This window comes from Tenrec ecaudatus, chromosome 1 (assembly GCF_050624435.1).
Source record: "Tenrec ecaudatus isolate mTenEca1 chromosome 1, mTenEca1.hap1, whole genome shotgun sequence".
Classification (NCBI taxonomy): domain Eukaryota; kingdom Metazoa; phylum Chordata; class Mammalia; order Afrosoricida; family Tenrecidae; genus Tenrec; species Tenrec ecaudatus.
In genome coordinates this window covers 88,440,776-88,512,864 of record NC_134530.1, presented here as the reverse complement: position 1 = coordinate 88,512,864, position 72,089 = coordinate 88,440,776, and the positions used below count along the sequence as shown (strand labels likewise).

Genomic DNA, 72,089 nt, shown 5'->3' with positions numbered 1-72,089 from the left:
GTCCTGGATTCCCTGTGTTTCCAGCTCTTATTTGTACCAGTGTACATCCTCTGGTCTAGCCAGATTTGTAAGGTAGAATTGGGATCATGATAGTGGGGGAGGAAACATTAAAGAACTAGAGAAAAGTTGTATGTTTCATCAGTGCTATATTTCACCCTGACTGGCTCATCTCTTCCTTGTGACCCTTCCGAAGCGGGTGTCCATTTGTCTACAAATGGGCTTTGGGTCTCCACTCTGCACTCCCCCTCATTCACATAGATATGATTTTTTGTTCTGGGTCTTTGATGCCTGATACTTGATCCCATTGACACCTCATGATCACACAGGCAGGTATGCTTCTTCCATGTGAATTTTGTTGCTTCTCAGGTAGATGGTCGCTTGTTTGTCTTCAATTCTTTAAGACCTCAATGCTATATCTTTTGATAGTCGGGCACCATCAGCTTTCTTCATCACATTTTCTATGCACCCATTTTGTCTTCAGCGATCATGTGGGGAAGATGAGCATCAGGAAATACCAGGATATTAGAACAAAGTGTTCTTGCATTGAGGGAGTACTTCAGTAGAGGCCCAATGTCTTTCTGCTACCTTAATACTTAACATATAAATATATATTCATATATCTATTTCCCTATCATTATACATAAATATTTACATATGCACATGCCTGTATTTAGACTTATATAAATGTCCTTTGCCTCCTAGTTCTTTCCTCTATTTCCTTTTACCTTCCTCTTGTTCCACTATCATGTTCGACCTTCCTTTGGGTTTTAGTAATTCCTCTCAGTTATATTGCCCTTGATCTTGCCCTATGAGGCATCTTACCCCCTCCTTGCCATCAATTTTAGATCACTTGTTGTTCCAAGCCATGGTATTTTCACTCATCTTATATGTAGGCAAGGGTTGAATATTAAATACGGAAGACTGAAGAAAATTCTATGCCTTCGAGCTATGGCGTTGGCGAAGAATATTGAAAACACTCTGAAGGGCTAGCAGAGCGAACAAATTTGTCTGAGAGCAACTATAGAGAATGCTCCTTGGACATGCTATCAGGAGAGGCTCGTCCCCAAAGAAGGGCACGCCATGCTTAGTAAAGTCAAGGGTCAGTGGAAAAGATGTATTGCCCCGGTGACTGCAACAAGGGGCTCACGTGCTGTAACAATTGTGAGGGCCATGCAGACCTGGGCAGCATTTCCTCCCGTGGTTTAGCCCCGTGAGCACTGACTTGGTCTCTTACACGCACCCTTTTCGGTTCGCATTCTGCTGCAATTGTTCCATTCCTATTGCACATTCAGTATCTGTTGCCTTTTGGGGCTTTTTTGTTGCAAGAATGTATCGATGGTGAGCAAGTCCTATTTCAGAATTCCTTTTTAACCTTCTTATCTACATGTCTTTAGATGTTCTTTCCTTAGCAGTGAAATTTTCATACTTCAACTTCAGTTTGAATAAGCATCCGTGGAAATCAGGTTTCAATTGATGAACTGATCAAATAGAAACAGTTTCTTGAACTAAATCCTTGAATTAAAAATCTTTCAAATACATTCATATTGATAATTTTTCTCTTTGAAATAGACCTCACCACCTAAATAAATTCCCACATGTGTTCCCCAGAGTTATACAGACATAAATAAGTGAAAAGTTGCACATAATTAAATAGATATTTAAATAAGTAAACACTCTTAACTTTGGGAGTTAAGGACACTAGTACTTAAGTACGATGGGATTTGACTTCTGTTTTTGTCACCTGAGAGAAAGAAAATTGTCATGCTACAACATGAAAATAACAAGCACATCCTGGAAGGTAACTACCTCAGGCGAGGACATTACCGTGTTGCCACACCAGCAGGGCCAGCTTCACTGGGCAGGGGCAGAGGCACTGTTTCTGTTGGTAAGGTAGTTGCAGGGATTTGGGGGGCTCAGGGCATCATGTTCCTCTGAATGTCTTCTCACCTCAGTTCTCACATTTCCACCCTCCTCTCATCAATGCCTGCCTTAAACTGAAGAGCCCAGATGAGAGAGTGAGTGGGACTTAATTTATTATTCAGTACCCCACATGACCAGCTTTCACGTCTTACCTCTCAGAGAAAGGAGTTGGGGATGGCAGTTAGCAGAAACTCTCCTATCGTGTGATGTTTCCCAGAGCTTAGACTTTAAAGAAGTATGGAGACACCAGTTTAAGGTTCCCTTTTTCTAAAGCTCCCCAGGACTTTAGAAGTATCCAGCCCACCTTATAGTCCTTGTTTGCCCTGATCCTACCATGATGATCTATCCAAAGCCTTCTCTTCCCTAAGAATTTAATTCCAGTCTACCAAAACGGGATCATGTAAGTACAGTCTAGCCATGGACAGGCAGCTTTCTGCTTGCCTGTGAGAACTGAATAATCTCTGCCTTTAAAGTCAGCCAGCTCAGATAACCATTCCCAAGTCTCCATTGATGAGATTTGTTGTCTACAACAACTCCCAGTCTCATAATTAGGTCAGTCAGAGCTTAGTACGAAAGTGGGAAATGCTCTAGGTTTTAAGCACTCAAGGAAACAAGGTGCTTTAAACTAATGGTGGGAAATTCCAGGGTTTTGTGAACCAGAGGGCTGCCATTGGAACAATGAAGCTCAGTGGGCACCATTGGAGCTGCGCTTGGGAGACAGAGGTCTGTTACCATTGAAGAGAACTTTGACACTCACAAAGCCTTTGGCCAGACACTGAGTCTGGTCATTATTGTGCCATAGGTGCCCTTTGATGTTAATGCTGTCATGAACTCACTTGTTGACAGAAACAGTTGAAGGCTGATAGCCTTTGTTCCATGTCTATCATGCATTATTCAGCAAAATCTCATTTTCATATAGAACTTTGGCTACACAACTCTGGGACACGTAGCTTTCAGTGGTCTCATGATTCTCCAGGGAAAAGTGGATCGTTGCAGCGTATCATCAGATCTTCCTTATGATCCATTTAAATTTGTGCTAGTTTTTAATATTTTCTGCTTTCTTTTTGATTGAGGTTTTTAAATTTGCTTTACTTTTTAATTCTTTTTCATTTCTCTGTATATGAAATCCAGGATAGGTGGGTGAGTTAGTTAGTTTATTGTGCCAGCCAGGCCGATAAACATATGTGGGATTAATTGAAGGGCGGAGAGATAAATGGCTCCATGAGCCTCAACTTTCTTGTTTCTTGCTCTTTGATCATAGGACCAGTGTGCGGCTGCCTTGCTTGTTCTGTGCCTCAATTTGCAAGCTACACTACCTGTGGGACACCCAATCCGTGGATTGTGTCGCTATAATTTGAGGTTCCTTCAAAACCTGCTTTGCCACACCATTGGAACTTACATCTCTTGTGCTGGGGACTGTCAGACCCTGTCATCTGGCTGACTGTTGGTGACCTGCCTTGCTGGTTGCTGCCTGTGCCCCGATAGCCTGAATTGTTCTACAGAGGATTACCTGGCAGCTCTTTAGACTTGAAGAACTGCCAGTGTCTCACAACTGTCTCACAGGAGTGAGTTTCACTGAGTCACTTGTACTGCTTTATAATTTAACTAACTGCTATTTCTTATGTTACATATCTATCTATCTGTATATATATAATTGTTAGCATTCTGGTTTTATTTCTCTGGAGAACCCTGTCCAGCACAGTGGGTCTATAGTGACAGTAACTGGATTGATGGTTCCCAGGGGCATGGTGGGGTGGTAGTGGGGGTTGGGCAAAATGAGGAGTTACTACGATGAGGACAAGAATGAAGAAAATGTTCTAAACTGGATTGTGGTGATGAATGGACAACTCCCCTCAAAGTGATTGAACTATTAAATGATATGATATGTGAGTTATGTGCCAGAATGGATGTTGTTCTTTGTGCCTAGTATCAACCAAATATTAATTTTAGTGCTTTTTTTGTATGTGTGCTGAGTGGGAGATGCTTATGCTAGTCAATTTTGTTGCTTGATGTAAAATGGGCAATAAACTGCAGTAAGGTGAAGAAGGAATAGGAAACGATGCTGTGGAAACAGCAAACGGAATATCCTTTTTAACGAGATTTGTATAAGAAGAAGAATATGAGATGGCAATTAGTTTTAAATTATAAAGAAAAGGGACCGTTTCTATTCAGATGTAAGACAGTAAGCATTTTTATAGACTGCAGATCAAAGGAGAGGTCAAGGGCATTAGAAGTCTATCCTAAGGTCCGGAGGAGGGGAGAAGGCAGAAGTAAAAATTACAGGTGTAAATGATGGACCCAAACAGGAGAGCAAGAGGAGCAGGAGAGCCGAGAATGTGCCAGAACCTTGAGCACACTGAGACCTTGCAGGGTGAGAAATCGGAGACCTTGCAGGGGTGAGAAATCGGGGAGCATCATGTTAGGTGGGCACTAACTTGCTCCTGTCGTAAAAGAGCAGTTGTGTAAACTGGGTGACTGCGTGTACATGTAGTGTCAGTATGTCAGTGAATTTGCTTTGTGGCATCTCATGATTTCAAAGAATTTCAATTGATTGCTGTTATATATTTACTTAGAAAAGTAAAATCCATCCTGTCTTGCATACAACATGAACTATGGTGCACAACACATCTAACAGCCGTGTTCTGCACTCATGTGAGTGTGTGAAACTGACAAAAATTGGATAAATGGACTCAAGATTGCTCTATTCAGCCTAGTTCTTATACAGACTCCTCTGTTTCTCCCAGGTACCAGATCCCCATAATTTCACTCAAGTGTGGTCTCTTTATAAGCTCCTGAAAAGTAACTTAGTTTTGGTTGGCAAGAATAATGCCACAACACATCCCAACCTTGAGTGTATAAGAACAAAACTTCTGAACTAGTTTATACAAAATGATCAAAAGTAAAGAAGAAAAGAGCCAAGGCAATTATTCTGTCACATGGGGTTTCTCTGAGTTGAAATCAAGCCAAAGGTACCTAATGACAGCAAGAGTAACCGAGTTATTATGACTAATAGAAGAAAGAATAAGCAACAACAAAGCTGAATGGGTAGGGCAGAAAGCATCTGCTTCTACAGTCTCTTCTCAGTAGGGCTGCTAGGTTTAAGGTAGTGACGTTGGTCAGGGAAAGTGGAAGCAGCACGAATCAGATTTCTCACTGTAGATGTGAGGGGACACAGGGTTTCCCAGGTGGGTCCCCACAGTGGGACATTTTCAGCAGACTTGACAAAAAGTGGTGATTTGGAGGGAGTTCCTGGTGGCATAGTGGTACAAGGTGTGCTCTGATCCTCAAGGTCAACAGTTCAACACCACCTGCCACTCAGAGGGAGAGATATTTTCTACTGCCGTAAAGAGTAACAGTCTCAGAAACCCAGAAGGGCAGTTCTCCCTTGTTTTAGAGGGTCACCATGAGTCAGTATTAACTCTCTGGCAGTGAGCTTAGTTTGCTTGCTTTTCTCTAAGAAGGAGGAGCCCGGGTGGCGTAGTGGGTTACTGACTGCACTCCTGACCACAAGGTCAGCAGTTGGAACCCACCATTGTTCCAAGGGAGAAAGATGAACCTTTCTGCTCCCATGAAGATTTACAGCTTTGGAAACACACGGGGGCTACCCTGTTGTCCTATTGGGTCAGTGTGAGTTACAGTTGACTGGATGGCAGGGAATTTTTGGTTCTGTAGAAAAAAAAAGAGGATTCTGAAAGTTTCCCTCTCCTTCTTCTTTTGTCTATCTTGGTATCAAGGAGTGGCTTAAATGGGCCTAGTCTGACCTTCACCTTCACCCCTTCCATTTCCAACACACATTTATTACCCTGAATAAACCCACCATTTAAGTAAAAGTGGTTTGTGCAAATGCCATGCAGACATGGGACTCATGAGCAAGCTTTTTCAACCAGACATCTGCCAAAAGTCTTCCTGTATAGAAAATCTGGAGTCGTATAGTTTTTGAATTTATATACATGTTTGATGGCTTTATTCTGAAGGTAGGATGGAAAGACTTACCTACAACATGTTTTAAAAGATTGTTTTCTGGTGCTCTTTCTACCTGACATGTCCCACAAATTCAATGCCTCTCCCCACCTCTTTTTGTCAAGAACTCTATTCACCGATCCTCCCCAATCTAAGGTTCTTCCCCCTCGCCTTTTGAGAGGAATCTTACCTTTGTTCCTTTCCCCCAGGTTTGGCAAGGTGACTGGCTAGTTAATTTAATTAACAAATGCACAACAGAGCTCCATTGGCTTCATGCATCATGCTTTGCCAATAACAATTGCATTTTAAATGAAGCTTCCTGGACTGTCAAGCAGGGCAAGTAGCTAATAGATCATCGGAACAAATGTGCCGATTTTCAGAGCAGAGTACCAAGGCTCTGAGGTCTTGCAGGCTTGCTGGGGGTTTCTGGGCTAGTAAGAGACATATCCAGGATCAGAATGCTGGCATCTAGTGCTCTTTGCATCTCTATACAAAACTTCTCATGACAGAGTTGCCAAAAGAATTTTCAGGTACAGAGGGAAGAAAAATATTTTGAAGCTTATATTTATTAAATATTCTCTTTTTCATTTTAATATTCAATGTCCATTTATATTCAAAATCATTCCTTATTAGCATTCTTATTTTTGCCAGTGTGTAATCCTTTAGTGCATTTAGCACAGAGTATTGTAATCATTTCTTACTTCTCTGTTTCCAAATCTGGACTCTGAGCTCTCAAGGCGGGGGCCTAGGCTCTGTTCCGCATTGTAGTCCTGCACCCAGGACAACACAGAGCAGAGGGGACACTCAACGTCCATTGCTGAAGGAGTAGATGAGGTCAAGGGCTGGAATCTTGGATAGCATGCCTTCATGCTCCCGAATAAAGCTAGTCTGTTGGGGAGCTGCTTTCCTAACATGCTTCAAGTGGCAGGAGGTACCCTCTTTCATCTGCTACTGAAGGGTTGTTACACCTTTAGATCGTTTTTCACTTTCTTGTCATTCTCTGACATGCTATACATGATGCCGTTACTCTTCGAGTTTTTCTAGATTTTTTCCTTGCTATTGGTATCATTTTCCTTTTGCAAGAGTGGGCAATGACATACTTAAAGAATACCAGGTTAATCTGTTCAAATCCCACCCCCACCCCCGCATTCTCAGCTAGGGATAAAAAAAGAGCCTCTTGAAGAACTTTCAAATCAACAGCAATTTCAAATTTTCACAACATAAAGAGGCAGAGCGCAAAGTGAATCTGACACTTTGAAAAATGTTGCAAACCTCCCAGTAGATGGGTGAACATGCTTCCACTTCATGAATGCTTGTTTCATAAGTATTCCATAAATATCGATGTCAGGGTTGTTAAGTAATTAATATTAACCTATTGAGAAAGCGTTTCTTTTCTACGTGGTTGATTTCAAGTGAGGAGACTAATTAAATATTAAAGAGTATGTGGAATGTTTTCTATAATTATGGTTTCTAGCTGTATTTACAAATGATGTGCCTACATGTGTAGTGAAGTAATAACATGATATTAATCTTTGTTTCTTCTTATATAGCCTCTGTAGAGCAGGGTCTAATTACTTACTACCCTTTGCAATTGCCCTCATAGATTTGTTCTATTTTTTCCTTCAATAAATGATGTGGAGGGCCGTATCTGACCTCTCCTGGCTCCCCTAGTGCCAAGAGGCAGGACTCAGACATACCTCCATGTTCCATCCTTCTTTACCTACTCTGACACCAACCGTGCCTCACACAGCGCTCTCCTGCTGTGCTGGGTTTGGTCATTTGTTGCAATGGCTACACAGAACTCATAGACAGTACTTATAATTATGAAGGTTTCTTAGGGACATTAATCGGTTACCACAAATCAGGGTCAGTAAACAGTAAGGATCCAGTCAGTGGTCCACAGCACACCTCTCTTCAGCTAGCAACCAACTCCCTCTCCAGGCCTTAGCCTTTTAGCTATGCATTGCCTTGGGCTCCACCTCCCTGGACCAGGTTCTGTCTCATGACCCCATAGTCCCAGATCTGCTCTTCTCGTTCTGGTCCATACTCTTCATGCCACAGTCTCTGATGCCTCTGGTCTTGGCCTCTGTCACTTTGGACAGAGGTCTGGAACCTGCTCTTCTGAGGATCCTAGCCTTTCTCTGTTGCTGCTTCAAACATGGTTCAGTTGATAGCCCGGGGGTGTGGTACTAAAAACTGTAACTGTATTTGTGTAACTGTAGCAGCAACTAGCAAAGGGGTGGAATCTAGCCTGTCAATCAGTCGCAGCTTGATGGCCTCATTTGGAGGTGCTACCAAGATGAATAGCTCACTGGAGGCCTGTCTATGCTGCCTGTCATCCCACTGCCAAATCGCATGGAGGCCCCTGATGGAACCAGAGCCCTGGAGCTAGAAGAGCATATGGAGGTCCATGCCAGTGCTGAGATGCTTCCACCACCACTGGATCCACAAGACTTTTCACCCACTGGCCTGTGATCTTCCTGCATTCAGCATCAGTGCATGTGTTACATGAGTCCGAAGAGGAAATTATAGGCTGGAATCAGTCATGTGGGCTAATATCAGATTAATGGACTTGATCTAGACTGGGCTGGGATGTTTTATTAATATAAAATTACTCTTTGATATAAAGCTCTCTCTTATATAATATGATTGTCTATGAATTTGCTTCTCGAGTCAACCGAGACTAACACAAGGGCACACATTCTATTTGCATAGTCTCACCCGACCATTTGGTGTTGGTTACAGAGACTTGGGTGGAGTTCATATTAAGAAATCTCACTCCACCACATTGCCACATTCCACATTTTATGTCCCTCTGTTTTTTGGGTCAGGAGACCTGGTGACACAGTCTTTAAGCACTTGACTGCTAACTGAAAGGGTGGTGGCTTGGATCCATCAGTCACGCCATGGGAGAGGGATGTGGCAGTCTGTTTCCAGAAAGATCACAGTCCGGGAAACCCTATGTGGCAGTTGTTATGAGTTGGCATTGATTAGATGAAAATGGCTTGGGGTTTCTGGGTCTCATCTTCAATCATCTTCAGGTATTTCCGTCAATTCTTATTACTCAAATTACTCATAGAATAAAATTATTTGTGGTATCTGTGTGATCTATACCCAGTTCGTTTGAGTGCTTAGGTTTGGGGGGTTGGGGTAAATCATGCCCCATACATGTTATAGAACGTGAATATCAGTTAGCGCATCCTTGTCCTTTAAGGTCTTCCTAAGAGCCACCTGAATGACTTACTCTCGACAGACTGTGGGAATGTCTAATGATCACCTAAGGTGTTTTGGTAGGTCTGTAGGCAGCTCTCCAGGAGAAAGATTGGGCAATCTTCCCTCAGTAACAGTTACAATGTCAGAAACTTATGCAAGAGGCCTTCAACAAAGTTTATGGAATTAATATATTATAGAATTTTTCTATGAATGTGGTGAAGCTCCTTGGATAAGCTAAATAGATCCAAACAGGGTTATTCCTAATAAAAAGAATCTTGAATTACTTTCAATGCATATACCAGTGTGATTTAAATGTGCATGTGATAAGGGGTTAGATATGCTGTACAAAAAGGGGTCAAATAACTTTGATAGAATATTTTCAAATATGGAGAAAAGGTATTTAGAAGTCAGATAAAATTTACTCATTTAAAAGTCTTTAGCCTCCTAAAATCAAGTAAGGAAATTAATCTCCTAATGATTTAGACGCTTTACTCCTTCCATCAGCGTCAGAGTTCTCACTAGCTACGCTCTAGAAGACTTCTCCAATCGATACCTAAACCTTTCTTAGACTCTCTCATTCATCGTCACAGGGCACAGCACACCGATGGCAAGGTTCCTTTCTCCAAAGTCCAATATCACATTGAGAGTTCTTAAATCTTTTTGTTCAGTGAATTGGACCAGGCATGATGGCTTTTCCAATAAGAGCTTTAAAACAAACCCCAAAACTTTAGATTCGTTTAACATTTTAAATGAAAATAAGAAATCAAACTGGAGTCTTTCCAAATGCTTATGGATTAGTAGAAATTACAAAGGCTTGCTAACTAGGTAACTATTGCTGAAGGAAACCATATGTAGCCCCGGTGGTATGGCCCCTCAATATCAAGATGCTAGAGGTGGGTACAATCCTGATGTTTCAGACACTCAACAGTTTTGAGGGCAGAAGGAATTCACTTTGCACACTGGCAACTCCTAATCTTTTTGCATTTTCAACCATGTAACATATTTTTTTAGTGAGCCCTATGTGAAAATCTAGGAGTTGTGGTGGCACAATTATGGCTACTAGAAGATCGGTGTTTTTAACCTAAAAGTAGCTCTGTTGGACAAAGATGTAGCCCTCATTTGCATAAAGAGTACAGCATTGGAAACCCTATGGGAAGTTCTTCTCTGTCTTATGGGCCGTTATGAGTCAGAATTGACTTAATGGCAGTGAGCTGGGTTTTAGTTTGGTTTACATGTAAGTCACTGTGATTCTGAGAGGACATACGTTCCAGTGATATATGAATCAGAGTCCTTGATGATAAGTATCAAAGGAAACCCAAATAATCACAAAAGAGAATTTATTCATTGGTATAGCTCAGGAATGTAGAGTGCATTTGATTTTCATACACTAGATCTAGGCACCAGTTAAAGTTATTTCAAATTATCTCCATATTTTAGCTGTGCTTTATTAAACATTGAAGTAAAAGGGAAATAATTTATATTTGTCTCTCTCCTTTTTTCAATGCTACATCTGGCCCTTTAATTTTTAACAGGTTTATCGGCATATAATTTATTTTCCATACAACTCAATTCTTAAATATATTGAAGAGATCTGTAATCACCATCACAATTAATTTTAGAATATTTTCTTTATTCTTATACCCATTATTATTTACTCTCCATTTCCCTTTAACCTCCATTGCCATAACCTATATAGATTTACCATCCTGGATTTCATATAAGGTAAATAATTCAAAATCCTATAACAATAAAATCGAAATAAAATGGAGAAAAACCTCAATCCATGAGAACAGAAGATAATAGAAACCAGAATGATGTACATACAATTCTTTTTAAATGTGATTTGACTATGGAAATGTAGGATTTGTGAATATTATATAAAGAAAGCTACTAAAAAGAAAAAAGAAAAGAAACCAGACTTCCCCAATCAGAGCCAAACTGACCCCCTTCCTAGACATATGTGCTACAGAGGACAACACAGATCTACAGGTTGGGGAGAGGGACCAGCATATTAACATGCATATGGAAAGAAATCCAGAAGGAGAAAGAGCAAGTGATGGTCTAGACCCCATATTGGCACCTCAAGCTTGGAGGACAGCATCCCTGCACAGAACGGCTGAGACACACAGAGGACTGCAGGGCCAACAATAGCGCAAGATAGGTTTTCCCTTCACAGGAGCATATTGAGACAGAGGGCAATAATGGGGACACATGGTGGGGACTTAGTCCAGTCTGAACAACAACCCCACCCCTCCCCTACCCACCCCCTCCCCCTGAGTGGGGTGAATCAAGAAGAGAACATAACAGAACAGCAATGGGAGCAAAGAAAAGTCACAAATCCCCTGAAGAGTCCTCAAAATAGACTTCAGACTAGGAAGGGCAACTCCCCAAATTCCCCCAGGATCAGTGGGAGACAGTCATAAAGATCAGTGGACAGACCTGGAATTATGTATGGTTTTATTTTCTATTTCAGTCTTTTGTTTTCTTTTTATTTGGTCTTTGTTTATTGTTGAGTTGCCTATTTATGTAAGATAGGCGTGGGAAGCAAGCTCCAGGAGAAAGCAATAGGACCAATGGTCCCAGAGGGACTTGGGGAAGAAGGATGCGGGGGAAGGGAGCGGTGAACAAACAATGCCATAGACAGGGAACAACTAGGGAATTAAAATCAACAACAAGGACGTAGAGATCCTGGGGGTGTTGGAGAAACAGCAATCTAGCTGAGAGGAATTACTAAGAGGCAGAAAGAAATTGGGTGAGCATGATGGTGGGGCAGGAGGAAGGTGAAAGGAAACAGGACAACTCTAGGAAGCAAAGCTATGGCTAGAGGTATAAGCATAGGTGTGTACATGTTAATGCATTAATTAACAAAAATAGAGGTATTGACCCATGTACATATATTTATATGGCAATACACTGAGGTTGTGGATGGACATTGGGCCTCTGCTCAGACCCTTCCTCAATGCAAGAACACTTTGCTGAAACAACCTGGCATTCTGTGATCCTCACCTTCCAGGCACCATTGCTGAAGGCAAAATGGGTACAGAAGCAAATGTGGTGAAGAAAGCAGATGATGCCTGGCTATCAAAAGAGATAGGATCTGGGGTCTTGAAGGCTTGAAGATAAACAAGCTACTTCTAGCAGAGAAGCAACAAACTTCTTCTCAAATGAAAGAAGCACACCAGCCTGTACAATCATGAGGTGTCTCCAGGACTGGGCAATTAGTTTCAAAACATTCTCCTTCTTCTTGACCTCTTGATATGAGCTCCCCTTTATTCTCCCCTTCCCCAGCCCCCTGGAGCCCTTATTATTGTTTATATATATATTGCCGTAGCTTACACTATCCAATATAGCCATTCTGTTGTCCACTCCGCTGGAGTGGAGTTACACAGTCATCATTGCAATCAGCTCCCACTTCCCCTCCTGCCCCACTTCTTTTCCTGTGCCCTCAGGAAACCATTACTCCCATTAGTTTTTCTGAGGGGTTATCTACCTTGGATTTCATGCATTGAATGATCTTAATTTTACCAAGGAACGTACACAAGTCTAACAAGATTAGTGAAGTAGATCTGAAACCATAATAGTAAGGAGGGAAATATTAAAGAACTAGAGGATAGTTATGTTTCATCAGCGTTATACTGCACACTAGATTTATCATCCCTTCTGTGAAGGCTGTCCAATTATTTTACAGGTGGGCCTCAGGTCTCCTCTACATTCACACTCTTTCACATCGATTGGGTTGCTTAATTTTGACCTTCTGATAACTATTTATGTCGACCTCATGATCACACAGATGCTATGTCTTTTAATAGCTGGGCACCATCAGCTTTCTTCACCACATTTGCTTATGTACCCACTTTGTCTTCAGCAATCATGTTGGGAGAGTGGGTATCCTACAATGCCATATTGTTAGAACAGACTGTTTTTGTACTGAGGTGATATTTAATAAGAGGATCAAAGTCCATCTATTTCCTTGTTGTATTTACATACATAAACAAATACACCTAAATTTATATATTTAATATTTACATATCTCTCTCTCTATATACACACCTATAAATATATTTTTCTTTCTTCTACTTTCCTTTTTCTTTTCCTCATATTATTCCAATAATATGTTAAATTTAAATATAACTATATCTGCAATAATCCACTTTATTTTTTTAAATTTATTTTAATTTTTAAATTTTTAAATCATTTTATTGGGGGCTCGTACAACTCTTATCACAATCCATCCATCCATCCATGGTGTCAAGCACATTTGTACATTTGTTGCCATCATCATTCTCAAAACAATTTCTTTATACTTGAGCCCTTGGTATAAGCCCCTCATTTTTCCTCCTCCCTCCCTAATTTAAAAATCATTATTATTTTACCATGTTTTATACTGTCCAACATCTCCCTTCACTTTCTTTTCTGTTGTCTGTCTCCCAGGGAGTGGGTTATATGTAGATCCTTGTGATCGGTCCCCCTTTCTGCCCCACCTTCCCCTTCCCCTCCTGGTATCACTACTCTCATTATTGGTCCTGAGGGACTTATCTGTCCTGGATTCCCTGTGTTTCAGGTCTTATCTGTACCAGTGTACATCCTCTGGTGTAGCCAGATTTTTAAGGTAGAATTGGGATCATGTTAGTGGGGGCAGGGGGAAGCATTAAAGGGCTAGAGGAAAGTTGTATGCTTCATCATTGCTATACTGCACCCTGACTGGCTCCTCTCCTCCTTGTGACCCTTCTGTAAGAGGATGTCCAGTTACTTACATATTGGCTTTGGGTCTCCACTCCACACACCCCCTCATTCACAATTATATGATTTTTTGTTCATTGATACCTGATCCCATCCACACCTCGTGATCACACAGGCTGGTGTGCTTCTTCCATGTGGGCTTTGTTGCTTCTCAACTAGATGCCTGCTTGTTTATCTTCAAGCCTTTAAGACCCCAGATGCTATATCTTTTGATAACCTGCACCATCAGCTTTCTTCACCACATTTGCTTATGCACCCACTTTGTCTTTAGTGGTTGTGTCGGGAAGGTGAGCATCATGGAATGCCAGTTTAATAGAACAAAGTATTTGTGCATTGAAGGAGTACTTGAGTGGAGGCCCATTGTCATCTGCTACCTTAATACTAAACCTATAAATATATGCACATAAGATCTATTTCCTTATCATCATATAAACATATTTACATATGTATATGCCTGTGTTTAGAACTCTATAAATGCCCTTGGTCTCCTAGTTCTTTCCTTTATTTCCTTTTACTTTCCTCTTTTCCCACTTCATTTGGGTTTCAGTAATTCCTCTCTGTTACATTGCCCTTGATCAAGTCCTACCAGGCCTCCTACACCCTCCTCGCCATTGATTTTGGATCATCGTTGTTCCCTTGTCTCCAGATTTGTTAACATTCCATTTCTTTCCATCACCTCCCCCTCTCCCATATCGCCCCCGGAACCATTGGTTCCATATTTTTCTCTTCCAGATTGTTTATCCTGCCTATCTTTTCTAGATAGACCTGCAGAAATTATAATATGCAAAAAAAAAAAACAACCCCAAGACAGAGCCAAACTAAACAACAAAAACCAATGACAAAAAAAGAGAAAAGTCTATAAATAATTCAAGGTCTGTTTGTTGACCTTTAGGAGTGCTTTCTGGTCGAGTCTGATGAGGTGCCACGCCCTGGCCCCAAAGTCTATTTTTGGTATTCCCTGGGGACTTCCTTACTCTGCTCCCCTTGCTGTTCTGTTGCACACCTTAGTGTTTTGCCTTGGTGTGGTGGGGTCAGATTGGGTGCAATTCCCTCACTGTGTCTCCAGTGTTGCCCCCCATAGGGACATAGGCCAGTGAGGGATGTCGTGTGTCATAGTGGGGCCGGTCTTATGGTCCTGTGCATTGGCTGCTCTGAGCCAGGATATCGTCCTCAAGGCTGGTGGGCCAGGATGTGCTCCACATTCCCTTCCTCCCCCTTCGTTTACTCCTGTGTGCTCTCATCAAACATGCCCCTCTCCCTGAGCTGTTGCGTCAGTGCTGTCCCCTGAAGTAAATTACTCTGGGGGGAGGAGGGCTGTCCATGTAGTTGGGATTGGGGCCGGTCCCTCAGACTTCTCTATAGGTTCCCTGATTCATGCTAGTATGTTGCATTCACATCTTGGAGCACTGGGAGTAATCCACTTTCTGATGCATACTACCTGAGGGCAAGACTACCCATGTGGCCTGAGGGAATTCAATGGAGATTTAATTTATGTGGGGACTCTGCAAATGGATTTTGTGCTTTCACTGTTATCCATGGTCTTTTGCCAAATAACTGTTCTGAATATAAGCCGTAATACAATTCCCTTCTTTGATCTTGGATTTATTTTTACAGTCCTTGGATGGTGCGCTCCCTCTGTGTGGACTTACTGACACCTCATTTAAATGATCTTTTAAAAAAATTAGTTGGGATTTAATACACATATCATATTCCATATTTGAATCATGCCAAGTAGAGTTGTACAATTGTTACCACAATCAGTTTCCAAACTATATTTTCTACATGGATGATTCATTGAAATTGTCTCCTTTTACCCACCCCCACCACTGTACCCCTTCCCCTTGAACCTCTTATTCTACTTGCTGCCCCTCTAGGTTCATCAATCCTGGGTTTCGTATACTGGAAAACAGGAAAGCATATAACACAGCTTCAAGGGGGTGATCTCCATTGACATAACACCTCTGAGATACGCTCTAAAATGAACAAACAAAACAATACAAATAAAAAATACAGAATATTTTGGAAGCCGGATCAGGTCAGCCCACATCTTAGGGGGAATCTACTGACAAAGTTTTCACTGTTTAGGCCACTAAGCCTTTGATTCTCTGCACTCTTTCTCTGTACTCCTTGCTTTCGCCCAGCACTGCCCCTCCGTGTTCGATAGGGGAGCTCTCCCGAGGTGTATTTCCTAGGCAGTTCTACAACTAAATCTTGGGCCCCCACTGTCATCCATGGCCATCTGCACCCCGGATTCTCACCACTTAGGCTCTGGCGCCGATCCCTCCCGAGTCTTCAGATCATATGGATGCAAGTCCTTCAGCGGCTGATGGTGATGCCCATGTGGACTTAGTGGACATCTCACTTCGATGGCAGCTTGTTTGGAGACAAGACTTTAAGACCCCAGATGCTATTTTATCTGATAGCTGGGCACCATCTAATTTTTTGGCCACATTTTTCTGTAACACTCCTGTCTTCTATGTTTCCTTCCTGAGGGCATCACTGCTTGTTTCATTTCAAGATGATTTCCTCACCACACTTTGATATAGCACCCATGTCTTCAATGATCACTTCATTAGGCCAAGCATTGAGCAGGGCCATGCAGTAAAAATGAATCATTTTAAAATTAAATTATTGTTAGGTTAGGGCTTATGATTAAGTGTAAACTCAAAATCTATTCATAAAGAAAATAATTTATTTTGGAATTTGTTCATTTTCTACTGTAGTGACAGAGAGAGCAAGTCAGTCTCTGGGTTACGAATGTCCAACTTACAGACAACTTGTCCTTGACCTTTATGCCATCACAATTTGCTCTTACTTTGAACCCAGTAACCCAACTCCCACACAGTACATTCTGTATCACAATCACTGCCGCCCACTGCGTGCGCGGCTTTTAAAACATCCAAAGTCTTTCAGTGTCCTTGCACTAAGGTAAGGCTAAATAAGAACTATAGGTACCTGTTCCTACAACTTACATATAATTCTACTGAAAGACAGACCACAACCCCAGGACTCTCTGTATCTCACATTTGATTAGATTTTGTCTCTTTTGAATAATACTCTTTTTATAGAGACACAAAGTTATCATTGTTAGAACAGTCCCAAGACCTTAATTTTATATAAAAATTGTAATATCAGCAATAGTTTTTCTCAAGTTTTTAGTTTTAAAATTAATAAATTTACTTTTAACAGTTTCTCTTCACAGTGCACTTATTCAATCTGCATGCTGATCAAGTAATCGGAGAAGCTGGGTTATCTGAAGAAGAATGTGGCATCAGAATTGGAAGATGACTCATTAACAACCTGCAAAATGCAAATGACGCCAACTTGTTTGCTCAAAGTGAGGAGAACTTGAAGCACTTACTATCAGAGATCAAGGATCACTGCCTTCAGTATGGATTATGACTTAATGTAAAGAAGACTAAAATCCTCATAACTGGACCAACAGGACCAACAGCAGGATAAATGGAGAACAAATTGAAGTTGTCAAAGATGGGAGCAAATTCATTTGTTCCTTTGGCAATTGGGACAGGACCACCACCTTCCATAGTTCAAGGCCCATGGGAAATGCTGACGGCTCAACCATGGGAGCGGATTCAGCAGCAGCTGGCCTGCCTCTCCCCCTGAGATAAAATGGACACTTGGCCTCATGCTCCCTGGCAACGCAGCAGAGGCAGCAGCCTAAAACCTCAGTTATTTCATGTTCTCAACCTTGTCCTCCCCTCCTGTCTGTGAACAGTGTGGCTGATGCGCTAATACCCTCGAATAATTGTAAACGGTCCCTTTGTGTAATCCTGTCATGGGTTGCAGGCTTTGTGCTGGAAGGGTATTTAAACCTGTCTTGAATAAAGTTCAGGGCCTTGAAGCATCTATGCTGCAGGACTTCCTGTGCCTCAACTGTGTTTATCCTTTCCCTCTTACCTATACGTTTTTTCCTTGGCAGATCATGCCCCTCTCAAACCCTTCAGATTTATAAGATAAGAGCCAAACTGTATATTATCTAACAGTCAAAGATTTTGTCTTGCTTAGATCTACAATCAGTGCTCGTGGAAAGAGTAGTGAAGCGATCAGACAGCACATTGCATTGGGTGAATCTGCTTTACAAGATCTCTTTAAAGTGTTGAAAAGCAAGGAGGTTACTTTGAGGACTAAGGTGTGCCTAATCCAAACCCTGGGGTTTTTAATTGTTTCATATGCACGTGACCATTGGACATTGAATAAGGAAGACCAAAGCAGAAGCAGTTCATTTGAATTATGGTGCTGGTGAGGAATACCGAAAGTACCACGGACTGCCAAAAGAACACACAAAACGGTCTTGAACGAAGTACAGCCAGAATGCTCCACAGAGGCAAGAATGGTGAGGCTTCATCTCACGTGTCGTGGACGTGTTGTCAGGAGAGACCTGGAGAAGGACATCATTCTTGGTAAAGCGGAGGGAGAGTGAAAAGAAGAAGGCCCTCCACAAGAGGGATTGACACAGTGGCTGAAACACTGGGCTCCAAAACGAAAAGAGAAAACGTGAGGCTGGCGCACAGTAGGCATGTTTTGTTCTGTTGAACATAACAACAACATGTGTGCACATGGACTTCATTGGATGGTATACCCAGGAGTCAATTGACTACATGTGTGGAAAGAGATGGTGGAGAAACCACTCAATATCACCAACAAGGAGAAGATCTGAGGTCAACTGGGGAACAGACCAGTACTGGGAGTGCTCACTCAGGTTTAAACATGGAAGGATTCTATGGGCTCTACACACTCCGTATCCCCTCCAAGAAGAGATAAAACAGAATGCGTAACCCGAACAGAATCATTAATCATATGCAAGTACAATTCTGATGAAGGTAATCCAAACTAATTGCACCAATATGTCAGTAGGGAACTGCCAAAAATTAAGGTAGATTCAGAAGAGAATATGGAAATAGGGGTATCATTGCTTAAACCAGATGGATCTTGGCTGAAAGCACAGGACATCATTAACTATGTAAAGGGATTTTTCTGGGCAAATCATCACAAACTATGGATAACATCTGAGAAGAATGGGAATTCCAAAACATCAAATTGTGTTCAGGCTGAGCCTCTCCACAGTGCACGAGGTAGTTGTTCAAGCAGAAGAAAGGATACTGTGTAGTTTGAAATTAGGAAAGGTGTGCACCAGGGGTGCATCCTTTCATCATACTGATTCAATATTCATGCTGAGCAAATGCTCTGAGAAAATGGACTCTGTGAATTAGAACATGGCATGATTGGAGGGAGGCCCATGAAGAACTTGCCAACTGCAGATGACACAATCTTGGTTGCTGAAAATCAAGAGGACTTGAAACACTAACTGTTGAAGAGCAGATGTCAGCCTTTCGCCTGCAGGAGGACACTTCAAAAGAAAGACAAGTGGACCAATAAGCTACATTATGAGAGATGGAGACCAGATAGAAATCATCAAAGCTTTCATTTTGCTTGAATCTACAATCTCAGATCCATGGAAAATGCAGTCGGGAAGTCAAACAGCATATTGCGTTGGGGCAAGCTGCTGCAAAAGACCTCTTTAAAATGTCAAAAGGAAAGATGCCACCTAACTCGAGATACGGCATTTTCAGTCATCCCATATGCATTGAAAAGCTGGAAACTGAGTAACGTTCGACCAGAGAAGAGTTGATGTCTTTGACTGGTATTGGCAAAGAATATTAAACATGCCATGGACTTCCAGAAGAATGAAGAAGTTTGTCTTGGAATAAGTGCAACCAGAATTTTTTGTTTAAAATGAGGATGGTGAGACTTACTTTCACAATCTTGGGACGTGTCTTCAGCAGGAACCAGTTCCTTGAGAAGGACATCATGCAGGTGAAGGGAAGGTTAGTGGAAAAGAGGAAGACTCTTAAAGCGATAGATCGACACACTGACTTCACCAATGGGCTCAAGCTTCGTGTGGTACACACCTGGACAGTGTTTTGTGCTTTTGTGGATACGGTTGCTACACTGTGTAATAAAGCTGTTGACTTGGAAATAGTCATCTTTTATCTCCTTTCCATCTTGTTTGGAAAGAGGGAAAAGGGAAAGTGCTTTGACTACCTCCAAAACATGGCTGACAGGTTATCCCCTTCTCTATTTTGTTCATGTGGTCCGGGTGTCCTCAAAAGCCCTGCTATTATTTTTCTACTTAGGATAAACTAAACACGGAGGAAAGATGGTGATGAGTTTGCCTGAATTTCTTTACCCAGAATTCAGGTGCTGGGGCCACAAGGGGCACCAAGCAGATGTGCTCGGGAACATTGCCAGTGCCACTTTCTCATGAGTCTCTGCAGAACCTCTGGAGCTATAAATGTCAACCCACCAGGGAAAAAAAGGTGCCAGGTCCTATCTCACACCTGCTGGGTTTGCTATGAAGTATGAGCGCCCACACTTACTGGTCCTATAGTCAGAGTGCATTAGTCTCTATTCGCAGCCAAATATTTAAGACCCCAAGACATCTATTTTCTGTGATATGGTTATAGTGTTTATTTTCTTCCATCTTTCCACCTTTCTGTGCTCCGCTCTGTCACACTGGACTTAGGGTCTGCAAACTGTATTTCCCAGAAACTTGCCAGTTGACTACTAATTAGCTTCTGCCTATGGGAATTACTGGAGGAGATCCTAGCATGCTAATTACAGAGTCCTGGTGGTGCTGTTGGGTAAGTGCTGGATTTCTACCCTCATGGTTTACAGTTCAAACTCAACAGCCGCTCTGTACAGATTTACAGTCTTAGGAGTTTTATACAGTGTCACAACTCAGCAGCAATGAGTAGGATCATTCCTCTTGCTAGATAAGTCTAGTTGTCTTTTAATAGCCCTGGCCTACAAAATAGGCCACTGAACATTTTGGCGATGCCCAGATAAACTAAGGAGATTTAAAAGCAGGTCAGATTCTGGCAGATTCCTGCACTGCTTTCCAGCACATTCCATCTAGTCTTGGGTCAAAGTTGTATCCTCTTGGCCTTTTCATGGAGCATATTCATGGAGCCTTATGGTCTTACACAGACTATCTCCTCCAGCAGGGCCACTTCTACACAGCTTTTACTTAGTTTTTCAACAAACTCGCCCAGATAATCTGACATTTGATTCCACTTAATATGATCCGAGTTTTTCAATACTTCAAGGAACTATCCTGGAAGTAAGTTTGCATCATCTTTTGGATTCTTGCCAGTGAATTAAATCCTGAATTTTGGGAAAGTGCTTCCCAATCAATAAAGTCACCCCTAATTGATTCTATATTTCAACTCCCTTGATTAAGCTCCCTTAGTCCTCAGCTTCTACCTTGCTTCCGATGGACCCTGTTGGTGATGCTAGACAACACCTTAGGATAATAGATGAGGCTTTCTACTTCTGTAGACAGTTACATGCTCAGAGACTCACAGGGGCAGTTTTACTCTGTCCTATGGTGTTGCTAGGAGTTGGCACCGACTTGATGACCGAGTTTGGTTTTCTTATTAGGTCAATTGGATCATCTTGTGACTTAAGCCGCACTATAGGACTGCTGGCAAGGAGAGGAGATACACAAAAGGAAGCACATATTGCTGTGGGGTGGGGGCCCCTGCATTGTCTTTAAGCAAAGGAGAATTTTAGGCTTTCTCTGGAGGGGTGGGTCATTCTGCTGGTTGAAAGAATTCAGAGGAGTGTCAACCCCCAAAACCAAACTCACTGCCATTGAGTCAATTCTGACACATAACAGAGGATGGGGTAGAAGCGCTCTATAGGGCTCCAGAGACTGAAAGCGTAATGGGAGCAGATGGCCTCTTCTTTCCCCCTTGGAGTGGCCTGTGGGTTTGAACAACTGGCTTTGTGGTTAACAACCCAGTGCCTAAACTACAGCACCACAAGGCTTCTTCAGAGAAGTGTTAACAATCTTGCAGAGTATCTAATTGGAAAAATAGGGAAAATGATGATTAAAGAAGATCTCAGGAGAATTGATGGCTTAGAATGGTGATATTTCCCAGAGATAAGCAACAGTGGCAGGCAGTAAAGGAAGCATGATTATCCAGAGAGACTTCCAATTGAAATGCAGACCTGATGATGCCTAGGGTCAAGCTCATGAGAAGCTTTGAGGAATGTGTGATCTGCCTGAGTTAGCCAACAATGGGTCAAAATGCTAGGCCTGTATGTGTCCCCAGGACCACATATTGCGACTTGCCTCCCCCCCTCCCACCCCAAGATGGATGTGGCCTTGGATGAGTTATCTCTCTGAAAGAGGCTGTCTGTTGATCCCATTCCTAGCAGCTGGGACAAAAAGTCCTATGTTGAATCAGGATCTGAGTGATGTACTCCATAAAGTCTAACAATGAACTCAAAGCTATCCTCCTAAAAAATAAAAAACAACCAAGACATAAGTCGAAAGCAAAATATTTGAGAATTATAAGGGCAACAAATGTACAAATTTGCTTGACACAATGGATGGATGGATGGATTGTGATGAGTTGCATACGCCTCCAGTAAAATGATTTTAAAAAATCTATCCTCCTTTTTCTTCCACTTTATTCATCATGCAGCTGAACCTGCACTCATCCAGGCACCTGGAAGTCGTTCTGTTTCTCCTCTCCAAAGCACAACATTTAAATAATTTTGTACATTGAATATTTCTCTAATCTGCCCATTTTCCTCCATCCTTTGACTAGAGTTAAGCGTCTTAGTAACTTTTTCTTGGACACTCAAAATAATCTTCTAACTTATCTTCATTCCGTATCTCCGTTTATCTTCAGTATCTGACAATGTTTTGAAGTTATATATAAGGTTTCAGCAGTTACTTCCTCCAAAGTGGGCAGCCAATTCCTTCTTCTTTGTCTGTTCTTGGTATGGAAACTCCGCTAAACCTGTTCACTTTGTGTGACCACTCTTGCATTTCAAATACCAGTGACACAGCTTCCAGCATCATGGCAACATACAAGCCACCGCAGTATGACAAACTGACAAGACGTTGAATCAGGAAGAATCCAAAGAATGGATGCATTTGAGTTATGGTGCTGGAGAAGAATACTGAAAGTACCTTCAACTGCTAAAAGGACAAACAAGTCTGTCTTGGAAGAAGTGTGACCAGAGCATTCCTTAGAGACAAAGATGGCAAGACTCCATCTTACATTCCTCAGACATGTTATCAAGAGAGACCAGTCCCTGAAGAAGGACATCATGTGTCTTAAAATGAGGGCCAGTGAAGCAAAGAAGGCCCTCAAGGGGCTGCACCAGTGGGAAGAATTGTGAGGATGGCGTAGAACCAGGCTGCGCTTTGTTCTGTTGGGCGCTTAGGGTCGCCCTGCGTGGGAACCTACTCAATGGAACTAAACACAGCCACAATCACTTGTCTCCTGGCCTTCATTTCTTCGCTCCCAATCCATCTTTCACTAATTCATCAGAGTAAGCTTTCTTTCATTCTTTTTTAAAACTTTTATTCTTTTTGATATTTCTGGTGTATTTAATATTGTTAATTTAGAGTAAACCCAAATCTAGCCTTATTATTTCTAGCTTAGAAACCTTCATTGAATCTTCATTAATTTATTTAGTCAGCAATAAATTCTTTATTTATTTCTGTACTCAGCAAAAAATTTATTGACTCATCCAAGTGAATTGCTCAACTCAAGAACTTAAAGATTCTTTTTTTCTCACATTCATCAAATCATATGGGCACCACTTAAAAATATCCTGAATTCTACTAGTTCTCAACACTTAGACTTTTGTTTTGCTGCTTCGGCGTATCCCTGAGCTCCTGGGAACCCATGAAACAGATCTTCATCAGGTCTTCCTGTTTTCTCTCGTGCTCTCAGCTGGCATTTCCCCATGGTATCTAGACGGATCTTTTATAAAAATCAAAATCAGACTATATTAGTAACTAGAGAATATGAACTGCGTCATCGATGATGTGAGTGAATATGTAAGACACAGCGAACAATAATGACACAGCCTTGAGCTCGGAGCCAATTTAGAACAGTGAAGGGATAGGAGAGAAGTCAAATGACTGTGTTGTAGGGACCACGGGGGCCTACGATGAGGATGAGGATGAGGACTACCTTCTTCTCCCCCATGCTCCTCTGCGTTCTAGCTTGATATTCACTTTCTCACTCTGAGCAAAAGAGGGCAAGAGAGTTAAGGGTCAGGGGAAATGTAATTGAATTGGTTCTATCAAAGGCTGCCGTCATGCTCTCTGAGGCTGTAAGATACTTAAAGCTTCCCAATGGAGTGATTTCCAGGGCTTGTCCAGAGGTTGCAAGTACACATTTTCCTTGGGCTTGACTACTTTCTTTGCACTAGCCCATTTCCCATGTGCTCACATTGTTGAATCCCTCACCCAGGAAGTTCAGTTGGACAGAGCTTAAATGCCTGAAGCTCACTTTTCTCTTTCAATCCTGCCCACGTCGGGTCTATGGGGAATGTTTATTCTTGGTTCCCTCAAGTTATGATTCCAAGACTTTCTCCAACTCAGCAGTACTTTTCCGACTCAACATTCAACATGGCCAGTCACCCCATTACCCAGCTTCTAGATTTCTCAGATCAGAGTCAGACCCACACCTTGGTGGTATCTGCCCACATGTTACTCTTTCCCCATGACCCAATAGCAATCCACTTTTCTTTTGATGTGAAGTGAAAGAGGTGGACTTTTTCCTATACCCAACTCTTCATTCATCGCTAATTCACACAAACACACCCACACACAAGCTCATTTACAGGGAAGTGTTGGGACTCAAAGAAATACTTAAAAAGTTCTAGATTGAAAATGATGATGACAACATATGTACAAAGATGCTTGATACAATTGATGCATGGAATGTTATAATAGCTGTAAGAGCCCCCAATAAAATGATTTTTTTAAAAGTTCTAGATCGAACTTGCTGTTAAATTTATGATCCTTGAGCATTTACGGAGCACTGTTGGCCAAGTGATTAAGGCACTCAGTTGCTATCCAAGTGGTTGATTATTTGAATCCCAGCAACTCAGCAGGAGAAAGATGTGGCAGTCAGCTTCCATAATGATTACAACATTGGAAACGCTCTGGAGACATTCTAGTCGGTCCTATAGGATCCCTATGAGTTGGAATTGGCGGAGGGTCTGGGTTCTTTTTTTTTAGGTTATACATACTTCGAGTTATTGGTGGCACAGAAGTTAAGCACTCAGCTGCTAACTGGGAGGTCAAACACACAAGTTGCTCCACTAGAGAAAGATCTATCAGTCTGCTGATGTAGGACACTGTTTCTGTAAAGATTTCAGTGTTGGAAACACCTTGGGACAGTTCTACACAGTCCCATAGGTTGCTCTAAGCCCAAATTGACTCAACGGCAGTGGATTTGGTTATGGTTTGAGTTTCATTTAGTCTTCATGCTTAGTTTCTTCAGTGATAGAAACAATCACTTAATTAGTGGCAATTTTAGGCAGTGATAACTCTTTCCTAAAATAGATAAAAAGGAAGATGCTGTGAAGATATACCTGACCCTAATTTAAGAAGATACTGTCAAAATAACCAATCAGTGTTTCAAATGATGCATCTAGGGAGATAGACTGAGAAGCCATATCACTCTTGCTTCTAAGAGGGACTTCTTTTACAGCAAGGTCCACTGAGAAGAATGAATTGCAAGAACGGAGAATGTTCCTTGCTCACCATTATTCTGTATTAGAATTTAAATCTTCTACAGTGTCTGGGATCTTAAAGGCTTGAAGATAAATAAGTGGCCATTTAGCTGAGAAGCAACAAAGCCCACATGGAAGAAGCACACCAGCCTGTGTGATCATGAGGTATCAAGGGATCAGGTATTAGGCATCAAAGAACAACAACAACAACAACAACAAATCATATCATTGTGAAGAGGGGGAGTGTGGACTGGAGACCCAAAGTTCATCCATAGGCAATTGGACATCCCCTTACAGAAGGGTCACAGGAAAGAGACGAGTCAGTCAGGGTGCAGTACAGCACTGATAAAACACAACTTTTTAAGTTAAGTTTTAAACACAAGCATTTACGTTCTTTAATGCTTTCACCCTGCCACTATCATGATCCCAATTCTACTTTACAAATCTGGCTAGACAAGAGGATCTACACTGGTACAGATAAGAGGTGGAAACAGAGGTAATCCAGGACAGATAAATCCTTCAGGACCAATAATAAGAGTAGTGAAACCAGGAGGGGAAGGATAAAGTGGGGGAGAAAAGGGGAACAGATCACATATAACCCCCTCCCTGGGGGACTGACAACAGAAAAGTGAGTGAAGGGAGAAGTCGGACAGTGTAAGATATGACAAAATAATAATTTATAAATTATCAAGCGTTCATGAGGGACGGGGGTGGGGAGGGAGGGGCAAAACGAGGAGCTTATACCAAGGACTCAAGTAGAAAGCAAATGTTTTGAGAATGATGATGGCAACAAATGTACAAATGTGTTTGGCACATAGATGTTTGTACGGATTGTGATGAGGTGTATGAGCCCCCAATAAAATGATTAAAAAAAAGAATTTACATTTTCACCAAGGAAATCCTTTGTGAGAAATGGTCAGATGAAAGAAGAGTAGAGATACCCAGACAGGAGGGGATTTCCCCCCTTGTATGATGAATCAGTATTCATCTATTAAACAAATATGCCTACTCTTCATTTATCAACTAGCTCATATTTGACTAAAAAAAAAACCCCAAGAGTAAAAACCACTGTGTGCACTAATGACTTATGCCTAGCAGCAACGGGTGCAAAGTGAAAGTAAGGTTGGCCACATTGCTTAAGGTTAGTCAGGTTTGCTGGGCTCTGACTCTCAGCGGTTTGGTCATTATATAATGATGTGGTCTGGCAGCTATGCAATGGTGCAGTCCTCTATTTTGTGATCTGATGTGGTCATTCTCCACTTTTCCATAAGGCTGTTTTTTGTATAATGCCCCTAGCCCTGTTGGGAAATGGGACATGTGTATAGTTATTGAGCAGCCCGATGAATTTGAAGCTTAAGGGAACATATTAAAGCAAATGCTAAAAGGGGGGTTACCATCTAGTAAGAGAAAATAATGCCGTTTTTATTGTTATCTTGCTGAAGCAGCCAAAGGAAATGCTTAAGGAAATATGCAGCAATACCTACACCACTTTCCAAAGAAATGTCTTGAGAAATGAGTTTGTATTTTCCCGCTTAACCTAGAGACTACCAGACATTCTGAATCCCAAAGATAGTAGAAGAAATAGAAAAAAATGTGGATAAGAATCATTAGGAACAAACTTTAGCTTTATAATAATAATAATGCCATGAATTATAATTTTAGAATTCTATAGGCACTGTTATTTAGCATGTATTGTAGCACGTCCATGAATTAGCTTATTTAATTTTCTTGATTTAACTTTGGGCATGTTTATGATTATCTTCGAGGAGCCCTGGTGGCACAGTGGTTAAAGCAATTGACTACTAGTCAGGGGATAAGTGGTCCATCCGACCAGCTGCATCACAGGAGAAAGATGAGGCAGTTTGCTCCCCAAACTTGGGGGCCTTGTCGGTGCAGTTCTGCTCTGTCCTACATGGACAAAATTCTCTAAGGTCCTCAATGGCAGTGGTATGAACCTCATTTTATGGATGTGGACTCTGTGGCTCAGCTAGTAGATGGCAGGGCCCAACTGGAATCAGCTTTGTGATTCTCAACCCCTGCCTCGTGCAGGCTGGGAGCGAAAAGACAAGTACACAAACTTTCTCACCCATAAATGATTCATGGGAGGCGTCGTATAGGTGATCCATCTTCAGGGGATGACTGTAGACTGTTTTCTTGGTCCCAAGAGAAAGGCTCCTGGCATTCAACTCTATTTCGTGATTTGTCATGTGTGTAGATAATAAAGAATCTACTAGATTGTCTCCTGGAACGTATTTGTTCCACTAATAGTATCACCCTTGCCTGATTGGTGTTAGAAATTCAGCACCATCCTATTAAAGCTCTCATCATTCTTGCATTAAATGAAAAGTTTCTGAAAGTTAGGCATTTGGAGCAACGTGCATGCTTCAGGGAATTACTCAAGTATCTGAGAACAACAAAGCTTTCAGGGAGTCTTCTTGTTCCCTGAGGAATGTTTACTTGTGGAAGTCCAAAATGCACCCTGCCTTTCACAAGGTTAGGCCAGCCCCTCTCTCCTTCCCCAAACAGAACTAGGAGCATCTCAAAGAACATTGTAATTGGTTCTGGTTATCTCTCACTGGTCCTCTACTGGTGGTTCTGCAACCTTCCATTTCAGCATCAGCAAAAAACAAAACAAAAAACCAGGCCAGAGTTTCAGGTCGAGATGTCAAGGATTCACAACTATGCACTTGACAATGTGCAGTCGGATTTCAGGAATATCTCCTCGAAGAGGAACAGGATCTCATGCTAAGGAAACAAACAAACAAAAAAATCCCTCAAGTTCAATTGGCCATCGGGAAAACAACTGGATACAGTATTGGTCTTTATCAGTTTCCACAGACAGGGAAAAAAATGTTTATAAAACAAAAGCCGCATACAATTTGGGATGGTAGCATTTTGGGGGATTTTGATTTTGCTCAACGGAAACCAAGGCTGATGTGGTCATGAGAGAAATGGAGCCAGTTTTCTTACCCCAAGGCACCTCTCCTGAAGCACAAGTCAGAGCCAGCCAGGCCCAGTCTTTGGCAGCAACAGCCGGCATGGTTTGGCTTTGGGGAGAGTCTTCTGGAACACAACGCTCTAAACAACCACAGCAAGGCCCCGCTCGGCCAACAGCATGCACACAACCTGCCCAGGCGCTGTGCGCTCACGTTTTCAGGACTGCAGGCAAACCTTCCTGGCCCCTCCTTTCTCGCAGTCCAGGGAAAGTCAGTCGCGCTTATTGGTTCCTCGAGATGACTTGTTTTCCTTGGGGATGGCTTTGCCTGGGCCACGCAGGCATCTCAGCGAAGGCAAACGCCTCTGCTGTTTGCACTTCATCAGCTCGCAGAGCGCAAGCCGCCAAAGGAAACCTCCCTGTTTCCTGCTCGGTGCTCTGAGCCAGATCGCGGGAAAACTCCGGAAAACCCAGGTTGGCGAACTGTGAGCACAGGGCCACCGACGGCTGTTCAACCGCATGGGAAGCAGGGTAGGAAAGGGACACTTAGCAAACAGGGCCACGGAGAAAGTCCATGACAATTTAGGGCTTAAGAGACCTCCCGTGTGCGCACCTTCGTTTGATGCGCACGCGTGTTGTTAGGCGGCGCCCAGTTGCCTGTGTCAGAGTGGCCCAGGGACAGAGTAGGACTGGCCCAGGGAGAGACTGAGCTGGTCGGCTGATTCCAGCCCCAACCTTTCCGTTCGCAGCCAAGCCCTTAAGCACGCCACCAAGACACTCCTTTTCCATATAATCAAAATCATTCCTGTCCCCTCTTCTGGTCCTTCCATGGTGAAAAATGTCCATGTAGTGAAAATTTGTGTGCATGTGTGTGGGGGGTAGGGGGTTGGGTGGGAGTCTTATACATTGGAGGCTATTGTGCTCTAGAAATCATCTGAATAGCTTTGACCTCTATATTTTCCTGTGAGAACCCAAACATGGTCCTTCATTCATGTTCCTTCGAGGGCGTGGCGACTCGAGGACGCGCAGGAACTGAAAAGTCCCTCAGGGTCTCACCAATTGGAGGAGGAGGAGGAGGAGGGACGTCAGGTGTAAGCGTGGAAACACAGAATGCCATTTCAGCCCCATGCTGCTTGAGGGAGAATAGAGTAAGGAGATAGGAAAGGGATAGAGCAGTGGACAGAGAAGGCACTGTTTGAGAAGACATTTGAGCAGAGGGCAGAAAGGCAGAAAGTTGGGGGCGTGCCGTTCAGGGAGGGAGGGGGGACATTCCAGGCAAAGCTCATTGCTCAATTGCCCAGCATGGTCATGGTAGAGACTGGAAGGTGTGGAAGCGAATGTGGGGATGCTTCTAACGCCCTCTGACCACACAAGAGAGAAAAGTGAATCAGCAGCAGCTGCTGCTGCTCATAACTGATTTCCTTGAGATTGAGCTCAGCTATGCCCACCCTCTAGCCTTCCTACCACGCTGACCCCAGTTGTCCCTCCCACAGCATCTGCCACTTTTCCACTGGGTTTGCTCATTCATTGCGATGGCACACCGAACTCACAGAGGAATCGTGTAACCCTGCCTTCCCCACCCGCTCTTATCTAGACCCATCAGGAAAACGTCATTTGGTAGGCATTACATAGATGTTGACCAGAAGTACCATATTAAATTATCCACTGCATTGCAGAAGGGTAGGCAGAGTGCAGGACTAGGCACCTGGTTACCATGATAAGAAATGTCGATTTTATTGAAATTCTTGTAGAAAACCTTTGGAGAACTTTGTTCATATACTGCCAGCATAGTCTCTCTGAGCAAACCAAACTCACTGCTATCGGAATCAATTCTGACTCATAGAGACCTTAGAGGATAGGGTAGAACTACACTCCCACTCCGAGCCCCCACCCCCGGTGGGATTTTGAAACTGCAACTTAGTTTTTTAATCATTTTATTGGGAGCTCGTACAACTCATCACAATCCATACATATATCCACTGTGTCAAGCACATTTGTACATTTGTTGCCATCATCATTCTCAAAACATTTGCTTTCTACTTGAGCCCTTGGTATCCGCTCCTCATTTTGCCCCTTCCTCCACACTCCCCTCCCTCACGAACCCTTGATAATATATAAATTATAATTATTTTGTCATATCTTACTCTGTCTGACATCTCCCTTCACCCACTTTTCTGTTGTCCACCCCCAATGGAGGAGGCTATATGTAGATCCTTGTAATTGGTTCCCCCTTTCTACCCCTTTTCTACCCTACCTTCCCTCAAATCTCCCAGTATCTCCACTCTCAACACTGGTCCTGAAGGCATCACCTGTCCTGGATTCCCTGTGTTTCCAGTTCCTATCTGTACCAGTGTACTTCCTCTGGTCTAACCAGATTTGTAAGGTAGAATTGGGATCATGATAGTGGGGATGGTGGGGGGAGGGGAGGAGGAAGCATTAAAGAAATAGAGGAAAGTTGTATGCTTCATCGTTGCTACACTATACACTGACTGGCTCATTTCCTCCCTGCGACCCTTCTGTAAGGGGATGTCCAGTTGTCTACAGATGTCTCTTGGGTCCCCACTCCGCACTCCCCCTCATTCACAATGATATGTTTTTTGTTCTTTGATGTCTGATACCTGATCCATTCGACACCTCGTGATGACACAGGCTGGTGTGCTCCTCCCATGTGGGCTTTGTTGCCATGAGCTAGATGGATGCTTGCTTGTCTTCCAGCCTTTAAGACCCCAGACACTCTATCTTTAGATAGCCGGGCACCATCAGCTTTCTTCACCACATTTGCTTATGCATGCATTTGTCTTCAGTGATCGTGTCGGGAAGGTGAGCATCATGGAATATCAGTTTAATAGAACAAAGTATTCTTGCATTGAGGGAGTACTTGAGTGGAGGTTCTATGAGACTGAAACTCTTTATGGAGTAGAAAGTCTCATCTTTCTTCCTTGGAGCAGCGGATGGTTTCCAACTGCTGACCTTGTGATAACCACTACCTCATCAGGCCTTCTACTTAGCTCCAAAATGAGGTAGAAAAAGTTTCCATCAGTCCTCCTAAAGTTAGCTATGAAACACTGACCACAAAACAGACTGAATAGAGCATTTTTAAAAACTTGTAACTTCCGCCATCAATGAAGAGTTAAGAAAATAGAAACAATCACAACAAAAATGGAATGAAGAAAGTTCTAGAAGGGAGAAGAAAACGCTTCTGCTATTACCAAAGTACTAAGAACACTAATTACTAATGTCAATGGAATGTTAACTAATTAATGTTAATGGAATGTTAACTAATGAATGGGTGTTAACTAATTTTTTGTACTCAGTACTATTACTACTATTCCTCAAAAACAAAACAATCAAAAGAATATCAAGGATATTCAGCAAATAAGCTGAGAAGTCAGGCAGGATCCGGGTTCGAATCCAGGTTTGTCTGATTCCCAAACACAAAGTTAACCAATTCCGAGGAAAGGACTAACGTGACAAGCAATTGTGTTCATTTCCATTTCCTGGAAATAACTGCGCCCCGTGTTTCCGTAAATGGGTAGTTGTTCCATGTAGGAATCTATACGTCTATCATCGATGTGTAGGAATACATATATCAATATGCATATATCATAGTGGTTACACATTGGGCTGTGATCCGCATGGTCAGCAGTTCAAAACCACCAACTGCTCTTCAGGAGAAAGGGCTTTCTACTCTGTAAAGCATTATGGTCTTGGAAACTCACAGGGGCAGTTCTATCCTGTCCGGTGACTTGTCACTATGAATTGCCCTGGACTGGATGGCTGTGAGTTCTTAATGTTGATGAAGTCCAATGGACTTAGCTCCTCTTTTCTTGCTCAAGTATTTGGGGTCATATCTAAGAGTCAAACAGTCCATCCTGAGCTAAGGTGCATGACATTGTATCTATTATATCTACTGACTTTGGGTTAGACTCATATCAGACTTCATTCCAGAATGAAGCACATAAAGCAGTAAGCATTAAGATAGGTATTAAGATGAAAAAAAACAACAAAACAAACCCAAACAATTCCAACATCTTGCAAAAGAAACCTGACAAATGGGGTTTCCTCCCTGAAGCATGTTATGGAGCAATCTTCAATGACTGTATTTGTTCTTCCCTTTCCCCTTCTCTCTCTACTGCACATGCGCGGAAGCTGCTCCGAGGACACACCTAATGCCTGTCTAGGCACACTCGTGTCTTTAGCACAGTTCTGAGACAGTGTAGCAGCTCAATATTTGTTGGTTGGATGGATGATGAATGAATGAATGAATGAAGCATCATTGTATTTCCCCTCAGGGCCCTTCTGTATTACTGTGTACCAATCCTGACAGCCCGTAGAGATGGTGGGGGGCATAATAAACATGTGAGGTATTTTGCAATTCATGAATGACCCATGCTGACCCTTGATTTAATTAAATCTTTCACTTGTGAATGAATCATTTCTCCCATTAATGGAAACAGGATACACATATGTCTTTGTAAAGTATGTGTCTAAAGAAAGCATTCTCCCTAAAATATACAGGAGGTGCTGACCACCGTGGCGAGCCATTCATCATCATCTGCTCAAAAGATCGGCGCTGGAATGAGAACAAGCGCAATCATCTCTTATGCCCTGAAAAAATATGGGTTGCAGTTTCTCAACCAATCTGTCAGCTCCCGTGTTAATATAAAAAGTAGCAGAGAGTGTGAAGCCGTAAGAGAGGCGTTTATTTTGCAGGACCAAGTGTGCGGCCCCCTCGGGCCCGGGGTGCCATGGTCTCTAATCACTGCCAGGGGCCTGTGCTCCGGGAGACGTGGTTCTGGCTGCGGAAGCTGGACGGAGCAGAGCTCAGCGCTTGTTCCTTTACTTCCTCGCGGAAGCAGAAAAGACAGCCGGAGGGCTGCGGCAGAGGCAAAAGCAAGTTTGTGCTTCCACCCGCCCTCAGCCTTCCACTGGGCCAAATGGCATGTGGAACGCGTGTGCAGCCTTCAGCTCCAGAAAGGGCATCCTATGCCAGCCTGCAGTCCACATGCATTGCCCGAACCCCCAAGGTCTCAACGAAGAGCTCAGAACTGCCCCCTGGGGATTCTCCAGGAGAGGCAAAAAGGAAAGAGGGCCAACGTACTGCGTAACTCCGTTTACTGGTGCGCCAGGTCCTCTTAAGCAAGGTTTAAAAGTCCTGCAAGATTTCGAGTGCAACAAATTAAAATAAAAATTAAAAAGGCAAGAAAAGAAAAGAAAAAAGGCAAAGCCTTTTCTCTCGGTGGGGCGCCCTGGGTGGTACAAACAGTTAACAGGCTGTTCATCGGAAGGTTGAAGGTTCGAGTCTACCCATAGGCATCTCAAGAATTCCCTGGAGATGGCTTTCCAAAAATGTCAGCCTTTGAAAATCCTCCGGATGAGGCCAGCATGAATCAGAATCCCTGGAGAGCGAGTTGTTGGTTGCTTGCTTATTCTCTCAGTGAGGAGCCAGTCTTCCAAGGAGAAGGAATGAAAGCCCCCACCCTGAATCTTTAGGAAATGTTTTCAAAGGAGACCAATCATGGCAAATGAATGTGTTTTACGACTTCAATTGTATGTTAGCTACCAGCTGCTTTTGTATCGCTCCTCAAAATGAATCTGCAAAGCAGAAATGAGAACCTTTTAAATGCCAAGAACCTTTTTGAGATCATTGAGCTATTTCTAGCGAGGGAACTGAGGTGCTGAGAAAGGAAATGACTTGTCTTGGGCCAAGTGACAGGCTAATGGCCGAGACAGGACCCCTGCTATGTCTATCTTCTGTGTCACAGTCCCAGCTCTTTCCTCAAGATCTATACTCAGTCACCTATGATGCATTGCTCAGGCACGGTGCTAGGTTCATTGTCAGTGGATTGATTAACATGTTGAGTCCCACAGAGTAAGAGATTCTGTATTACCTGACTAATGCACTCAAGTACTTAGGGAAAAATCAATAGCTTTTATTAGACTCTAAGTTCAAGTAATTTGCATGTCTCTGGAGTTGGGCTCAGCCCCTGTTATTATCTTTATATTTCTTAGTACTGTTCTCCTGCCTTCAGAAGATCTCTAATAACCATTGGCCTACTTCTAGGTCAAGATACGTAATTTGAAAGAAGAGGCATGTAGGATATTTAAGGGATAGTAAAAGTAGAAAACAACATTGGAGAATTAATAACTTGTTTGCATAGTGTAGAGTAGTTATGAAAATCATAGATCCAGGAGTCACAGTGGCTTAGGTTCGAATGCCAACTTGGACTCTTACAAAATGTATGGCTATCAAGCCTGGGACTGAATCCACACCATGACTCAACTTTCAGCAAGCAACAGACAGGCCTAGCAGATGAACAGGAACATCAGGGAGATATGCACTCCTTAGAACAATCAACCACCCGATAGCCAAAGGGCAGTGTTTGCCCAGAGATGAGGCGCGGAAGGCAGGAAGGGATCAAAATGAAGTATGAATAGAAACAGTAAACACAGGCTGGTAGTGGGAAGAGTCATTGTTGGATCACAATCAATGTTAGGAAACAAAACGTGCTGGAGTTGTTAAGTGAAAAATGAATTTGCTCTGTGAACATTTACCCAAGTCACAATGGAGGGTTGCATTTTTTAAAAGGTGTTGTCTAAAATCATCCATCTTGGACTTTTAAAGTTGCTGAGCCTCGGTTTTCTTCTCTGTAAACTGGGTGTGACAGCACCAATTTTGTAGGAGTTGTCATGATGATAAACGTAAAAATCCGAGGTCATGTGTAATTTAATAACACTCATACCTGTGCAGATGGTAATATTAGCATGCGTGATGGAAAAATAGGACAAGAATGTGCATTGTATAGTTAGAAGTGTGGGTAAAAGGACATTTTGAAAGAAAACATCCTTTTGCTAAATGGTGGTGCCATTTCTTTCTCTCACCCCCAGGTCTCGGCAGCTTAGATGCCCGCTTTCCTTGTCCGCAGGGGGCAACAGCCTTCTCTCCTGTGCCCTGCCTCTTTCTTGTCTTTCTCTTTCACCAAGCTAGTTTTTCTTGAGTAAGTTTTAAAAGCACATATGTAGACATCTTATCTCTTGGCTAAAACCTTCAGTGATTACCCTTGTTTATATGGTAAAGAGGAAATCCCTCTCTAGGCAGACTCCAGCCCACTATTAAGGCCTGGCTCCTGTAGGCAACATTATTGCGCCCTATATGCTAACCAAATGGGACCATTCACTGTTCTCGCCACATCTTATTCACTTACACACTTCATGCCACGGTTCATGATGTGCTCTTGGCCTGAAATCATTTTCCTTTATTTCATCACCTACTAAATGTCTAGTCATCCATCAAGGATCAGTTACAATTTCACACCCCACAACAAAGGCTTTTGTTAAACTCCACTTTCCTTTTGGAAAAATTAACTATGTCTTATACCATGATGCTACTTTCTTTTCCACTCACAAATATCACTTACAACACTTGGTTGTATCTGTGTTTGTCCCAAGCAAATATTAAAAATGATTCTATCTTACCATGACTTACTATGACTCTTTTCCCCACTGAGTTCAAAGGCTGCTTCAAATGATTTTCAACCAGAGCTATGAGTAGTCCCTGGCAGAGTTGATACGAGAGAGGAGACTTACACATTTACCCGCCCAGAGCTAAACTGGGAGGGCCGTGAACATCATGAGTGCAGGAACAACATGTCTTATATCTCGTTCTACCAACATCTCCTAATGCATTGAGTTGAGTTTGACTCAGAGTGACCCTATAGGTTGGGGTAGAACTGCTCCTATGGGTTTCTGGGTCTGCAAATCTTTAAGGGGGTAGAAAGTCTCATCTTTCTCCCATGAAGCTGCTGGTGGTTTCGAACTGATGACCTTGCAGTTAGCAGCCCAAAGTATAACCCATTTATCCACGTGGGCTATTTCTAATGCACTACCTAGTAGTAAGTAACTATTGGTTTTAATTCAATGAGGAAGGTATGACAGCACTGAAATATCAGACATGAATCTCAAGATAAAATTTTGGGTCCTGAGTCAGATCTAGACTGTTAATACTTGGTTCCAAACTTCATATGTTGGACTCTAGACTATGGAAACGTAAACTCTGGTGGTAAACAGAGTCAATGTTGGGACATGGTTGTAAAATGCTCAAAGTGTTCTACAAATACACTCATAGAAGCTTATTTGATGGAATACTAAACTACCATACATAAGAAACTTTTAATATTATAAGGCCTTATCAGCCACATAGTAGGGTATTGACCCCTTTTGTCCTTCTTTGTCAAATCTTCACAAATAAATATTTATGTATTTAAAAAATGTAACCAGTTTTATAATGTTCATTAATTAAAAAGTAGGATTCATTTTATAGAAATTATTTTTAATAATAGCAAATATTTGTTAAATTCTTGATATGCACTATCTCATTTGATTCACACAACAATGGTAGGAGGCTACGACAATGATCTCTGTTTTGCTGATGAGAAAGTTAAGAATCAGAGGGGTTAAGTAATTTTAGGTCTCACATCTAATATGTATCAGAAGTGAAATTCAAAACAAGGTATGTCAAGCTTCCGAAACCAGATTTTTACCCATTATATTATAATGTCTCATGATAACTCCCATTATGCTTTCTATTTCTTAGCTTTGGCCCCAATAATGCTGTGTAACAAACCACCAAAAACTCCCTGGCTTAAAACAACAAGTATTGTAATTTATCAAGGGGTCACGGGGGTGGTGTGGGGGAGGGAAAAAAAGAGGAGCTGATACCTAGGGCTTAAATAGAAAGTAACTTTTTCTGAAATAATGATGGCAACATATCTACAACTATGCTTGATACAACTGATGTATGGATTATTATGAGAGCTGTAAGAGTCCCCCCCGTAAAATGATCTTAAAACAAACAAACAAAAAGCATTTATTCCTTTCTTCCCCATGTTTTAAATATATTTTAAAAGGTTGTACAGTCAGGGTGCAATATAGCACTGATGAAACATACAGTTTTCCTCTAGTTCTTTAATACTTCCTCCTTCCCACTATTATGACCTCAATTCTACTTTACAAATCTGGCTAGACCAGAGCATGTACACTGCTAAAGATAAGGGAAACCAGGACAGATGAACACCTAAGGACCAATAATGAGAGTAGAGATGCCAGGAGGGGAAGGGGAAGGTGGGAAGGAAGAAAGGGGGAACTGATCACAATGATCTACATATAACCCCTTCCTAGGGGGATGAACAACAGAAAAGTGTGTGAAGGGAGACACTGGTTGGTAGAAGACTTGGAGAAAAAGAAATTTTATAAATTACCAAGGGTTCATGAGGGAGGGGATGGGGAAATGAGGAGCTGATATCAAGGGCTCAAGTAGAAACAAAATGATGATGGCAACATATGTATAAATGTGCTCGACACAATGGATGAATGCATGGATAATTATAAAAGCTGTAAGAATCCCCAATAAAATGATTTCTAAAAGATTGTGCAATTGCCAACATGATAAATTTTAGATCATTTTCTTTATTCTGTATCCATTATTATTAGCTCCTCATTAAACTCAACCTCCCTTGTCATAACCCTAAGGAGCTATTAATCTAGTTACTTTCCCTATAGATTTACCTATCATGGATTTCATATAAAGGAAATCATATAAATATAAAAACATCAACAAAATAAAACATAAAAATTTTAATCCAAAATAAAGAAAATACTGAAAACTGAACAAGTTATATATCAGTCAGTAAGGAAAACGCAGGGCAAGATGTTGAATTTTAACCTACCCATATCTGCAGTTATCTACTTTCCAATGTATTCTGTCTCAGGACAAGATTCTTCACGTCCCTGGCCAGTGGTCTGAGGGAGGTGAGTGAACACTTATTCCACGTGGGCATTCTGACCAGCTCTGGGGCTTTTACAGTCATCCAGGGTCTTTGCAAACGCTACACTCAGAATTGAGGCTTTAATACAATTCCCCACTCTGGTTTTTGGTTTTTAAATTAATAATCCTTGCATCACATGGACTAGTGTCTTCCTTCCATGTAGACTCAGTTGCCCTCTCACTTAAATGGCCACTTGATTTACAGCAAGTCTTTAAGACTCTAGACTGCTACTCTTTTGATACCTGCACCATCTGATATCTTCCCCATACTTTGACCAAAGTTATGTTCAAAAGTCTGAAACTGAGATTCAGCTGACTTAAGCTTATCTGGGCTTTGTGAGCTCAGCTTATATACAAGTTCCACTCCCCCCCCCCCAACCTATCCTGGATTCCATTTTAAAGGGAAATAGATGTGCAGGGCGTATGCTTCTCGTGGTAGATACAACGTAAATGAGCAAGCATGTTTAAGGGATGCATTATGTCCACAAACAGTTTATTGGCCCAAAGCCAGTTAGACAGCCGTGGCCAAAACCGACGGCCAAAGGAAGTGGAACTCTACAGCGAATAACATTGCAAGCTATCACACAGACCTCTTCCTCCTGCTTTCTTCACCCCGCCCCTTTGCCTTTCTTTTCAGAAGTATAGAACACTTAGTCTGTGTGTTTAAGCAAGCATTCTTTTAGTTTGGCCCTCCACACAGACGCAGCATTCCAAAGCTCTCACTGAGGTCCTCAGCTCTCCGCGCTCCGGGAGAGCCCTGGGCTGCGCGCTGAAACCCTGGGCACTTATCCCCTTCGAAAGCTAGCATTGGCAGATCCCAAACCTACACGAATCTTCACCACATTCTTTCCACGGTTGTCAAAGTGTTCGTACTTTTGATAAAAATAAATCTCTGACATAAAACTTTGATTTCCTCCAGGGCAATATATTTTCAGGAACCCGGACGGTGTTGTGAACAACCTGCATCATAATGAAAGTCACAGACACAGGCCGTGTCACTTTGAGCCACCGCGTAGAGGGCATGTACAGATGAGAAAAACAACCCATTATAAACTTTCAATTATTGCCTACAGAAGGTTACATTTTTCATGTTTAAAAAAAGCAAGAAGAAAAAAACTGTGACAATATTTACATACCTTAGTATAATTGTGCTTCTGTCACCGAAACTTCTGTTCAGTTTCTTTCATGAGAATTCTTATGTGACTTGCTAACTTTATCGCTAGGAGCAACCGCCCCAATTGCACGTGAGAAACGAAAATTTCCCTTTATAATCACAAAGGTCTTCTGCTTTTTATAGTTAGCAGAATACCCTCAAAGACAAGAACTTCAGTTCTTCCAAAGGGGCATTGTGAGACTCTTTTAGGTTAAAAACATTCAACATTAGGTAATATTCCACCCAATGAACAATGACCGGAGTTAGACGGGAGAGATATGTCGGAGGTTACCTGTTGCCCTTGAGTTGATTTCAACTCTTAGAGAATCTATAGGAAAGACAGAGTAGAACCGTGCAGTTGCAAATCTTTCTGGAAGCAGGTTTCCACATCGTCACTCTCCCATAGGGTAGCTGGTGGATTCAAACTCAGGACTTTATTGTTAATCTGAGTGTTCCTTAGAAGTGTGGATGGTGAGTCTTCATTGCACATATTTTGGACATGTTATTAGCAGGGGCCATCATTACCAGCAGCAATCAATCCCTGGAGAAAGACATCAGGCCTGGTAAGGTAGATGGGTGGTCAATGGGCAAGAGGAAGATCGTCAACGAGATGGGTTGGTACTGTGATTGTGACTATGGCTTTAATGTGGGAATGATTGTGAGGACAGTGCAGGACTAGACAGCGTTTTGTTCTGTTGTGTATAGAGTGGCTATGAGTTTCAACTGACTGACCGATGACAATGACAATATTTTTCTAAAAGGCATCCCTTGTGGTGTTTATTTGACCTTACTGTACTCCCCTTTTCTGGGATTCGCTGCTTTTAGCCAAGATTTACTGACATCAGTAATAAAATCCCTGTTCCATGTCCTCTTCTGAATCTGACCAGAAAGATGTTTACTTGTATTTTATTGACTGTACAGAGGAATCTGACTGGGTGGACCATAATAAACTGTGGATGGCCTGGAGAAGAATGGGAATTCCAGCACACTTCATTGTATTCTTGCAGAATCTAAATAAGGATCAAGAGGTACTGGTACAAAAAGAACAAGGGCCTAAGACATGATTTAAAATCAAGAAAGGTGTGTGTCAGGGTCTCAACATATTATTCAGTCTGTTTGCTGATCAAATAAGCAGGGACACTAATTATATGAAGAAGAATGTGGCATCAGGATTGGAGGAAGTTTTATTAACAGCCTGTGTTAAGAAGGTGACACAATCTTACTTGCTGACAGTGAGGAGGAGTTGAAGCACTTGCTGATGAAGATCAATGACTGCAGCCTTCAGTATGGATCACACCTCAATGTAAAGAAAACCTAAGCCTCACAATTGGACCAACTGGTAGCGTCATGAAAATGGAGCAAAGACTGAAGCTGTCATCTTCCTTGGATCCACATCCAATGCTCACATAAGCAGCAGCCAAGAGATCAAAAGATGCATGATGTTGGGTCAAATTGCAGAAAACCTCTTTAAAGTGCTGAAAGGCAGGGATATTACTTTGAGGATGAAGATGTGCTTGATTAAAGTCATGGTATTTTCAATCACCTCATGTCTGTGAAAGTGGGATATTGGATAAGAAAGACTAAAGAGGAATCAATGTAAATGCATTGGATTATGCTGATGAAGACTACTGAAAGTTCCTTGGACTGACAAAAGAACAAACAGTTATGCTTCCTAGAGGCAAGAATGGTGAGACTTTTTCTCCTGTCGTTTGGAAATGTTATCCATAGACCAGACCCCAGAGAAGAACATCATGCTGTCAGTGCAGAGGGTCAGCAGAAAGGATGGACACAGGGGCTGCAGCAATAGGCTCAAGCAGAAGAACAACCGCGAGGACGGCACGGGACTTGGTGGAGTTCTGTTGTACACACGGTTGCTATGATTCAGAACCAGCTCCACGACCCCTAACCAGCTCCCTTTGTAATCATTATTTTTTGAAGCTGTCTCCCCCTTTACTAGTAATTACATTCTTGAGTTCTATCACGTCATTTCTGAGTTTTCCAAATTCTTCTGATTGATGTTATTCCCCTTCTCATTTTCTTAATTTCATTTAGTTCATTTTGAAATATTCTGTTGACATTTTCATTGTTTCTTGTACACATTACCAATTGGACGCCCACATCAGGTCCCTTTCTTCGTCCAATCATCACCACTAAGGCAACATGACAGGAGGAAACAGCCAGACAGTGGAAGTCGTCATGTGGAAAAGCAAGACTGGAGACGGAAGCGGCAGGTCTGAAAGCTAAATCTTTAGCAGGGAAGCATCCGAGGCAGCTTGATTTACACTTGGAACAATGGGAAAGTTCCAGCATGGTGGCGCCTAGGGCTTCTGCCAATGAGCGTGAAGTCGACCTCACACCCAGGCCCTCTCACAAGGCACGCAGCCACATAACTCCTTCTCCATCCCAATAAATGACAAGACAGATTTATTTCTGGGGACAGTAAACTGGACATTTTGCACTGGAGGAAGCCAGGGTAAGTTGAGATGTAGGGGAATGCTGTACGAAACAAGGGGCACTCAAAGGAATCTTGATGGAATGACAGGGTATTTGTAACCCAGCTTTCTTCTGGCACTTGGCCCCTAGAACACAGCAGCCAAGCAGATGCTCTTCAAGAAAGGCCTACGCTGAGAGCTCCCCAGAAAATCATCCAGTCCTTTTTCCCACAGTGCCAGACAGAGCGGATCAGAGGGACCTGGGAGAGACAGCAACAACCTGAAATCAACAGGATACTAATCTGTCTGAATGTATTGAGAGACTTGTGCACTTGGGGCAGATTTTGAGTTTGACTCATGGTAAGTAAAGGGGTCCCAGTAGTCCAGCATATGGTTGCTTACTGAAAGGTTGGTGGTTTGAATCTACAGACTACGCTAAGGGTGAGAGACGAGGCAGTCTCTTTCCTTAAAGATTTGTAGCCTTAGAAACTCCGAGGTTTCAACACTGTCCTCTAGGGTCATTGTGAATCTGAATTAGATGGGACAGCAATGAGCTGGGCTTAGTCAGGTTGGGATAACTATATTTTCAATCAAGCAAATAATAGTAATAAGCGAATAATTAACTGCAGGTGGGAAAATGTGCAGGAAAAGGAAAGGACTTTAGGCCTCCCCTCATCTTAGTCGTCGATAGAATTTACATGGTCGTGGTAATATGAACATTGCCTACTGAGCTAACTGAAAGAATACTACCACAATATTGGATTGACAGAGTACTAGAAGTATGTGTGCAGTGGAAGGGGAGAGGGACTTACAGAAGTGAGTACCCATCTTCTATGGGGTAGCTCATAGATACTGGCTACTACCAGAAGATCATAAAACCACAAAACCCTGTCATTTAAAATTCAAAGTTAAGTATTAACAGAACCATACTCCTTAGGGAGTATGTAATGAAGTTGGGACACTGTATAGCTGATCAACTGTACTTTTTAAAAAAACTTTGTAAAACTAGTTGACTCTTATAGATGCATATGCACAATTTTAAGGAGCCCTGGTGGCTTAGTGGATTCCACACTATGCTGCCAACCACAAGGTCCACGGTTCAAGCCTACAAGCCGTTCAAGGGAGACAGATGAAGGTTTCTGCATCTGTACAGATGGACAGCCTTGTAAACCTACAGAGGCAGTTCAACTCTGTCTTTTCGGGTCACTACGAATCAGCATTGACTTGATGGCTGAGTTTGATTTGACTCTTTGATATGTATAACTTTAATAAAAATGAAACTAAAAGAAAAGAGTGAGAGAAATGCAAATATGCTATTGGGGCCATATGCTATATCCCAGAGTCCCTGGTTTATGTAAAGGGTTAACAAACCCATAGAGAGCTGCCTCAGTGGTGCTCCACTATCAAAAGATATAGCGTCTGGGGTCTTAAAGGCTTGAAGGTAAACAAACTGCCATCTAGCTCAGAAGCAACAAAGCCCACATGGAAGAAGCACACCAGCCTGTGTGATCACGAGGTGTTGAAGGGATCAGGTAGCAGGCATCAAAGAACAAAAAATCATATCACTGTGAATGAGGAGTGCAGAGTGGAGACCCATAGTCCATCTGTAGGCAAATGGACACCCCTTACAGAAGGGTCATGGGGAGGAGACGAGCCAGTCAGGGTTTAGTGTAGCAATGATGAAACATATAACTTTCCTCTAGTTCTTTAATGCTTTCTCCTCCTCCAGTGTAATGATCCCAATTCTACCTTATAAGTAGGGCTAGACCAGAGGCTGTACACTGGTACAGATAGGAACTGGAAACACAGGGAATCCAGGACAGATGATCCCTTCAGGACCAGTGGTGAGAGTAGTGATACCGGGAGGGTGGAGGGAAGAAGGGGTAGAAAAGGGAGCCAATTACAAGGATCTACATATAACTTCCCTGGGAGACAGACAACTGAAAAGTGGGTGAAGGGAGACATCGGTCCGTGTAAAACATGACAAAATAATAATAATTTATAAATTATCAAGGGTGCATGAGGGAGGAGGGGAGTAGGGATGGAGGGGAAAAATGAGCGGATACCAAGAGCTCAAGTAGAAAGCAAGTATTTTGAGAATGATGATGGCAACAAATGTACAAATGTACTTGACACAATGGATATATGTATGGATTGTGATAAGAGTTGTACGAGCCCCCAATAAAATGATTAAAAAAAAAGATACCTCAGAAGAAAAGCCTGGTGATCCACTTCCAAAATCAGTCATTGATACATCTATGGCACACAGTTCTAGCTGGCACATGGAGGGCATCACAAGTTGGTGCCAATTTGATGCCAACTGGTGAGATAATATATTCCATGTCTGGATTTTCTCCTCTTCCTCCTCCTCCTTCTTTTCCTCCTCTTCTTCCTCCTCCTCCTCCTTCTCTTCCTCCTCCTCCTTCTCTTCCTCCTTCTCCTCCACCTCCTCCTCCACCACCTCCTCCTCCTCCTCCTCCCCCCTCCTCTTTCTCTTCCTCTAACTCTTCCTCCTCCTCCTCTTCCTCCTCTTCTTCCTTCTCCTCCTCCTCCTCCTCCTCCGGGGCATGACAGCTATTGTTTGCTGTCATGCATGTTTTCTCACTTCCATTGCTCCACATAGGAAAGGACCGTGTCCCTAAATTGTTCCCTCACGAAGAGAGGACAGAAAGGAGGGGACACGAAGAGGAGGGTCACTCTGTGCCCCATCCACCTTGACCCCAGCAAGACACTCTGCCTTAGCTTTTCATTCCTTTATAATGAGAATACAATTGCTTGTTTGTTTTTCAGAAAATGTTTAATGAATGCCTTCTAGATATCAGGAATTTTTTCTCTTAAAAATATTAATTCAAATAAATTAGTAAGCACAATAATTCTAAAACAGGTGTCCTCAAACTATGGCCCTCTGGCCACATGCAGCCCGCCGAGGACATTTATCTGGCCTACCCGGTGTTTTTGCCTCGTTTGTTTTTTTTACTTCAAAATAAGATGTGTGCAGTGTGCAAAGGAATTTGTTCATAGTTGTTTCTTAAAACTATAGTCCGGCCCTCCAACGAGTCTGAGGGACAGTGAACTGGCCACTGTTTAAAAAGTTTGAAGACCGCTGTTCTAAAATATAGTTAACTCATCTCTTAAAGCTTAAGTCTTCCAGGCTGAATATGCTGCTTTTTCTTCGGGGGGGGGGGCGGTATTTTTGAACTCTAGTTATTTATATGGGGCATGCCTAAGCCTGGAAATATTTAAAGTAAAAGATACAGAATTACAAGATGAAACCAGCAAATGTACAATCACACACACTCGTTCTCTCTCTGAAACCATTGGTTCTAACATAGCTGAATTTAGTGAAAACACAAAGATGTCCTAACAAGTAGACTGAACCCATTGCCTTTTTGTTTGCTTGGCTGACCCCCCTCACCTGCCCCCCCGCCCCCCAACAACCCTCCCACCCTTGCGGGCAGCATCAGATAAGTGGGCTGGGCTTGGAGAACTCCATTCTCCATTTCTCTTGGAACTCAGAGTCAGGGAGAAAGGGACCCAGGACAATCCTTTTGGGGCTTGCTTGGGCGCATGCAAAAAACATCCCTGAGATTGGCTCTCGTTGGATGTAGGCCATAAGGTAAGAGTTACCACTTCACCCTGTTGACCAGACCTGGTTCACGATGCATAAGCCACTTGCAGCTTCAGTGTGGTTCAGAAGGTGAAAAGTTTTAACTGAAACTCAATTGAAATGAAAGGAGCCACATCTGCTGCGGTACACAATTCACTTCTCCAGAGGGCTTTGGCCTGCACTGCGGGGGACGGACACACACACACTCACTCACTCACCCACATACTTGCTCACTCACTTACTCAGTAACCCTGGGGGAGGCAGCTGCAGCAGCCAAAAACATACCCAGTCCTAATTAAACCCTCAAAGTTTCCAGGCAACACAGCCAGGGGAAAAATCATTTCCAAGATGAGGACCCCCAGCCCCCACCTCCAGCAAAGGAAACAGATCATTTGGTTTAATAAGCCCACGTGCACATTCTCTCTCCTCAGGTTGCCAAGACAGGGTCTCGTACCTAGCAGAGGTATTTGTGTAATCAAAGCTTCTGGAACTTTCCCTGCCAAGGCTACCAACGTGAATAGGCTCCCGAGGTAAAAATGTTCCCCCGCTGGGGACGGTGCCCTTGAAGTCTACATCAAAATCAAGCCAGGTCACAGCTGCTGCCACCCCCTACAGTGGAAAACTTGCACGAAACCCTAGCCTGATAACAAAAGGAAAACAGCAAAAGGCAAAATAAATAAACGGGAAATCATAAAAAATAAAAACTTTTGTTCATCAAAAGACTTTACTAAAAAGTGAAAGGACAAGCTGCTGCCTGGTAGAGTGTCTTAGGAAGTCATCGATTGGACAAGCATCTCATCAGTAAAATATATTTAAATTTTGGATATATATATATATATATGTGGAATAACAAAGACACAAGTAACCTAATCATAAAATTGATAAAGGCCTTGAACAGATATTTCAGCAAAGAGGACATTTCTATGGTCACCAGACACCTGGAACGTTGTTCGGCATCGTTATCCCTCAGAGAGATACAGACCCAAACTACAATGCATTATTTCGCTCCCACCAGAATGTCTGAAAACAAACAAACAGAAAATAGTAAATATTAGGGATGATGTAGGGGAAATTGAAACCCTTATCTAGTGTTGTGTGGAAACGTAAAATGATGCAAACTCGGGAAATTAGCCTGGCAGTTTCTGAGAAATCTAAACGGGAACTACCCTAGGACCCAGCCATTCCACTCCTATGTCTGTGCACCCCGAAGATTTGACCACAAAGGCCAGAAGGGGACTTGTCACCAGTATTTGCCACAGTATCGGTCCCAATAGCCTGAAGGTGGAGACAACCTTGACAGGTGGGTGCGTCAAAACACGGGGTCAGTGCCCCCTCCGTAATATGACTGGGCCTGTAAGAGAAACAGAGTCCAGGTGCTTTTACAGGACAGGTGGAGTTAAAGACATGATGCCAAGTGAAATAAACCAGTCATAAAGGGTTAAATAATATACAACTTCACACATAAAAAGACCAAGCTTGATCAGTAGTTATCAGAGGCAAGGAGAGGGGGTTACTGGTGATGCCAATAAGTTGTACACACGTAAAAGGTTGAATTGACAAAAGCTCAAAAGTGTGTGTGCAACAATGACAAAAGAAAAAAAAGTGACTGTGGAGGCTGCTCATGAGATTGGATTGGATTGGATTGGATTCAAACAGCTCATGAGATTGGATTCTGTGTTTTGGAGGCTTCCAGTTGTGGTTTCATGGGACATCCCAGTTAATTGACCTAATAGCATGTTCAGTGTTTCATTTGTACCTCCTAGTTCACTGCTTAGAGCCCAGGGTCTTAAAAGTTTGCAAGTGGCCATCTAGGGCACAATCACCGGTTGACACACAACCTTGAACTACAGAGGTCGAAGGAGAGCCAGGAAGAGGACATGGAATGTGGGTCTGATTGCCTTCATGGACAAACATCTCCTTTGCCAAGAGACCAGAAGATCTGATGGTGCTTGGCTACCATTATTGAGCCCTTTGATCAAAGAGTCCATAGAAGAGTCCTGATCAAAGGGGGACATTTTCAGAAGAGAATTTTTAATTCCAGATTCTGGAGCAATGGAGGGTAGGTGAGCTCCTGAAACTATTGCTCTGAACTAATCTTTGAAACTTCAACCAAAAATATCCCCTGCAGGAAGATACTGGGAAGAGAGTAAGAGTGAAAGGTAACAGAGGAAAATGCTGTTAATGCACACAGTCCTACAAGAGCAACAATCTGTGAGTTGTGTATAGATAGACACGCTCAACAGGTGTGAGAGAGAGCGCGGGAATATACCCACAAGTACACACAGGTGTAACAGAAGATATTTGCACTTGGATATTTACTTTTGCTGCAAATATATCCATGAATGTGGTAGATCATATAGGGGTAACATTATGAAAACTTCTTAGATATAACTAAACATATGGAGGGAATGAGTAATTGGGAGTGGGGCATAATGATCCTCATCTCAAGGGACACCAAAGTCAATTAGCATAACACAGTGCAGAAACATTATGTTCCATATCTTATTTTATGAGTAATAAGGGGCGGCTTGAATGACAATTAAAGGTATAACTATTGGTTTCTCCCTATCCAGAGCAAAGAGAAATGATAAAAATCAAAGACACATGAGAACAATTATTCCAGTGGGACTACCGAGCCAGGCAAACATCAGTCTCTACAGCCCTGAGAGCAGAAGAACTACATGGTGCCCGGCTGTAACAATCAACTGCTCTGGAAGGAATCACATATGCAGGTCCTAGATAGAGGGGGAAACAAAATCATGAAAAATCATCAAGACCGGTGGAATGCGTGAGCTATGCCCTGAGTCACCCTTAAGGCCTGGAAATGAACTCACCCGGGGTTTTGATTTCAGCCAGACAAGAAGATAGGTCAATACAGGAAACAATAACACTATGGAAGTAAGAAACCCTTAGAATGACCAACTACTTGAGACCAAAAGGGTGGCATTTACCAAGGGACAAAACGTTCAGAAGAGTTAAGGAAGAAGGAAGAATAGAGACAGGGAACACGGGGAGGAAGGGGGATGAGTGAGGTTACATTGAGGGAATTTCAATCAAAGAGGTGAAGAAAAATGTGTAAGAATTGCGAAAAATGGCAAACTAACCTGCTCTGCCAAACATCATGCAATACAAAATTGAAGACCCCTTACCCCCACCCCCCAGCCAAACTCCTGAAGTCATTTTTAAACCAAACAGTAGTTTAGCTTGGCTAGTACAAATGTCTTCCTCAAGCATTATGCTCTTTAACGAACTCTAAATATGGGATCCAACTGACAGCAGCATCTCTCAGGATTGGATAGGGCTCTGAAGGGTGCGGTGAGTTTATGTTAATGAAGAGGAACAAGTAAAGACACAGAGGGAAGGTTGCACCCTGGAAGAATGTCATCAGCGTCGCTGAGTTGCACATGCAGAAACGGTTGAATGGTCCGGTTTACTGTGCAGTCTCATCAACTACAAAAGAAATACAAGTTAGGGAAGAAAAGAAAAGGGAAAAAGCTCCCAGCCTGTAAATGCTTTGCCTCAGGTCTACAGGAAACAGATCCCAGTTGCCTGAGAGCGGAAAAGAGAAAGAGAAAACGCTTTCAAAAAAGCGAACCCTTTTAACTAGGACTCCGGGGGAGGCAGACAAAGCAGCTCCGGAACCTTCCGCCTCCACCAAGGCATCCCCTGGCCTCCTCCATCACCCCATCCTCTTTCTGGGAACTGCCTGGGCAGGGCTGCAAGTTGGCTCTGAGCCACTAGGCAAAAAGCAGATGCCAGAGTAGTTCTGAACAGTCAGGCGGTATGCCTGAAAATTTTGCATTGGGCCACTTCCCTCAAAGGGAAGGGGGAAAAAAAAGGTTTTCATGTACCCAAAGATCTTTGACTTGGATAGGTCTTGCATGAAATCCCTTCAGGGTTGTTTCCTGATCACGCATTCATATAGGGTCAGGCTGAAAGGAAGTTGTGCATGTTCCAGGGGTTGTGATTTAGATGACGTAAAGGTGCGGTCCTTCACATTGACTGCAAGGGGTGACAGCTCCACATTCCACAATTCGTGTCCACATCCACTGCACTTTGCATTGAATAGTTCATATAATATCCAAATTGTCTGCTGGCCAAGAACTATCATCATGGTCCACCAGGGGAAATACGGGCACCTAATGAACAGCATCTTCATAGTTAACCAACTGAGAAAAATAGAGCTAACTACTTAAATTTGCTATGAAATAAAAAGGCGAGACTAAAGTAAGTCCTTGAACAGGAAGTTACCTTCAAGAAGAAGGTACTTCTGAAGATAAATTTACATTAAGGTTGGTGGTGCAGGACAGGGAGAGAGAGACCAGGCTTCAACCCGACGTGCTAAGACGTGAATTCAACCTATCAGCATGTACTACCAGGGAGCCAATAGAGAGGTATATGGGGCCGACCACTATCTCAACTATGTGGATACAAATAGACTTTGGAGACAGAGTGTGGCAGGCACCCCATCAGACTCGACTGGAAAACGCTCATAAAGATCAACAAACAGAACTTGGACCATTTATAGGCTTTTCTATTTTTGTCAGTGGCTTTCTTTTTGTTATTGTTATTTTGTTTTGGGGTTTTTTGTTGTTATTGATTTGTTGATTTCCTTCATTGTTTTATTTGGCTTTACCTGTTTTTGCACTTATTAATGTATCTGTATGTTTACCTGGATAAGATAGGTGGGATAAATAATTCGAAGATGAAAAGACAGGACCAATGGTTCGGGGGGCGTGTGATACAGGAGAAGGGGAGGTGGGAGAATGGGATGGGCATGGGGGAGGAAATCAACCCAGGGACAAGGGAACAAGTAAAGTAAAATCAATGGAGGAAGGTCGTAGGATGCCCAGTGAAGCTTAATCAAGGGCAATGTAGCTGTGAAGGCTGAACATGATAGTGGGACAAGACAAAAGTAAAAGGAAATAGAGGAAAGGACCAGGAGGAAAAGGACATTTATAGAGGCCCAAATACAGCTATGTACATATGTAAATATATATATATAAATAAAGTGAGAGGGGAATAGAACTATGTACTCATATCTATACATCAAGAATTAAGGTTGCAGATGGACATTGGGCCTTGATTCAAGTATTCCCTCAACACAAGAACACTTTGTTCTTACCAATTCAGCATTTTGGATGCTCACCTTCGTGACAGGATCACTGAAGACAAAAATGGGTGCATAAGCAAATGTGGTGAAGAAAGCTGATGGTGCCTGGCTATCAAAAGATATAGCGTCTGGGGTCTTAAAGACTCGAAGATAAACAAGCGGCCATCTAGCTGAAAGCAACAAAGCCCACATAGAAGAAGCAAACCATCCTGTGTGATAATGAGGTGTTGATGGGATCAGGTATCGGGCATCTAAGACCCAGAACAAAATCATACCCAATGTGAATGGGGTAGGGGGGGGCATGGAGTAGAGATTCAATGCCCATCTGTAGACAAGTGGACATCCCCTCACAGAGGGGTCACAGGGAAGAGATGAGCCAGATAAGGTGCAGTATAGCACTGATGAAACACACAACTTTCCTCTAGCTCTTTGGTGCTTCCTTCACCACCCCACTATCATGACCTCAATTCTGCCTTACAAATCAGATTAGACCAGAGCATGCACACTGCTCCAGAGAAGAGCCCACAACACAGGGAATCTGTGATAGATAGACCCCCCAGGGCCAACAATGAGAGTAGAGATACCAGGAGGATTAGGGAGAATGGGGCGGGGGGGAGGGAAGGGGAATTGATCACAAGGATCAAACTAGAACTGCCTCCCAGGGGCACAAATAATGGAAAAGTGGGTGAGGGGTGACGGAGGATGATGTAAGATATGGAAACAATAATCTATAATTTATCAAGGGTTCATGAGGGAGGACGGGCAGGGGAGGGAGAGGGAAGAAATGGGGAGTTGATATCAGGGGCTCAAGTGGGAAGAGAATACTTAGGAAACGATGATGGCATCATGGCTGCCCCCAGACGCCTGGTGAAGCCTAAAATTGTCAAAAAGAGGACCAAGAAGTTCATCGGGCATCAGTCTGACTGCCATGTCAAGATGAAGTGCAAGTGCCGTAAGCCCAGGGGCATTGACAACAGGGTGCTTACAAGATTCAAGGGCCCGATCTGGATGCCCAACATTGGTTACGGGAGCAACAAGACAATCAAGCACATGCTGCCCAGTGGCTTCCTCAAGTTCCTGGTCCACAACGTCAAGGAGCTGGAAGTGCTACTGATGTGCAACAAGTCTTACTGTGCACAGATGGCGCCTCACTTTCCTCCAAGAGTCGCAAAGCCATCGTAGAAAGAGCAGCCCAGCTGGCCATCAGAGTCACCAATCCAACGCCAGGCGGCACAGCGAAGAGAATGAATAGATGGCCCATTTGCGAGTTTTATTTGTGCTAAATAAAACCATAAGTGAAAAAAAGACAATGATGATGGCGGCATATGCGCAAATGTGCTTGACACACTGGATGAATGTATGGATTGTGAGAAGAGATGTAAGAGCCCCTGATAAAAGTATTTGACAAAAAAAAAAAATGGTGGTGCTGTTGGTGAAGCGTCTGACTGCTAGCTACAAGGTCTAGCAGCTCTGCCAGAGAAAGATGAGGCTGGCTGTTCCCATAAAGATAGTCTTGGACGTCCTATGGAACAACTCTCCCAAAACAACAACCCCAAGCAGCCCTGTTGCAATCGAGTAAGTGCAGACTTTACAGCAAATCTACAGACTGCCCCTGTGAGTTTCCAAGTCTCCGTTTTCTCCCGAGGAGCGGGTGATGGCTTTGAATGGCTGACTTTGCAGCCCGCAGGCCAGCGTGTCACCACTATGCCCCAGGGCTCCTCTGGAGCAAATCCACTCTCTCCTAAAGGGATGCTGTGCTGAAGGATTTGATGGCAGTGCTTCTTACTTTATTTCTCTGCTATGAGAATCTTTAACATTTCAGGGAGAACGGTGGCTGAACTATGGGAGCAGCCAGAAAGAGATGGTACAAGAAGGAGCTGAAAGTGCTTCTGGTTCAGATGAGCAGGAAAAGAATTCTTTCTCTCGAGTATTCCAGCCTCGGCCAAGCCTCTCTCCATTCTGCTATTTAAATTTCCACCACAAACATAAACGTGTTATGGTGCTGATTAGGAAAGCGAAACTGACTTAAAAAAAGGCAGAGAGAGCTCCCAGTCATTGGAGGGATAGATTCAGAAAGGGAAGGGAATGCCAGGGCATGAAAAGCTAAGAGCTCATGCAGCTGGGTTAAAGAGAATTTGGGAGAAAGACATAAAAGAAAGAAAGAAATTAGGGGGCAGGGAGCCATACATGTGGAAGAGATGTGCCTTATGAAATGGAGAATGGCCGTTTTAAGATGCTTTGCTGTGTCACGGAGTCTCCTTTTGATATGGCTCAAGAGTGTTCAGTAAAGACTAAAATTGCCTTGTTGTCAGGTACCACCAACGTGTTTCTGGATCATAGAGACTCCATGCACAACCAAGCGAAACTGTCCAGATCGGCACCAGCTTCACAATGGTTGTGTTTGAGCCCACTGTTGCAGCCAGTGGGTCAATCCATCTCTTGAGGGGCTTGTCTTGCATCATTACTTTTGTCTCTTGGATTGGTGTGCTTCTGGAATTGACGCCAGGCACAGGAAGGTCAGACCAAGCACCCTCGGTGGAATCAATCCTCCTCCATTTCTCAAATAGTTCTCAAGATTTCAGTACTCATGCAACCTCATGTCCTCAGCACGTGCTTGTTGACGTGGGAGAGTAGCACCTAGATTATTGTTTCCTTTGTGACAAGCCGTCACAGGATCTCTGAGAAGATATATGAAACTTATTTACTTCCTTTTTTTGCCATTTTCTTTTTTAAATCATTTTATTGGGGCTGAAACTTATTTACTTCTTTAAAAAATAGTTTATTAAAAATTTTTAGCATGTTGATCATTGACACATAATTTGCATTTCATACAATTTAATGGTTTAAATATATTAAAAAGAGTTCTTCAATCACCTGTCTTCAAACAAGCAGCCATCCAAGTGAGGCATCGACTACGTCCACATGGAGGAAGCACACCAGCCTGTGTGATCCAAGGATTGTAAATAATATCTCCCAAATCCGAAGGAAGAAATGGCGCCAGAGCTTCAATTGTGAACACCTGATGTGCTGAAAACTATGGATGACCACGGCGCCCCCAAATCCATTCGTGGGGTCCCAACATAGATGAACTCTCCACCGAGTTCTCTCTGACCCTAGGCAAGGGATGCGAATAGGCTTGTTATCAGAGAGTGTTGTAGAGACAATCATAGTAGATTTAGTTACGTTAAAATCTAATTTATTTTGATCTCCCTTCGACCCATTTAAAAGTTGTTTCAGTTAAAAAATGAAAGTGATGCAGAAATGCCCATGAGGTAACACTCCAGCGATCCTCTCTGTCCATAGACCAGGAGTGTGAGCAGTCTCGCTGTCAAGTAGAGTACATGGGGAAGTGGATATGGCAGCTGTACCGTCGTTAGGAAACATTTTAACAGATCATTTGGTCTCTCTTTTGACCTATTTAAAGTGGTTCTAGTTTTAAAATATTTTCTGCTTCCCCCCATTTTATTTCACTTTTCTTTGAAGATTTATGGGCGTTTATTAGGAAAAAGGGGAGACCCTCAATGAAATTGATGGGCACTGTCGCTGTAACAATGGCTCCAACAACAATTTTGAGAAGGTGCGGTGTTTTGCTCTGTTGTACACAGGCTTGGCGACTACAAACAGCAATCAGGGGAATTAATTAGTATGTTCCTAATCAGGATAATAGTATTATGGATCCATATTTTTGTTTGATCTGTTTTCTTTTTGATTGTTTTCTCTATTTTTATCTTATTATTGTTAGCTTGTTTCTTTCTTTGTTGTTGTTTGTACATTTTTCGGTATGTGAAATCCAGGATGGGTGAATCGATAGAGACAATAACTGTATTATTATTTGGTTTCTTAAGGGTATCACAGGGGAGGTTGGGGGAAAATGGGGATCTAACAACAAGAAGCACATGAAGGAAGACAGTGTTGTAAAATCGATTGTGGTAATGACTGTAAAACTATTCTTGACAGGATTGAACTATTGGCTTGTATGATACATGGATTATGTCCCAATAAAATGTTTAAAAAATCAGAGTTGTGACATCATCACCACAGTTTGTTTTAGAACATTGTCTTCATTCCGGACTCATTAGTATTAGCTCCTGATCTCCCCTCAAGCTTTCTTGCCATAACCCAAAGAAATGATCAATCCAGTTAATGTTTTTATTGATTTACCTATTCTGAAATCTATACAGGAAAAATATACAAAACCCCCCACTAAAACAAAAAAAGTCAGCAACCCAAAATAAAACACACTAAAATCTCAATCAAAAACAAAGCAGAAAATGAAAATTGTTACTAATTTAAAATGAGACAAAAGAGAACAAATGATAGATAAGGCATTGAATTTTTACCTAATTACACCTGCATTCATCCACTTTGCAACGCACCTTGTCTGATAGCAGGGAATGTCCTACCTTTGGTCAGAGAAAGTCCTCAGAGGATTAATGCATGGGGTGGGGGTGGGGGGCCTGCAAATGGATTCTGGGCTTTCACTGTCATCCATAACCTTCTGCAAACCAGGTGCTCAGAATTTAAACTGTAATACAGTTCCATCCTCTGGTCTTGGATCTTATTGTTTACAATCATGCAGGTTAGTGTGCTTCTTCCATATAGATTTACCTGATACCTCAGTTAGATGTTTGCTTGCTATTTACTTCTTATGCTAACCCTAGTATGTAATTGCTCCCTCTTGAATTGTAGCTCAGAGTTTAAACTTCATGCTACAAGTTCACCATCATGAACCATCACAAGCAGGGGTCCTTAAACTTTTTAAACAGGGGGCCAGTTCACTGTCCCTCAGACCCGTTGGAGGGCCGGACTATAGTTAAAAAAAAAAATAACAAACTATGAACAAATTCCTGTGCACACTGCACATATCTAATTTTGAAGTAAAAAAACCAACGGGGCAAAAACACCCTGCGGGCCTGATACATGTCCCTGGCGGGCCGCATGTGGCCCGCGGGCCGTGATTTGAGGCCCCCTACATCACAGTAAGACAGCTCACTTATCATCAAGTGATCCAGGCTAGTGAGATCACGGTCTTTGCTTGTGTGACTTACTGTCCTTCTCCTGGGTTCATGACAGGTCTCATGTTTTGAATGGAACTGGGGCTGATAGTGGCCCAGCGTGCTGCATTTTTGTTTGGGACAAGAACAGTGATGTGTTTGAGAGCTTTGTGTAAAGTACAGAAGGTCCTGGATCCTGACCATATCCCCAGACTAGTATTTTCATGCTGCACGTATCCCATTTTCTCTACTGGACTCCCCTACCCACTCTCCACCCTCTGTCCCTCAACCACTTCCGGTATGCTTATCAAATTCCTATTCTAAAATGAAGACTGTCGGAACGCCCTGGCCTCTATAAGTTTGCCCTGATCACCTACTTATGTCCTCTCATATATAGCTCATCCCATGGTTATTCTCATATCTACCTTCCTAAGTAGAGTAAAGATACAAATAAATGATCTTTGTAACTTTCGGGGAATTATTAGTGCTAAGCTCACAAACCCCATGAGTGAATCATTAATTTGTATCTTGCCTATTTTACCACCCTAGCCTGAGAAAACCCAATTTGCTTTAAATTCATCACTGTCTGAGTACTTAACAGAGAACTCAAAGTGCAGTGGGTTCTAGGGGATTCAATCAATCTAGGGGAGGAAACCCTTTAACGATCTCTTTTCCATTCTCCAACTGGCCATCTCAGAGCACAACTCCCTCAAATCAGAGAAAAGTATCCAGATAAGAGGATTTCCTGAACACCAGAGATACAGGAGTACGGCTCTCATAGCTTCTTGTAACAGGAATTTCTGTGTCTTTATTGCTGTCTCTGACAGGAATTACTCTCTCTAAAGTTGTTTATTCATTTTTTAAATCTAAAAGTACTCCATGCTCATTAAAGAAAATTTGCAAAACAGAAAAGAACAAAACAATTTTCAATCAGAGCCTCACTATGTAAATAGTGAGCCTGTAACATTTTGGAGTATGCATTACTTTTTACTCATGGAATTTAATGAAAAGCAGACCTTAGTTCACGCTGTCTCCTAAAATCAGAGCCAGATTCCTTAGAAAACGCATAGGTGGGTTTCATTGTTTGTTCCTGAGAGCACACAGGGAGGGAGTACCCGTAGGCACACCCTTGCTAAGTGGCCGTGGGTGGGGGAGCAGGATGGGGGGAGAGTTCCCGGAAAGGGTGAATTAGCATGGTTGGGTGCCTTGGCATGGTCCTTATGGAGCTTTCTACCTTGCCGGTCACTATTCTGTTCTTTTCAAATTCCCCTAAAGTCATGACAAGCCTCAGGCCACAGTTCCTTCCAGTTCCCATTCATGCAACTCAGTCGACCATCTCAGGCAGCAGTGATGGACACAAGGCCCTTCCCAACACTCAGGTCACCTCCCTGACAGCTGGAAGACCTTCATTACATTTTCCTCCATTGAACTGCCATGAGCTGCCTTAATGCATAAACCTCACTATCCAGCATGACACACTCTTCCTTGGACCTTGGTGACAAGCCCAACAAAGTCACTTGTCAGTGTTGTGGGCACAACCGCTGAGCAGAATTAAAAATCGTGGCAGAGAGATGGTACATCAGTGAAGTAAGTGAACAGTTTAGAGGCAGCTTTCAGATGAAAGCAAGCAGATTGTAGCCCATCAGGATGTCTGAACCGAAGCAAAGATCTCTTTGACTGTGTAGGGTCACTGGCCTCACTAAAAGATAAATACTATAATGGACACTTACATGTCATGTGTGTATGTGAGGGGGTGCCCCCCAAAATGAAAAAAAAAAACACACCTCTGTTGCATAGAGCTTTTGTAGTATGAGTTTTTTCCTGCCAGGGGAGTCTTAACTCACTCCAAGTTAGTGAACCAGTGGCATCACCTGGGAAGGTTCTCTCTAAGCACAGTGAATTTTTTCGTAAGAGTAGTTTTGCTCGAACCTTGCTTTTTGTGATGGCTGATTTAAGAGAACAGTGCGCAGCTGTAAAATTTTGTTTCCTAGGTAAACAAGCAGCCATCTAGCTCAGAAGCAGCAAAGCCCATAGGGAAGAAGCACACCAACCTGTGCGATCACGAGGTGTCGAAGGGATCAGGTATCAGGCATCATCAGAACAAAAAATGATATCATAGTGAATGAGGGGGGAGTTCGGAATGGAAACTTAAAGCCCATTTGTAGGCCACTGGACATCCCCTTACTGAAGGGTCATGGGGAGGAGACGAGCCAGTCAGGATGCAGGGTAGCAACGATGAAACATACAACTTTCCTCTAGTTCCTAAATGCTTCCCCCCGACTCCACTATCCTGATACCAGTTCTACCTTACAAATCTGGCTAGACCAGAGGATGTACACTGGTACAGATAGGAATGGGAAACACAGGGAATCCAGGATGGGTGATCCCTTCAGGACCAGTGGAGAGAGTGGCGATACCAGGAGGGTGGAGGGAGGGTGGGGTAAAAGGGGGAACCAATTACAAGGATCTACATGTGACCTCCTCCCTGGGGGATGAACAACAGAAAAATGGGTGAAGGGAGATGTTGGACAGTGTAAGATATGACAAAAATAATAATTTATAAATTATCAAGGGTTCATGAGGGAGGGGGGAGCGGAGGAGGGGGAAATGAGGAGCTGATGCCAGGGGCTTAAGTGGAGAGCAAATGTTTTGAGAATGATGAGGGCAACAAATGTACAAATGTGCTTTACACAATTGATGCATGTATGGATTGTGATAAGAGTTGTATGAGCCCCTAATAAAATGATTAAAAATTTTTTTTGTTTCCTGCTTGAGAAAGTTGTCACAGAAATTGTTGTGATGTTGAACACAGCTTACAAGGTCAGTGCTATGGGAAAAACTCAAGTGTACAAGTGATTTTCTCATTTCAGAAACAAGTGAAATGTCAATTGATGACCAATCTCGTTCTGGAGTTCTGTGAACTTCCTGAATAGACGAGAATGTCAACAAAATTTGTGCACTTGTGCTCAAAGGCCAGCAATGAACCATTGAAGAGAAGGGGAGGTTATCTAGACTAGATTGGAGCCTGGTTCAGCGAATTTTAACAGAAAATTTGGGAATGAGAATGGTCTCTGCGAAATTTGTGCCTTGGGTTCTGACTGACCAGGAAAAAAAGCATTGGGTGGAAACATGCCACAGCTCCGAAGTGACCCAGACTTTTTTCCCCCAAGGTCATTACTTATGACCAGACATGATACTATTCTTATTACCCAGAAAGCAAATGTCTATCAACCAGTGGAAGACACCATTATCCCCTCGCCCCAAAAATCTCATCAAGTGAAATCAAAGATCAAGACGATGTGCATTTGGTTCTTTTGATGTGAGGAAGACAGTGCACTCAGAGTTCGTTGCACCATGTGATAGTTAAGGGTTCTTGTGCCAACCTGGCCCGTGAACACATGTGGGATTCATCGAAGGGCAGTTTAATTGAAAGACAGAGAGATAAATGGCTCAGTGAGACTCACCTTTCCTGTCTCTGTTCTCTGATGGTCGGACCAGTGTGAAGCTGCCTTAGCTAGTTCTCTGCCTCAACTGACATCCCTGAGGAGAAGCCACAGGGACCTACCCTGATGCAGCCCTGGGTGCTGGAGAAGCTGTGTGAAGACCCTTGTCAGCGCTGAGATGCTTACACACTCACTGATTCGGCTTTCTTCCTGCATTTGGTGTCATTGCGTGTGTTTTGTGAGTTTGAGGAGAACTTTGTAGATCAGTGTCAGACAGATGGGCTAGTGCTGGACTTATGGGCTTGGACTAGACTGAGTTGAGATGATTTCTTAATGTGCAATTACCCTTTATATAAAACCCTTTCTTATAAAATATGAGTGTCTATGAATGTTGTATCTCTAGTCTACCCAGTCTAACTCACACCAGGTCAGACTGTTAATCAAGCTTTCTATTTAGAGGTTCTGAAAAGATTGCTTAACAGTGTGAGACAAAAAAGGGCCTTATTTGTGGCAGACGGAGGACTGGTTTTGCCACCTGCTCACACAGCCATCTCAATACTACAGTTTTTGGCAAAAAACCCCAACATGCCTCTCTTTCCCTACACACCTGACTCACCTGAACTCACTCCATGTGACTTCTTTTCGTTCCCACAACTGAAGTGGGACATGAAAGGACAGCAATTGACAACACGGAAGAAGTAAAGGAAAAAACCAAGTGAGGTGCTGTCAGCCATCCAAATAGATGAGTTTGAAAACTGTTTCCAAGAATGGGATTGCAGACTTGACAAATATATTAAGTATAATGGAGAGTACTTTGAAGGTGATAAGGTTGTTTTGTAAAAATAAATAAATAAATAAATAAATATACAGCTTTGAAAAAAGAAAATTCTTGATTTTTTTGGTGGGGGTTACACCCTCATATATCTAATTTTGAACTATAAAAGTAGTTTGGGGATCAGAGTCTTATTATTATAACTAGTCAAGGTTTGTTTTGCTTATACTCTGCCAAGAATTTGTACACAAATTTGTTAAGGAGATAACCGTGTATGAACAAGAAAGGGAAGGAATTTGGTACAAAACAGGGCTTCAGAAAATATGTTGAAAAATTCCATTATCTGGATCATGCAATATACCTCTGATCCCTTGAGGCCTCCTATCCCCCTCCCCCCACTGTCATGACCCCAGTGCTGCTTCTCACTCTGGACTGGACCGGAGCATGGACACAGGTATAGGCAAGAGATAAGACTCACAACACATGGAACCCAGGAACAGGAATGGGAATAGAGATACCAAAAGAGTAGAGGAGAGGTGGGAGGGAGGGGGGCACCGATTGCAATGAATGGCACATAACCACACACCCCCATCCAAGAGGAAGAACAACAGGAACCAGAGGGACAGGGAGACAGTGGTTGGTGTGAGATTTGTAAAAGATTAACCATCTATAATCTATCAAGGGGTCATGAGAATTGGGGGTGGGGAAGGGAAAAATGAGGAGCTGATCCTAAGGGCTCCATGAAAGTAAATGTCCAGAAAAGAACAATGGAATATATGCATGAATATGTAAAATTGATGTGTGGATTGTAACAAGAGTTGTAAAATGTTGTAAAATGATCTAAAAAATTCCATTATTTTCCACTTTTAATTCCATTTTTCCCATGAATTTTTGTTTATTTTTAAGCAGTTTTGTTAGCACACAATCCATATCTCATAGTATTGAATCATTCAATTGTTCACACACATCAAGGGGGAATTGCACAATCACCACCACATCCATCCTAGAGCATTCCCTCCCCCCCGAGTTGATTTGCCCTCCAAATGAGCTGTGAAATCATGATCAGCTTCAGGGTTTTTCCCCCCTCCCCTGGGTTATTTACTCCCAAACCCCCTTTCTCTTCCTCCACCCACCCACCCCCACTCCCACATTCCCCGTAACACCTTGTATCAGTTGTTGTCATTGTACATCCACTCCTCCTGCATTTCACAGCTGGAAAAACCCACAGAAAACAATGTAAAACCAAACTGTATTTAGGTGATAAATATAAGATCACATTAGTATAAAGACAAAACTACAAATAATATGTGAAAGGGTGTAGACCTGATACTTTTATCTTCACCATGTTTGAATTTTGTAATTGTCATCTTTGAATTACACTAGCCGATGTGCTTCTTCTGTGTGGACTTAGTTGATTCCAAGTTTAGATGGCTGTTTGTGTGAATACAAACCTTTAAGACCCCAGTCGCTATTTTGATTGATAGCCAGGCACGATCTACTTTCTTCACCACACGTTGCTGTAGTACCCTTGTCTTCAGTGATCATTGCATGAAGGTGAGTATCGAGCAGGGCCATGATGTAAGAACAAATCGTTTTTAAGTTGGAGCTAGATTCAGTGCCAGCCCAGAAATCCTTCCTGGATCTATGCCATCCTTCCCCAATTAATCCACGATTAAGAAAACTTTTTAAATTCCCTCATACTTATTTAATTCTCCTTGTGTGCTGGGCACAGTGCGAGTTGTATACATACACTTTTGCATTTTATCTTCTCAACAAAATGTGGACTAGAAGGTAGGATTTTCATTTTGTGGAAGAAGAAGCTGAGACTTGGAGAGTTGTTTACTTTCATACCTCACACTTTTGTAATTCTTCATCTGTCCCATGGGCCCAGCTTTTTAACCAAAACAGGAAACCTGCACGAAGGCGTTTTGATGGAGCTGCTGTGTGAATAATCTACTGTCGATGCACAGGCTTTGGGATACAAACAAATGACAGGGTTTGGCTGTCTGCCTTTCCTTGCTTTATGAATTTGCTGAGGATCCCAAGCGACACCATCAGCAGAGAAAACTGTCCTTATCAACTGTAGCCGGGCGGAATCCCAGTCACTTGGATCTATTCCTCCTTTGTAGCACTGTAGTGGTGAAGCCCCTCACTCTCTGTCATCTTGTCTTTGGGGTGACTTAACGTTGCTACGGCGCTGTGAGCTATGCCCATCCATGATTTACATCTCAACACGGGTCACACAAGATGAATGGGTTTCGCAGAGCTTCTAGACTAAGACAGACTAGGAAGCAAGGCCTAATTACCTACTTCAAAAATTAACCAATGTAACTACGAATCAAATTGCAACTTTATCAGATATAGTGCTAAAAGATGAGCCTAAACATAGCAATGATCATGAAGATGATGGAGAACAAGGCAACATTTAATACTGTCACACACAACCAATCTCCATGATCTGGAGCTGACTTGGTGTCAATTAAAACAAATTTTGACCCAGTCATTTAAATTCTCTTTTCAGCTACACTTTGGCCTTACTTCCTGATAGATAGAAGGATTAGAATGGTGGAAGAAACTTGACATGTGAATTCAGGTGGACTTGGATTACTACCAGTTATGTGTCCTCAGGTCTCTGTATAAATATTTTTGAACCATAGTTTATTTGTCTTTAAGTTTATTTGAAATGTAAGAATCGGTGGCTCATACAGCATGCAAAAAAAAAATGTTGTTCTGTGGGAAACAAAAGGCTGGCAATGGACTCAGCAGGTCAGCTACATTTTTGGCAGAAAGACCACGCCCAGCAACTGGCTTTGCCTTTAGAGCAATAGAAACATTCCAGCATGCTGGCCCGTGGCACCTCTGGGCACGAGAGTGAAGTGGCTTCCTCCAGTTCAACAGGTTTGGGTTTCTGTCTCCAGAACGAAGTCTCTCTCGTCCTGTATTAGGTTGGAGAAGGAGTTACATGGGTGCATGCCTTGTGGGAGGGCCTGGAGGTAAGGTCTAACTGCTTCTCTAAAACAAAGGGGTGGATTCGAAGTACTTCAGAGTGAAATGTTTCAGAAAGAAGCACTGGAAGCACTCACTCGTCCATGCCCGAAAATTTGGAAGACAGCTACTTGGCCAACTGACTGGAAAAGACCCATATTTGCACCCATTCCAAAGAGAAGTGACCAAACAGAGTACTCATGCTATAGAATGATAACATGGATCTCCCACGCAAGTAAAATTTTAAGATCATCCAAAAACAGTTACAGCAGTGCATTGATGGGGAAATGCCAGAAGTTCAGGCCAGATTCACAAGAGGACATGAAACCAGGGATAGCATTGCTGATGTCAGAGGGACTTTGGCTCAAAACAGAGACTACAAGAAAGATGTTTCCTTGTGTTTCATTTACAGTGCCAAGGCCTTCGACTGTGTGGATCATAATAAATGGTGGACGACCTGGAAGAGTGGGAATTCTGGAACACTTCATTGTACTCATGAGGAACTTGCACATGGATAAAGAGGCAGTTGTGCAAACAGAACAGAGGTAATACTGCATGGTTAAAAATCAGGAAAGGTGTACATTAGGGTTGTATCTTCTCACATACTGGTTTAATCTATATGCTGAGCAAATCATCTAAGAAGCTGGATGATTTGAAGAAAAACGCGTCATCAGAATTGGAGGAAGGCTTATTAACAACCTGCAGTGTACAGATGACACAGCCTTGCCTGCTAAAAGTGAGGATTTGAAGTACGTGCTGATGAAAATCAAGGACTGCAGCCTTCAGTGTGGATTACAACTCAATGTAAGGAAGACCGAAATCTTCATAGGTAATATTATGATACATGATGGAGAAAAGATTGCAGTTGTCGAGGATTTTGTCTTACTTGGATCCACAATCAATGTTCATGGAAGCAGCAGTCAGATCAAAAAATGAGATAAGTCTGCTGCACACGATCCTTTTAGAGCATTGGAGAGTAAGGATGTTACTTTGAGGACTAAGGTGCGCCTGACCCAAACCATGGTAGTCTCCATTGCATCATATGCATGTGAAAGTAGGAGATTGAATTAAGAAGACCGTCTCAATCTGTGGGTCATGACCCTTTTGGGGTTCAAATGATCCTTTCACAGGGGTTGCCTGATTCATAACAGTAGCAAAATTGCAGTTATGAAGTAGCAACACAAATAATTTCATGGTTCAGGGTTCACCACAACATGAGGAACTGTATTAAAGGGCCGTGGCATTAGGAAGGTTGAGAATCACTGCCGTGGACAAATAGATGCATTTCAATTGAGGTGCTGGAGAAGAATCTTGATAGCACTATGGAATGCTAAAAGTACAAACTGGTTTGTATTTGAAAGAAGTAACATCACAGTACTCCTTAGAGGCAAGGATAGCAAGACTTCATCTTACATATTTTGGACATATTGTCAGGAGAGACCAGTTTCTGGAGAAGGAGATCATGCTTGAGGAAGTAGAGGGCAGTGTCTTAGCCTGGGTACTTTAGAGAAACAAATCCACAGAAACTCATGTATAAGAGAGAGTTTTATGTAAAGGTTAAGTGTGCATCAAGAAAACATCCCAACCCAGTGCTGCCCAAGCCCACAAGTCCAACATTAACCCATGAACCCATATGTCCAATACCATTCCACAAAGTCCTCCTCCATCTCACAAAGCAGACATAACGATGCTGACTGCAGGAGCAAAGCCGAGTCAGTGAACGTGTAAGCATCTCAGCACTGGCAGGGGTCTCCACACGGCTGCTCCAGCACCTGGGGCTGCATCAGGGTAGGTCCATGTGACTTCTCCTCAGGGATGTCTTGCAGAAGTCAGCCTTGCAAGCTGAAGCAGGGAAGTGCGAAGGCAGCTGCACCCTGGTGCGACTATCACAAAGCAAGAGACCCAAAAACTCAAAAGGCGAGGTTCATCGAGACATTTATCCCTCTGCCCTTCAATTAATCCCACATGTGTTTATCGGCCAGGTTGGCACAATAAACTAACTAACTCAGGCAGTGAAAAAGAGGAAGGCTCTCACCAAGATGGATCGACACTGTGGGTACATCACTGGGCTCAGGCACAGGATCCACTGTGAGGATGACGCAGGGCTGTGCAGTGTTTAGTACTGTTGTGTATAAGGTCGCTGTGGGTTAGGGCCAACTCAATGGCACATAACAAGAACAACTATTATCTAATACAAATTTCTGAAATTTGGCTACAAGGATGCCCAGAGAAATTCTATCCAACAATTTTGCTGAAATCAGACATTAATTTCCAAGAATTTATTGTGGTATGCCTTGCTTTTAATGAATTCATGCCACTTCTTGGTAATCATCTACCTGTTTCCTAATATGTTTTTAAACATTGTATTGAAAATTTGGCTCTAAAATTTTGTCCTGATAAAAAAGAGCACCTCACAATACGATAGTTCCTGATGGCTGGCTTTTCCTGTTTGTTGGTATTTAGGATGACATCTTCTTGATACCTGTCTTGCCGTATTTCCGGCTCACTCTGATGCCCCATAGAGCCTCATGCATGCACTCTGCAAGCCCTAGTTGTAGCTGTTGAACAGTGGGTCTGCTCCTCTTGCCCAGTGCTGCTCAACAGAAACTGAGGCAAGCCTTGAATGTGAGTCACTTACATCATTTTACCTCTCCTAAAAGTCACGTTAAAAAAGTTAAAACATTCTTTGCCACATTTTGCTAGAATTTAGATGGTTCTGGCTATCAGATAAAAGAGTGTCTGGGGTCTTAAAGGCTTAACAAGCAGCCATCTGAGTGAGCTGTCAACTAAATCCACGTGGACGAAGCACACCGTCACCAGTCACCATAGGCTTGATTGAATTCCATGTACTCTAAAGCCAAAGGAGGGGCCCGTATCAAAGGCTAACTGGTGAGAATCCGGTGTGCAGAAGGCGATGGATGCCAGTGGGATCCCGCGATTCATGTGTGGAACCACATAGGAAATAAGCCTCTGGAGAGGACTTGGGTCTTGGTTGACCACTTGGAGGCTTGAAGACTCTAGATCAGTGGTTCTCAGCCTTATTCATGCTGTGACCCTTTCATCCAGTTCCTTATGTTGTAGTGACCACCTAACCATAAAGTTATTTTCGTTGCTAATTTATAACTGCAATTTTGCTACTACTATGAATCAGGTGACCCCTGTGAAAGGGTTGTTCGACCCCAAAAGGGTTGCGACCCACAGGTGGAGAGCCAATGCTCTAAAGCAGACTCACTTCTGGAGGAGGATGGGGTGGGAATTGGCATTGACACAGAATCTGGTTGAAGTCAGTGCTGGACATGGCCTGGGCTGCAATGGGGTGGGTGCCAGGGCTTGGGTGAGGTTTGGGTGCAGACCTGGTGGGAAGAGGTGAGAGTTTTGCTGTGGCCCAAGTTAAAGTGTGTATAACTTGAACATCAGGTTGGTTAGGAAGAGGTTAGCGTAGTGGCTATAAGAATGGAGGATGTTCCTGGCATGATAGCAGAAGACAAAATGGCTGCATAAGCAAATGTGGTGAAGAAAGCTGATGGTGCCTGGTTATCAAAATGTATAGTGTCTGGGACCTTAAAGATTTGAAGTTAAACAGGAGGCCATCTAGCTGAGAAGTCACAAGACCACAGGGAAGAAGTACATCAACCTGTGCGATCATAAGGTGTTGACAGGATCAGGTAAGAGGCAACAAAAGACCATAAACAAACAAACAAAACCATATTGTTGAGAACAAGGAGGGTCTGAGCAGAGACTCCCCCAACTCTACTCCCTGACAAAAAAAATCAAAAAAAAAAAAAAAAAGGATGTGATAAGAAGAGATGGGGGAGGCTGGGGTTGAGGGAAGGTAGGTGGGGTTTGCATGGGGTAAGTTAGGGGCATGAGTTGAGGAATGTTGGGGTACAGTAGGGTGGTTGTAGGAGTTATGGGCAAGGCATGGGTGATCCTTTTAAGGGTGGATGTGGTCCAAGCTTTGGGCAAATGGAATGAAAGGATGTGCAGAGAGTGAGAGCCCAGCCCTGGTGGTGTAATGGGTTATGCATTTGGCTGCTAACTGCAAGGTCAGTAGTTCAAAAGCACTAGGCACTCTGCAGGAGAAAGGTGATGCTTTCTACTCCCATAAAGAGAAAAAAACGTTTTTTAAAAAAGATAACATAATTTTCCCAAGAACAATTTCATGCCCCACCCTTACTCCCATACTTAAATTCTTTCCAAGCCCCTGGACGTTTTCTTATAACGTTTTCTTTTACCTTACATTTCAATCCCACTTTCATGATACGCATTCTTCCCGTTTTAGCATGAAGACGCCACTCCTAGTCAAGAAGGAGGAGATAGGGGTTGAGCAGAGCAGCAATGCTTTCTCTTTGTCTATTAATATTAACGAGAGGACCATTTACAGTTAAACACCATAAAGAAAGCTCATTAAGGGCAGCGGCCCCACTGGCACCCAACTCTCCCTAGAACCACAAAATGGGTATGTTACAGAGGCCTGGGAGCTAATTCTCTCCAGATGTTTGCAAAGCGAGCGAGACCGAAAGGTGGAAACTGAAATTACTAAACACTTAATAAGGAGCTGATGGAAACAAGGCCCCAGGGTTGGCTCAGCAATAAGTGAAACACAGAGACTCTGTTTGTTCAGGGGAACTTCAAAGCCCCCTATAAACTTCCAGGAAAGGTGAGAGGCACAAACACGACAGAGTCCAGCATTCCTGCGAAGTCAAACTAACTGGAGATGCTTCCCCTGGTGCGTAAGAAGAAGACTTAGGCACAGGTCTGGTGAGCAGATGTTTGCCCTTTGTTTATGCCCATTATTATATATAGTATGTACATGTTAGAGATAGGCATTTCTTGAGATAGGCCAAAGGGCATAGACCAATTAAACAATCCGTTCATAACAAATGGAAAGAGAAAATGCCTTTTCTGCGTTTAAACATTACACCCAAACCACAAAGCTGCGAATGAGACATAGCAGATCCCAACAAAATGAGTTCCATTTATCTTCATTTCTTCCCTCCGACTTTCCCTTTAATAGTGAAATAAACAGCAAGGAATTTTGGTAAAGACCATAATTAAAAAGGAGCAAGAAAGAGCAATTAATCAAGTGGGGAATCAGTGGAAGGTCTAGTAAGTCGTCACTTTGGTTACAAGTTACCTGGCACACGAAAGATCCAATCACGTGGTTGCTTCTGTTTTCCACTGCTCGTCGCTGTGAGCTGCTGACCATGGCCCTTTGCCCTTCCTATGCTTCCTCGGGATTCAAGGAAGGAGTGAACGAATGACCGTAAAAAAGGAAGGCAGCAAAAAGGATCACGAGGAAGACCAAACAGGCAAAACAGCAGCTGTACAGAGACTTTCATTAGACAGTGTGCTAGGCTACGTTCTCGAAGAAGCAAAACGGGTTCCACTTGCATATGTGTACAGAAAGAGGTTCATATGAATAAAATGGCTCACACTGTTGCAGAAATGGCTATTTCCAGTCTAGTTCAAGTCAGGGGTCAGATGTCTGCTGGAGGCTTCTCCTGCCTCCCGCAGCTACAAGGATTGAGGAACAGAAGGCAGGCAGATGCAGCTCTGCTGGTGAATACAGAACTGAATGAAGGTGCGTTCAGCCAAAAGAACCCAAGGCTCCCTGAAGGCTCCTGGGACCCACAGGCAACCGAACAAGAGGCTGACCAACCAGATGCAGAATCCAGATCCAGCAGAAGTGACAGTCTATTACTAAGAGGAGACCGAAGGAAACCTCCCTCACGTGCTATCAAGACTAGAGGAAGGAGGTGGTTAACTGTGATCGTTAGGCTTTATGTCAACCTGAGTGGGCCACCATTCTCCCATGATGTGATCTAACAGGGGTTAGAGGTGGTACGCTACCCTACTCTTCCCACAGCGACTTGGCTCCTGCACAGAAGATCCCATGGAGTCGCCCACCCTGTTAGATCACATCATGGGAGAATGGTGGCCCACTCAGGTTGACATAAAGCCTAACGATCACAGTTAACCACAAAACCCAGAAATCTACTTCTAAAGGTCACAGCCAAGGAGACCCTTCTGGGCAACACATGGGGTCACCAGGAGTTGGAATGGACTCGACGGAAACTGGTTTCGCAGAGAGAAAAACAGATTGCACTCTTGCGGGCTGAAAACCCCATCTCCTCTTTGGAGAGCCATACAGGTTGGATCCCCATCTTTTCCTAAAGAACACCACAAGGCAGCATTGACCTTAGATAATTAGCTGAATAGATGGGTGCAGTGTCAGCTGGACTCAGCTCTAAGGTGTAGTCTTAGCTCAGACACTTAGGAGATGTGTGTGACCTTTTCCGTTGTTAATCTCCCTTAGCCTTCCGTTTCCTTGGGCATAAAGAGGAAATGAAAACAGGGCCTTCTTTCCAGGACTGGTGTACGGATTGAATGAGGCCCCGTGGGCACAAGGCCTGGCACAGGGTTCGGGATAACTAATGACACTGCACTTGAATGTGGTGCTGGAGAAGACTGTGGAAAGTAGCGTGGACCGCTAAAAGAACAAACAAAACTCTCTTGGGAAAAAATACGACCAGTATGCTCCTTAGAGGCAAGGATGGCAAGACTTGGCCTCTCGTACTTTGGACGTGTTGTCTGGAGAGACCAGTCTGGACAAGGACATCACGCTTGGTAAAGTAGCGGGGCAGCAAAGCAGAGGAAGACCTTGGACAAAACGGTTTGACACACTGGCTGCGTGAATGGGCTCAGACCTGGACCCCTTGTGAGGCTGGCACAGGGTCAGGCAGTGTTTTGTCCTGTTGTACATCGGCCACTGCGAGCCTGAACCAACTCAACGGCAGTAGCAATAACAACAGCCGTGATACTGATGGCAAGCAGCCATTGTTCACGCGGCTTTTGTTCCGCTCTCTCTGTGGGCAGACGCTCGTGAGCCGTTCACAAGCCTTGGTGGATTTCATCCTTTGCCAGCCGAGCCTTCTTCAAAAGGAGTGTGTCCATCAGCGTTGGTCCTTGGCTCATTCGCTTCAAAAGAAAGCGCCCATCTGCACCGAGCCGTTCCCAGGATGAAGGAGTATTTCTTAATTCTAGGTAGTTGTTGGAATTGTGACTCTCAGGGAAAAAAAATTTTGTGGGGGGAGGATGGATTATTGTCTATGGACCCTTGTCACTCAGTCACCCTGCTCCTTTCAGTTCTCCTGCTTGGCATTTTTGTGGGACCTCTCCGTTGCCACAGGAAAGCATTCCTGAGAGTCAGGATTTGACAAGAACGAGGTAAAGGTAAACACCATGCAGACAGACCCCGTGAGCAGAAACATCTGGATATCCCGGTTTGTTTCCTGTTGCAGGAGTTTGGGAGACTAGGGATTTTAACAGTTGGACAGACAGACTTAATTTTGGAAACGACTTCACGTTTGTCCAAAACAGAAAAGCAGACATTTATTGCCCCGCTCTCACCAGCCGAGGGAATGGGCAGTCCCCGGTCACTCTGAGAACAGAGGATTGAAGGGGAAATGAAGCAGGTTTTCCTGTCCTGTCTGTTCTTTCGCTTCTAGGCGCCTCCTCTTCTTCCTCCCCCTGGCCTGGGTTTCTGTATGTGTGCGTGTATGAATATTTTATTGTGTTTTAGGTGAACGTTTACACAACAAATTCATTTTCCCCTCAATAATTCACACAGAAATTCTTTCAGGCCGTTGGGTGCGATCCCTGCAATGCGTCAGCATGATCCCCCGTTTCTTCACCGGTGGTCAGATTTCTCTGTTCCTCTTGGCTTTCTTATCTTTGGCTTGGGGAAAAATGTTGCCCTTGGCTTGGTATAGCAGATTGCCCTAAGCAGCACACTCTTGACCAGTGCTGCTGTTGGTTTTGCCGGCCTGCCTGTTCATGAAGATGGGGACACTGTGGGTTAGACGTTGGGTTGCTCAGGACCAGTTTGGTGGTTTAAACCCAACAGCTGCTCTGAGCGAGAAGGATGAGCCGGCTGTTCCTGTCAAGATTTACAGTCTCAGAACACATACCTAAGGTTGATTTGTGTAAGAATCCACTCAACGGCTGTGGATTTTTTTTAAATGTCTATTAATTAGCTGACAGGTGACAATCTGGGCATGTTCTCACTTTCAATTTAGAAGGTTGGTAGGGCAATAGTCTCACAGGTTCCTCCAGTCTCCTTCAAAGAAGTAAGTCTGGTGTGCATGTGTGTGTGTGTGTGTGTACATGTTTAATTTGAATTTTGCGCTCTTGGTCAGAGTGGTCAGTAGCGATCGCCAGGTACCATCTAGTTCTGGTCTCTGATTAGTGGAGGTTCTGATTCCTGTGAGTCATCAGTCATTTGGACTAATTATTTCCTTGACTCTTTATTTCCTTCGCTCTCCTTCGCTACCCATGGGAAGAAACCAACCGTTGCTTCTTAGATGGGCATTCACAAGCTTTTAAGACACCAGGCCCTACTCATCAGACGAGGCTGCAGGGCACACTCTTCAGGAACAGCGTGTCTCCCCTTGTCCTAAGGGTGCCCCAGAAAGTGGTCCTGCCATCCTTCTTTTCTGTGCTTAGCTCCCTCTTGGGTTCTAGATATCTCAGTTTTGAATTTTAGCTTTGTTCATGATGGATTAGCTACTCTGAAGCAAATCCTTCCATGCCTTAAAATTAATAATAACAACTCGCCCTTGAATTTCACAGGGTTCTTTGTCCTATAGGGCTAGGTCCTATCCCTAGCCCATTTCTCAGAATGCTGAATGATCCCCTTTGCTTCTATGTTGTTGAATATAAGGTTTCCCTTCTCATATTGGTGTACTTTGATGAAATATTTTAGATCCAGCTTAAATGTTAAGGATGCTATGATAGTCTTTGTATTCCTAGGGTTAATTCTCTCCCTCACAGTTATTAAAATTCCAAAATCTAATATTAATAAAATAAAATAAAAATTCCAAAATCTAATACTATGGGAATTTTCACACTACATTTTTAAGTTTAAAAAGAGAAAATTATAATAAGATATAAATTTGATAAAATATTTTACACCCATATATAAAGTGGAACTGCAAATGGGACTTTTCCTGTCTGGGGCTCTAGACTATAGGTGCAAAGCTGAAATCAACTGCTAATAAGAATCCCTGCTCTCTAAGCACGAGATGCTGTTTATCTCCCTACAGATGCTAATAAAAGGTCAACCGAGCAATATTACAATGCTCTCCCAGCCTAATCAGCCGATATGAGAAAAACCAAGAAATTTAAGTTCAGTTTGCTAAAGTAGGAACTTCATACATGGGCCGAATGGGAATTGTTGTTTTTATTTCTCTGATCCTACCCACGAGCTCCCCACCTCTCAAACCACGTTGACAGTTCTATTCCAAGAAGCTGGGGCAGCTTGCAGAAGAGAAGCCTGGCTCTCACTCCCACAGGGTGCTAGCTGAGTTCTAGACACCACTGGCTCACCCAGTGCTTTCCTACCTCACTGAATTCCGCAGTGG

The 72,089-nt window shown here is 42.9% G+C and overlaps 1 pseudogene; it reads left to right on the top strand.

Annotated features, from left to right (window-relative positions):
• The first annotated feature begins 51,316 nt into the window (after positions 1–51,316).
• LOC142435905 (large ribosomal subunit protein eL32-like) lies at positions 51,317–51,722 on the top strand (annotated as a pseudogene).
• Positions 51,723–72,089: the final 20,367 nt, after the last annotated feature.